The sequence below is a fragment of the Trichosurus vulpecula genome, chromosome 4, assembly GCF_011100635.1.
Source record: "Trichosurus vulpecula isolate mTriVul1 chromosome 4, mTriVul1.pri, whole genome shotgun sequence".
Classification (NCBI taxonomy): domain Eukaryota; kingdom Metazoa; phylum Chordata; class Mammalia; order Diprotodontia; family Phalangeridae; genus Trichosurus; species Trichosurus vulpecula.
The window spans coordinates 159697160-159751141 of record NC_050576.1 but is presented as its reverse complement, the minus strand read 5'-3'; the positions used below and the strand labels follow the sequence as shown (position 1 = coordinate 159751141).

The following is a 53982-nucleotide window of genomic DNA, read 5'->3' as shown; positions in this document are numbered from 1 at the left end:
CAAACCAAAATTTCCAAAAAGAAATTAATTTCCAAAAGAAATTAAAACAACTCAGGTTTCCCAGATACCCATCAGGAAGTATTTTCTAAATCTCCATTTTGTGTGGTTTGTCTTTTGTTCTTGAAGAGGACCATGACACCAGGAAGATGATGCCATGACTTGCAATTGAATTGGATTTAAGAGAGGGAGGACTGTGCAAAGCTACCAGCCTCACTTTCTCCTCCAGACCTATCTGGGTCCAGTGGCCAGATACAGAACTGGGTGCCTGGAGATGGCCCGGGAAGCAGTGGGAGACCATTTTACAGATAAGGAAACAGTGGTTTGGATAGGTTAAGAGACTTGTCTCAGTTATATTGCTATTAAGTCAGAGGTGGAATTTTTGCCAGGGTTGCTGAATTTTTAAATAGAGGATTAGCCTTTTCATCTCCTTTTCCTACCTCATCTTTTTTTGTTTTCATTCTTTTCATTTTAAATTTAAAAAATAAAACAAGTATTTCTATAACATAGTAGAAAAAAAGATGATTGTGTGTGAAACTGCAAATCTATTATGTACAATTTGCTATTCCTTTTAAATATATAATAAAGTTATCTCTCTTTTTCCCCTCCTTCCTGCTTCCTCCCCTCACCCTAGAGATGGTTACCCTCCACACAAATATGTGTATATATAACACACATGCCAGATATGTTATATACAACACATATATAACATATGCACATATATGTAAAACCATTCTACACATACTTCTATTTATCAGTTCTTTCTATAGATACAGACAGCATCTTCCTTCATATGTCTTTTATAGTTAATTTGGGTATTTATAATAGACAAGCAATATTGCTGTTACTGTATACAGTGTTCTCTTGGTTCTGCTCATTTCACTCTTCATTATTTTGTGCAAGTCTTTCCATGTTTTTCTAAGATCATTGTGCTCATCATTTCTTATAGTACAGTAGTGTTCCACCACAATCATATACCACAACTCGTTCAGCCATTCCCCAATTGATGGGCATCCCTGCAATTTCTAGGTCTTTGCCACCACAAAGAGAGCTGCTATAAACATTTTAGAACATAGAGATTCTTTTCTCCAAGCATCTTTGGAAACAGATGTAGTAGTGATATTGTTAGGGCAAAGGGTATAGGCAGTTTAATAACTCTTTGGGCATAATTCCTGACTGCTCTCCAAAATGGCTGGATTAGTTCACAGTTCCACCAACAGTAAATTAGTGTCCCAATTTTTCCACATCCCCTGTAACATTAACATCACTTTCCCCTTCAATCATTTTTGCAATTCTGATAGTTCAAGGTCATTTTAATTTGCTTTTCTCTAATCAATTATGATTTAGAGCATTTTTTCATCTGACTATAAATTATTTTGATTTCTTCATCAGAAAACTGCCTGTTCATATCTTTTGAACATTTATTAATTTGGGAATGACTTGCATTCTTATAGATTTGACAAAATTCTTTCTATATTTGAGATATGAGACCTTTGTCTGAGAAACTGTCTATAAAATTTACCTCCTCACAATTTTCTGCTTATATTCTGATCTTGGCTATATTGGTTTTATTTGTATAAAACCTTTTAATTTAATGTAATCAACATTATCCATTTTATACCTCACACTGCTCTCCATCTTGTGTTTATTTATAAATTGATTGTCTATCCATAAGTCTGATAGGTAATATGTTCCATGTTCTTCAAGTTTTCTTGTAATATCTCTTTTTATATCTAGGTCACATATCCATCTTGACCTTATATTGTTAAATGGTGTAAGATTTTGGTCTATGCCCATTTCTTCCAAACTTCTTTCTGGCTTTCCCAACAATTTTTACCAAATAATGAATTCTTATTCCCAAAACTCAAATCTTTACACTTATCAAACACAAGGTTACTGTAGTCATTTGCTGCTGTAAATTGTTTGTCTACTCTGTTCCACTTATTTACCTTTCTATTTCTTAGCTACTATCAGATAATTTTGATAATTACTACCTTATAATATAGTTTAAGATCTGGTACTGCTAAACCACCTTCCTTCATATTTTTTTCATTAGTTCCTTTGATATTCTTGACTTTTTTGTTCTTCCAAAGGAATTTTGTTATTATTTTTTCTAACTCAGTAAAATACTTTTTTTTGTCAATTTAATTGAGATGGCATTGAATATATAAATCAGTTTAGGTAAAATTGCCATTTTTATTATACTGGTTGTTCCTATCTATGAACAATTAATATCTTCCAATTGTTTAAATCTGTTTTATTTGTATAAAAAGTTTTTTTATTTTATAATTTCGTTCATTTTAGTCTGTTCTGGCAGGTATGCTCCCAGGGATTTTATACTGTCTAGAGTTATTTTAAATGGGGTGTCTCTTCCTGTCTCTTCTTGCAAGGTTTTGTTGGTGATATTTAGGAATGCTGATGATTTATGTGGATTTACTTTATATCCTGCTACTTTGCTAAAATTATTGTTTCAACTAACTTTTTAGTTGAGTCTTTGGGATTTTCCAAGTATATCATCATATCATCTGCAAAAAGAAATAGTTTTATTACCTCATTTCCCATTCTGATTCCTTCTATTTCTTTTTCTTCTCTTTATTGCTAGGATTTCCAATACAATATTGAATAATATTGGTGACAGTGAGTATCCTTGTTTCATACCTGATCTTGCTGGGAAAGCTCCTAGCTTATCACCATTAGAAATAATGTTTGGTGATGGTTTTAGGTAAATGCTTATTTTTTAAATCAATTTAAGGAAAAATCCCCTCATACCTATACTTTTATGTTTTTAATAGAAATGAGGGTTGTACTTTATCAAAAGCCTTTTCTGCATCTGCTGATAGAATCATATGATTTTTGTTACTTTTGTCGTTGATGTAGTCAATTATGGTAATAGTTTTCCTTATATTAAACCATCCCTGCATTTCTAGTATAAATTCCACTCATTCATAATGTATAATCTTTGTAATATATTGTAATCTCCTAGCTAGTGTCTTCTCTAGGACTTTTGAATCCATATGCACTAATGAAATTGGTCTATAGTTTTCCTTCTCTGTTTTTACTCTTCCTGGTTTAGGTATCAGTATGGTATTTGTTTCGCAAAAGGAGTTTGGCAGGACCCCTTCTTTGTGTATTATTTCAAATAATTTATTTAATATTAGAATTAGTTGGTCTTTGAATATTTGATAGAATTCACTTGCGAATCTGTTTAGTGTTGGTGCTTTTTTCTTAGGAAGCTCATTTATGGCCCGTTCAATTTCTTTTTCTGAAATAAGTCTATTTAGACATTCTATTTTCTCTTTTGCTAACCGAGGCAGTTTATATTTTTGTAAATATTCTTCCATATCACTTAAATTGTTAAATTCATTGGCATATAACTGGGCAAAATAACTCCTTATAGTTTTTTTGATTTTACTTTCATTGGTGATATATTCGCCCTTTTCATTTTTAATATTAGTGATTTGGTTTTCTCTTTTTAAAAAACTGTTTTATTAACTAATGGTTTATTTTATTGTTTTTTTCATAAAACCAAGTCCTAGTTTAATTTATTAATTTAATGGTTTTCTTATACTCAATTTTGTTAATATCACCTTTAATTTTTGGGATTTCCAATTAAGTGTTTAATTAATGATTTTTAGTTTGTTTCTTTTCTAGTTTTTTTTAATTGCATATACAATTCATCAGTCTGCTTTTTCTCTATTTTATTGATGTAAGCATTTAGAGATGCAAATTTTCCTCTGATTACTGCTTTTCTATATTCGTATGTTTTTATATGTTATCTCAATATTGTCATTGTCTTTAATGATATTATTGATTTTTTTCTATGATTTGTTCTTTAACTCATTCATTCTTTAAGATTAGGTTGGTTAGTCTCCAATTAGTTTTTATTCTATGTTTCTGTGGTCCCTTATTAAATATAATTCTTTATCATATTGTGGTCTGAAAAGGATGCATTTAATATTTCTGCTTTTAACTATAAAATGTTTATGCTATAATATATAGTCCATCTCGGTAAAGGTACTGTGAACCTTTTTTTTTTCTTTTCAACCATTTTTACGTCTAGTACAGAGTTTAACCCAGAAAGGAGCAGTCTGCTGTGTTGACTATCATAAGTGATTTGTCTGTGCCTAGTTAAAGCATCAAGGCAACTAGGTGGCTCAGTGGATAGAGCCTGGGCCTGGAGTCAGGAGAACCTGAGTTCAGATTCCTTCTCAGATATTTACTAGCTATGTGACTCTGGGCAAGTCATTTAACCTCTGTTTGTCTTAATCCACTGGAGAAGGAAATGACATTCCAGTATCTTTGCCAAGAAAACTCCAAGGACAGTATTGAGGAACTATGGTCCATGAAGAGTTGGACACAGATGAACTATAACAACCCCTCAAATATAGCTTTTTACACAGTCAATACTGCCTAGTATTTATTACAGTCATTCCTTCCCATTGTATTCCAGTAAAAATGGAAGAATCAGACCTTTTGGGATGGCAGCCCTACAAGCTGGCCCTGGGTGCTGGGGCCCATTAGAGATCCCATGTACTCACCTACCCAGCCTGTCCCACCCTGTTTACTGCCAGTCCCACAGTCCCAGCACTGGAGTCAAAAGAGGCAGATTGCCAGGAAACGTAAGATACATTGCAGGCCTAAGAGTTCAGAGCTCTTTTAAATAGCTTTTTTGTCCCACAAATCCCAGAATACATTAAAGAATGAAGAGAATACTCCATGGAAGAGGGGAAGAAAGAGAGGGGAGGAAGGAGGAAGAGAGAAAAGGAAAGGAAGAAGAGGGAAGGGAGAAGGGGGAAGAAAGAAAAAGACAGAAGAGAAAAGGAGGAAGGGAGAAAGAGGAAGGGAGGAGAGGGAAAGGTTTCTATACCTAGGAAAGGTAAGAAATACTCTTCTATCTGGCTAGACAAGCAGATGGGTCACTGAAATTGGTACAGTGTGATGAAAAGAGCACAGTATTTGGAGTCAGAGGACCTGAGTTTGAGTCTCAATGCCTTCAGTTACCACCTGTATGGCCTATAAGTTATTTATTCTCTTGTCAACTTGATTTCCTTATTGAGGAGACTGGAGTACATGAGCCTTTAAAGACCTTCTAATTCCAAATCCTGTGATCTCATATCTTATCTTCTCTGTCATATCTATCTATATGTATATGTTTATATATACGTATACACGCACACACAGACACACACATATTCAGCTTCTCTCTTTTCTTCCTGTTGTTGTTCAATCATTTTTCAGTCCAGTCTGACTCTTTGTGACCCCAAATGGGGTTTTCTTGGTAAAGATACTGGAGTGGTTTTGCCATTTCCTTCTCCAGCTCATTTTACAGATGAGGAAACTGAGGCAAACAGGGTTAAGTGACTTGCTCAGGGTCGCACAGCTAGTAAGTGTCTGAGTTGAGATTTGAACTTAGGAAGATGAGTCTTTCTGATTCCAGGCCTGGCACTCTATTCTCAGTTCCACATAACTCAGGTCTTGTCAATTCTATAAAAAGCCTTCTCTTGATCTTTCTGTCCTCTCCATTTCCTGTCCCATTTCTGTCATCTCCTTTGCCAAACATCAGTAAAATGTTGCCTTTACATAATGTCTGCTTTCTACTAATTTCCTGCCCCTCCCTCTCTTCCACAATGTCTTGTAATCCAGCTTCTTTCTACCACTCAACACACTTTGATTCTTCAAAGTCAGGTGCAGAATGATTGTCAAATTCAATGGTTTCTTTTTTAATTCTCTTTTTCCTCTGCTTATTGTACCAAATTGGAACAAGACACAAGAAGATGAGACACTTGGGGACTAAGGACCTAGGTAGGGAAGAATACCACATTTGGCTGATTCACTCACCTTTCTGGGATTGAAGAAACAGGAGAAAAAGTTGGAGAATTCTCCCCATCCTGAGCCCTGGGCACTTCTTGCACCTCGGTATAATAGGGACAGTATAATCAGCATGGGGCTGATTTGGGGAAAATGGATGATCAAGACAGGAAATGCAAGAGTTTTGTTGGTCAGTTCAGAGTAGAAGGAAATGCCACTTCTCCCCAAACCTACAGAAAATGTGAGATGTGTTTCTATGACCACTTCCTCCAACTTCATAGACTCTCATAATTAGAAAGGACCTAAGCAGTTACTAGTCCTACTTATTCTTGAACAAAAATCTCAGTGATACATCCAACAGGGGACCATCTAGATGTTGCTCAAATACATTTAGAGAATGGGAACTCACTACCTAGAAAATCATTCTATTCTATATTTGGACATTCTGGGAACACTTTTACTTATGACTGGGACCTTTCAGACTTCCATGACTAGAGAGAAATCCTCTTTCAATGGGTTAAGCTACTCACCAGGGAAGGCCCCCATGTGTGAAAGTTCAAAGTATTTGAACTCTCTATAAAATAGAACTCTGTTAAATAGAGACCATAATACTTGTGATATTGGTTCATTTTAAGGAAGTTGCATTATAAACAGATTGGTAGATTGGCATATTGTAAGGGACTAATTTGCCTTTGTTGAGATTTTTCTGTGTAAAATAAAAAGTGGATTGTAGCTCTAAACAATTACATTTTCTCTTTCCTCCTCGATCCTTTCTCATCCCTATCTGCCCACCAAGGGGAGCCACATCACCTGTGAGACCTTTTCCCAGTAAGGAGCAATTGTTTCCCGATGGATGTAGAATCCCCTAAATACTAAAGGGTCAGAATCACACTCTGGCTGCTACAAGCTCAAACCTGAGGTATCTGGGACCTCCCCAGATTCTAAGGGCATGGAGCAGATCACCATTTCCACTACCTGTGATCTAATCATACAGGGCAAATTACAACAGAATACAACCTTTAGCTAAAATGGTGGGAAAAGTAGAAAAAAGACAAAGTTAAACAGAGTTTAGGTTGTAAAATGACAAGTCATTTAGATGCTTCCCTGGATTACTTTGTAACACTTTGTTGATCATGGTTAGTCCCACGTTTCTCTTTTGCTCCAGGTTTTTAAGTCTGTCACGCTATGCCTTCCCTTACCTAACATCTCTTTCTGACCAGGAAAAGACAATTTGACCTTCAGTCACCAATCAGGTAGGTTTTGATCTTGTGAACTACTAGATCAATTTGATGAAATTTGAAAGTGGTAGTTTTGGCACTTTAAAAAGCAGCTCCCTAAGGAAGGTTGTTGTTTGTCCTTCATTCTCGAAGAGGACCATGACATTAGGAAGGTGATGCCATGACATGCAAGTGAATTGTATTTAAGTGAGACAGTGCTATGCAGAGTCACCAGCCTCACTGTTGCTCTGGAACCACCTGGATCCAGTGCCAAGATATAGATCAGGACCACTGGAGATGGCCCGTGGAAGACGTTGGTCTTTTTAAGTTAAGGTCTTTCCCAGGTCTCCATTTGACTGAGGCAATGCCCATTTAGTGATTAAGGCTAGGTAAAAAATGAATAAAAAATAACCTCTTTTACCTAGTCAAAGAACAAAAACAAAAATCAATGTAGGAGGGGAAGACCTTCAAGGTTTCTGGCCAAAGCAAAAACAATTGCTATCTATGCTCAGTATGAGCCATTATAGCCCAAACAATACTCAAGTGAGGCTTGGGCTGGGACCTACTATTGGCCAATCAATGAGAGCCAGAGTGAATTTGGTTTAAGGCATGGTTCTTAGAAAAGGAGTGTAGCTGGTAAACCTCAAGATATCTCAAGAGGTTTAACAATCAAAATTTATATTCCTTTGGGCAGAGCACCTGCAGGTAAGGGTGTCCCTATGTGGACAGAAAGAGGGAAGGGAGGGAGAGGAAGGTGGGAAGGAAGGAGGGTGGGAAAGAGGGAAAGAAGGAAGGAAAGAAGGAAGAAGGAAAGAAAGGAAGGAAGGAAGGAGAGAGGGTGCTGCATTCCCCAAGTGGAACTGGCCAGTTGGGTGCCCAGTGGGCCAGCTCCTACTACTACTCACAGGTAGTTGTTTGTCCTTTGCTCTAGAAGAGGACCACGACATCAGGAAAGTGATGCCATGACTTGCAAGTGAATTGGATTTAAGTGAGGGAGGGCTGTGCAAAGTCACCAGCCTTACTTTCTCCTCTGGAGCCATCTGGGTCCAGTGGTAAGATATAGATCAGGACATTTTAGTAGATTCAGTCCAATGTCAGCCTATGAAGTTATTTCTGGTGGCTGACTCTATCATTCAGTGTATTAACTCTTCCTCACAGTTTTGTGTTATCTGCAAATCTGATGAGCATGCCAACTATGGATAGACTCATAGGAACAGCCACCCTTTTATGCTGTTCTATATGTTAATGGGGCACTCTGATCACATTTTCACAATTTTGCTAATTGCAGAGTTGAGAACAAATATGAGACTTGCATATGTAAGAAGCACTAAGAAAGCAGGCAATTGGGAGCAGTTAGGTAGTGCAGTGGATAGAGCACCAGCTATGGAGTCCAGCCTTAGACACTTGACACTAACTAACTATGTGACTCTGGGCAAGTCACTTAACCTCGATTGCCTGGCCAAAAAAACCCCCCACAAAAATGAAATAATCAATAACATTAATGATGGCTATAATTTTAGTCAGTGTCCCATTTTCCATTATGCAATATCCAGTATTTAATTTTTATATGACTAACAGAAAAACTTGGGAGTGGAAGCTAAAGAATGCTGAATCCCAGAACTATTTTGGGTTGTTGGACAAATGGGTTGGGTTATGACTTAGCTAGAAGAGATGAGGATTTGGTTAATTGCGATGAGCTAGAAGCAAGGTGTCTCACAGAAGTGACTCAGCTTTGGATCAGGGATTGGGTTTAAGAACAGAATCCAGTTATTTGACTTCTCTACCTCTAACCCTGCAGCCTTGACACTTCTACCCCTCCACCCTCTCTTTTGGTTGTTGAGTTCCTCCCCAGAGTCTGCTTTTGAGGAAATGTTTGAGCTAGTTGTGCTTATTTCTCTTTCTGTCCTCTTCTTGACTCTTCAGGCTTTCCTACGTTGCTCCCACATTGCTAAGTTCTCTCCTCATCCTGCTTTTCAGCTCCTTTTTATGTAGTCTTCCCTATTAGAATCTAAGCTCTTTAAGGGCTTGTTTTTCCTTCTGCTTGGATTTGTATTCCCAGCTCTTAGCACAGTGTCTGGCTGGTAAGTGCCCTAACAAATGCTCTATTTATCTAGCTATCTATCTACATGCCTCTTGGTGAGAGGAGTATCATGTACTTGACCCTGAGTGTTGAGGGGTACTGCAGCAAGGGCTCAAAGCCAAAACGTGATGGCATAGAAGACCTGGATTTTAAAGTGTGCTTTTATGAGTTATTCAGACAGTGGATGTCCAATGGGAAGAGGATTACCATATTTCGCTACATAATTGTTGCAGATTTTATGCCAATTTTTTTTGCAAAAAAGTAGGATACAACCATTATGTGAAGCTTTTAAAAAAAATCATGCTGGTATTAATTAAAAATAATTTATTACTAATAACTGAACTGTCTTTGATGCAAGATTAATAGAATACTTGTGAATATACGTTGAATAATGACAATGTTCATATGCTGAGAATTCTAGGCTCGTGGATCACAATGCAGGCTTGCAGCTTGCAATGTGCAAGAGATAAATATGTATCCATATGCCACTGCTTTGTTTACCTTTTAAGCGGCATGCTGAACAGAATTATACCATGAGACAATTACACGATGAAAGGTTATAAATGAATTTTTGGGCTGAAAAACAAAAACAAAAACCTAAATCAGGGTACAATGATTATGCGGTGAAATACGGTAGATTGTCTAGCAACTCCAAGTGAGCTTGCCCACGTACATTTCCTCTCTAGGGGAGTGTAAGTCTTTGCAGTAGTTCCATTAGGGCAGCTAGGTGGTGCAGTGGATGAAATGCTGGGCCTGGGATCAGGAAGGTCTGAATTCAAATCGGGACTTGGACACCTACTAGCCATATGCCCCTGGACAAATCGCTTAAGCTTTGTTCGAATCAATTTCCTCCCTTTAAAATGGGGATGATAATAGCTCCTGCTTCTCAGACTTATTGTGAGAATCGAATGAGATGATAATTCTAAGCTGCTTAGCACAGGGCTTACTACAGATACTGTTATTATTATTATCTCAAGGGGATTGGTAGTGAAACAAAGTGTCATTGGAATGATGGGATTTTTGTCTATGCAATAGTTCCAAGTATAGTTCCTTTCTACACGGAATCTGGACTCTAGGGTGGCATGGAATCTGGAGCACTTTTAGAATATGAGAGAAAGTCACAATCACCGGAGAGGTAGGAGAGTTTTCTTGATTTTTATGGGATATCGTGAGTCCTCTCTTTTTCTAACCACTCCTTCACGATCTCATCGTCTTTCCTTCTCCTCTTAAGATGGCACTCCCCCAAGGTTCCATCCTTGCCTTTTCTCTCCCCTGGGAATCTCATTTGCTTTCATGATGAGGTCATGCTCCTACAAAGAACTCTCAGATCCTTATGGCCAGTCCTGCCTACGCTTGGTGTTCCAGGCCTGTATCTCTACTTGCTTATAGGCCATCTCCCCACCAGCACTTCAGAGTCAACTTGCTCACATGTTCAGAACTGAGCTTACTGACTGAGAGTGGTGTCGTGGAAAGAGAAGTGGACTTGGGGTCTAGAGACCTGAGCTGGATCTTAGCTTTGACACAAAAGCCATGTGACCTAAATAATTTCTCCTCTAGGAATCTCACTGTCTTCATTAGTAAAATGGGGAAAATAGCACTTTTAATGTGAAATGCACTTTGCAAACCTTAAACGCTCAGAACTTTAAAAAGAGATTTAAAATATTATTTCCCCATAAAGTTTCCCTTCTTTTGCTATTTCTCTCTATGGCATTACCACTCACTCTTCCATGTTTGAAACTTTTTTTAAAAAAATCTTTAGCTCTATCACTTCTCATATCTGATCAGTTGTGGCAGGGGTGTCAGATCTTTAACTGCTGAAATGCTTTTCACAATGTCTGATCTCCGTAGCTCTATACTTTTTTTTTCTATATATTCATGGTTTTGCTTCTCAGCATTTTGTACTGACAAGTGCTATCTTTCATCGCCCAGAGGAGTGTGAACAAATCAGTACAGATAGCTATTTATTTCATACTTGCGTATGCAATTTATATATAGCTGTATTAATTAGTAAGGCCTTTATCCTCTCATTAGTTCTTTGCATGTACTCCTTCCCTAGGAAACTAGATGGGACAGTGAATAGAGCACTGGGCTTAGAATTATGAAGATCTGATTTCAAATATGATCTCAGACACCAGCTGTGTGACTCAGGACAAGTTTTTTAACCTCTCTTTGCCTTAGTTCCTTGTTTATGACATGTGGACACTTAGGAGAAGGAAATTGCAAACCACTCCAGTATCTTTGCCAAGAAAACTCAAAGGACAAGTCCATGGGGTCACAAAGAGTTGGACATGACTGAACAACAACAGAAGGTGGGGGGAAGGAAATAAGCATTTATATGGCACTGGGCACGGGGCTAAGTGCTTTGCAAATATTATCTCATTAGATCCTCACAATGACCCTGCAAGATTGGTGCTCCCATTTTATTATTCTCATCTTACAGTTGAGGAAACTGAGGCAGAGGTTAAGTGACTTGCCCAGGGTCACACAGATAGTAAATGTCTGATGCTATATTTGTACTCAGGTCTTCCTGACTTCAGCCCTAGCTCTCCATCCACTTTGCCATCCAGTTGCCTAGCTGGTGCAAAAGACAAAAAAAAAGGCATTAGTAAAATGCCTAAGAAGCTAGGTGGTACAGTAGGTAGAGTGCTGGACTTGGAGTCAGGGAGACCTGAGTTTAAATCCTGCCTTAGATACTAGCAGGCTATGTGACTCTAGGCAAATCAGTAGCCTCAGTTTCTTTATCTGTAAGATGGGGACAGTAATAGCACCTACCTCCCAGAGTTGTTGTGAGAACCAAATGAGATGACATATTCAAAGCACTATGAAAATCTTAAAGAACTATATTAATACTAGTTATTATCGGGGAAGAAAAAGAAAATAGTACCTGGAGATCTGGGCCTGAATCCTAGTTCTGAGCTCTCTGAAATATAGGGGTAACAATGAATGCACAACCTAATTCATGGCTATTATGAGGAGAGTACCTCGTAAAATCTTGAAGTTCTAAAAAAATGTGAATGATTATTTTTGGTAATAACTAATAAAGTGAAATAAACATAAGGAGAAAGAAGACTGTAGGCCTTCCTGTCTTGTTTCATCAAAGGGAGAGAAGGAAGGTCAGTGCTGTCTCTGTGTTGTATAGGTGATAGTAGAGGCCTGGGAGGAAAAACTCCTCTAACTAGACCCCTCATTTCTCAGGAGTCCAAAAGTTTTCTTCCCCTATTGTCTTTCCTTTCATTTCTACATCGGTACAGAGTGATGAGAAGCTCTTGGCTTCCCTAGTGAGCACATGCTGTCAGGCTCAGGAATGAAGCTGGACATTCTCATAGTTGCCTATGTCGTCTTTCTCTGTCCCATCCGTAGCCTCAGTCATCCTGACTCTCTCCTCCAGAGGTTGTATAGTCTTCACTTTGGAGTACACAACAGAGAAATCCTGAGAGAGAGAGAAAGCACATAAATGAAGGTCTAGGGTTGGAAGAGAGAGAAGGGGCGGGGAGAGAGAGAGAGAGAGCCAGAGAGAGAGAGAGAGAGAGAGAGAGAGAGAGAGAGAGAGAGAGAGGAAGAGGAGGAGGAGGAGGAGGAGGAGGAGAAGAAGAAGAGCATGAGGAGAGGGGAGAGGGTAGAGGAGGAGGAGGAGGAGGAGAGAGAGAGAGAGAGAGAGAGAGAGAGAGAGAGAGAGAGAGAGAGAAGAGGAAGAGGAGGAGGAGGAGGAGGAGGAGAAGAAGAGCATGAGGAGAGGGGAGAGGGTAGAGGAGAGAGGAGAGAGAGAGAGAGAGAGAGAGAGAGAGAGAGAGGAGAAGGAAGAGGAGGAGGAGAGGAGAGATGAGAAAAAGAGCAGGGGGAGAAAGAGAGAGAAAGGTAGGTCAAAGGACAAAGAGCATCTGAGGAAATTGATTGATTCACCTGGGTGGGCGGTCGCATCAATGTGTGGTCATCTGTGGGGGGAAAGCAAATGTTTAGCTGTAGGTCTAGGCAATTATCTTATTTAAAGTCCACTCCTCTGAATTGTAAACCCCAGAACCCTGAATCATCAGCTCATTTCTATTTTCATGATGTTCCACATAACCTGAGTTGAAAAGTCAGTTGGTCCAATGAACTTCCTTTGCCTTGGCACGCACTGGCCCATTGATGCTATGTTACAAATGGTTAATTGATTCCTGACCATTTTCAGAGAACATGGGTTACACTCTTGGACTAAGTCTTTACAAAGGGGAGCTATGGAGTTCAGGAGAACCAGAGATGAGAATAGGAATCCTTTCTACAACCTCCTAATAGTTGTTCATCAAGTCTTTGCTTGAAAACTTCTAGTAATGGAGAACTCACTACCTCACATACCCACGGTTCAAATCAATTCAATTCAATTTTTATTAAAAGCTTATTATGTACCAAGCACTATGCTTAGTTCTGTACCTAAAAAAAGAAGAAGAAACGAAAAAGTTCCTGCCCCCAAGGAGCTTATATTTTTAAGGATATTATAGTGTCCCGGTGTCTCTGCGATACCCTAACACACTGCTCTGCGCACATTTGGTTCTCAATAAGTGCTTGTTGTTATTGTTAGAGAGGGTGTGTTCAAGAGCAGCTGGGTCAAGGTTCTAGCTTCTTGTTAACTTAGGCGTTTGCTCTGGTATCTGATACATTCTTAATCATTGTTAGCGTTTATATAGCACCTTAGAGTTAACTAAGTGTTGTACTGAGCTGCTAGGTGGCACCATAGTGCACAGGGCACCCGGCTTGGGGTCAGGAAGACATCTTCCTGAGTTAAAGTCCAGTCTCAGACAGTTACTAGCTGTATGACCCTGGGCAAATCACTTAACCCTGTTTGCCTGTTTCCTCATCTGCAGAATGATCTGGAGAAGGAAATGGCAAACCACTCCAGTATCTCTGTCAAGAAAATCCCAAATGGGGTCACAAAGAGCTGGCTATGACTGAACGACAACAACAAAATATTGCATATGTGTTGCTGCTTCTGATCCTCACAACCACCCTGGGAGGTGGTTGCTGTTATTACTCTCATATTCTGAGGCAGACTGCAGTTAAGTGACTTGCCCAGGGTCACACAGCTAGTAAGTGTCTGAGGTAGGATTTGAACTCAGGTTTTCCTGACTCCAGGTTCACCACTCTATCTAGTGTACCACCTGGTTGCCTCTTGATGGGCAGTGAACTTCCCCTTGCCTTGGTATGCACTGGCCCATTGATGCTGTATTACAAATGGTTAATCGATTCCTGATCATTTTCAGAGAACATGGGTTACACTCTTGGACTAAGGAGAGCTAGGGAGTTTGGGAGAACAGAGATGAGAAACACAGATAGGAGAAGGGCTGTAATCTTGAGGCTTAGACTTGTTCATTGGAGTGAACCTTCTTCAAAGCACCTCCAGGGAGTCACGTGGTCTTGTGAGAAGTGAACCATATGGCTCCAGAAATGGCAGCAGTTGATGGGCTAGGAATTCCTCGTCTGGTCTGAGAGTCGCAGAAATATGTCCAAGCAATAGAGTAGCAAGTGGGGAGACGGGAGAAGGGAGCAATGACGTAGTTCTCAGACAAGTCAAAGAATTCCAGGACAGAGAACGCTGGACATAGTGGGGGAGTTCTTGGACAATTTCCAGTTCCTGGACCAAGCCACCTAGAGCTGGGCTTCTTAACCTGTAGTCTGTCATGGTCCCCTTCAGCAGAATCTAGTGAAACCTATGGACCCCTTTTCAGAATAGTGTTTTTAAATGGATAAAATTAAATATGTAGGATTACAAAGGAAACCCATCACATTGAAATGAACTTATTAAAACATATGTTGAAAATTTCACAGACCACATGTAATCTAGCCATGGACACCTTGGGAGCTCATGGATCCTACGTTAAGGAACCTTGTCCTAGAGAGAAGAGGAAAAGAACAAACATTTATGTGCCTGGCACTGTGCTAGGTTCTTTAAAAATGTCTTGTTTGATTGTCACAACAACAGATGTGGAAATTGAGGCAGACAAAAGCTAAGTGATTTGTTCAGGGTCACACAACTGGTAAGTGTCTCTTAGGGAAGGCCTCCTTGGGTCATTGACATAACTCATTCTTTCTTTAAGTCAGGAAGAAAAGGAAGACAGTGAAACAGTGACTAAACAGTCCAGGGTATGGTAGTACCATTTGCTCCCTAAGCACTGAAAGATCTGGACGTTTAGGTGAGAATTAATTTCTCTGCTAGCTCTGATATGAACTAATTGTATGGCCTTGAATAGGTCACTTGACTTGGCTTGGCCTTAGTTTCCTGTCTCTGAAACAAAGTGGCTGGAGTAGATTCCCTCTAAGGTTCCTCCTGGCTCCAGCATTCTCTAGTTCTGTGATGGGTATGATTGTTTCCTAGACGATAATTAAACTGATCATGGGGAGTAAAAAAGGGACCAAATTTTCCTTGACTTCATGGTGCCCAACTAAGCATTTTTGGGGGGTTCCTTTTCATAGTATGGTAAAGACACATCTGGATTTAGAGGCAAAAGGCCTAGGTTCAAAGCCTACCTCTGCTATTTACGCCCCATGTGACCTTGGGTGAAATACTTAACTTGACCTCATTTTCTTCATCCAAAGAATGAGGGGGGTGGGGTTTGTCTAGATGACTCTGAAGTCCCATTCTGCTGTAAATCCCTTATCCCCTGTGAAGGGTACCATACCTCAGAGGCTCTAAAAGTCCTATCTCAATTTGAGTCTTGGTGAGAGGTCAACTACTATTTGATCCTAGATTGGCAAGAAACTTGGAATGGAAACAGAATTTGGGAAAAAAAACTGGATTTTCTTCTCACCCCTCCCAGCCTTCAATTCTCCCCCGGTGGAGATTTTTTTTCAACCCAGCCTGTTTTATTTGAATAAAGAGGATTTGCCAACACATGGCCCAGAAAGCTAGCAGAATGGACGCATCTTGTTGGTAGCAGCCATAGATTAAGTAAAGAGAGAACCCTTTTGGGGCAAAAGTTCTGCCATTCACCTGCAAGACATTTTCCTCATTGTCTTTGATATTTTGTCACAGGTCAACAGCAATGAGAATTTATCATGCAAGCAATCCACCAGTCCATAAATAGGGACGTCAATTAGTCAACAAGCATTTATTAAGTATCTTCTGTGTGTCAAGAGCTTTGCCAAGAGCTGAGGATGCAAAGACCAAAAAAAAAAATGAATGTTCTCTCAAGGAGAACACTCGAGCAATTCTGCTGAGCAGGTTTTCTGTGGGGAAAGGACAATATCAGGATGGCCAAGAAAATCTGGGCTGTACTGGAGGGGCTAAGGTGATTTGGAGTGGGCCAGATGCAACAGGGCAGGACACAACTCAACGTAACAACCAGATCCCCATTCTCTTACCTGCATCTTCTTGTTTTTGCTGCAACCTCCAGCCCTCAGAATACACCACATCGCTGATGACAGGATTCACTGTAAGTAATGGGTCTGCAAATACTGGGCTGTGTGTTCTAGACTGCTGGCCTAGCTCTATAGAAGAACCAGAGGTGAGAGTAGGACTTTATAGGCAGGGTCAGATGGATGTGCCAGAAGGTAAATGTTTATATTTATTAAATTACAGCAGAAGATGATGTCTCCCCCCCACACACACATCTTGACTCCCTTTTCTAGGAATATCTTTTACCCCCAGCATGATGTTGGGCATTCCAGGAAAATTCTCTATTTATTGAGAGGCAGCTCAAAGAGTACTGAACTTGCTATCAGAAGACCTGGGTTCAAATGCTGGCATTGACACTTATTAGCTGTGTGGCTATGGATGCAAAGACCTTTAAAATTTAACTTTTAATATCCTTATTATTATGCAATAATATAATAATAATAATTATGTATCCTTATTAATATGCAATAAGTTTGTGCTATATGAACCATAAGGACCCTTCCTGCTCCACATTCTCTAAAAAATCATGCTGTTCACTTTACATTAGGATTGTGATCTCATAAAGAACGTTTCACATTTGTATGGTGTTATAAAGAGATGCCAAAAGGACCTATGATGCACAAAGTGGTAGACAAATGTAGTATCTGCCATCTAGTGGCCAAGATGCTGATTAAACCACTTTGCTACAACAACTCTGGGAAGTACGTGGTGTAGGTGTGATCAACCAATTTTTTAGATAAGGAACTTAAAGTGCTAGATAAATATGATTTATCATTGAAATCATGATAAGGTAATAATGATAGTTGACATTAATATGGTGCTTTAAAGTTAAAATTACTTTATATACATTATTTCTTTCGATCCTCATAGCTTCATGAGGTAGGTGTTGCAGGTATTAATAAACTCATTTTACTTAGGAGGAAACTGAGGCTCAGAGAGGTTAACTAATCTGTCCACGGTCACATAGCTAGCAAGTGTCAGAGGTGGAATTCAGATTCTAGTCTCTCCTGATTTCCAATGTATCACTCTTTCCATTAAACCTGGCTGCCTCACAAATCTGTGCTCAAGAGGTCCTGTTCTCTGAGGCTTAGCAAAACCTGGGGTGGCTAGTAGGCTAAACAAAGAAGATAGTTTGTGTTCCCTTCTCCTATCCCCCTCCTAATTGCCTGGGCTTGGGCCTGGAGCCCTTATCCAATGGAGAGGTCCTTACCATTGACATATGTTGGGTCTAACTCCACTTGGGTGTGTTCTTGGAATCTTGGGATGGCAGGGTTCCTGCGAGATACACACAGATGTCATATTTCCTGCCCTAATGACAACACTAATTATACATTAATGAGATTATCAAGGAGAGAGTCCTGCAGGAAATGGTAAGTGTGGTGACACTGAGCTTCAGAGATATCAGCAACCAGAAAGGCATGGAGAGCTTGGTGTGATTCGTGCGGTTTTATCGCCCATGAATCTGTGTACAGGTGGTTTGTAAGGGGCTTTTTAGGAGAAGCAATTGAGTAGTAAGGTGGACCAGTGAGGGCCAAAGTTAGGGAAGCAGGGCAGGCAGTCTGAGGACAGAACCAGAGGGCGAGGTCATTTAGTCACAGAGTACTGCTTTGTCCTGCTGACATGGTGGCCACTCGAGTTGACCACTTCACCAGGCAATGTTGTTGTCCTCTTCCTTCTTCCCCCCTTCTCCTCTCCCTCACCTGTCTTCTCCTTCCCCATCCTCCTCCTCCCCTTCCCTTTCTCCCTCCTCCTCTCCATCCTTCTCTACTTCCCTCTTTCTCTTCCTCCTTCTCCCTCCTCCTCTTCCTCCTCCCCCTCCTCCTCCTCCTCTATGAAAGGCATAAATTAATGCTTAGAGATGCAATATAAAGACCCAGATAAATGAGTGTAGTACCTACCCTAGTGAATGAGATGCTGCTATGCAAATATTTAATCAAGTGGACAAACACTGAACATTTTAGTTAAGTAAGGAAATCAATAACTTATCAATGTTAGGGATAAGCAGAATGGTTACTGCATAGCCTAGTTGGTGAGTGATGTTTCTTTACATATCTTGAAACATACAGGACAGATAGGTGATGCAGTGAATAGAGCACTGAGTCTAGAGCCAGGAAGACTCCTCTTGTGGCTTTCAAATCTGGTCTTGGACACTTCCTGGCTGTATGACCCTGGGCAAGTCACTTAACCCTGTTTAACTTAGTTTCCTCATCTGTCAAATGAACTGGAGAAGGAAATGGCAAACCACTCCAATATCTTAGCCAAGAAAACCCCAAATAGGGTCACGAAGAGTTGGACACGACAGAAACGATTGAACAACAACAACAAATCCAAAGCCTGTGAAATCAGGAAATGGATAGGTATAACCCTAGGGATAGATAGCATTTTCCATGTTCCTAGATTGTGGACTTCTAGCAAAGGACGAGAGATCAGCCACTGAAAGGACTAAGGACTTGCCTGGAGGGTCCAAGAGCAAAACTTTGTCCTGCAAAGAAAAAGAAGCTTAATGTTAATCAGTCAGAAAGCACTGTGTCTACTATAACTCAGACATTGTTCTCAAGACTGGGGATGTGAAGACAGAAACAAGAGTCTAGACACCTTGCCCTCAAGGGGTTTGCACTGTATTGGGGGATGTCAGTAGAAGGAGTGCAACACTGTAGGAGTCTCACATGAAGCATGGAAACTGAGCCCTGTGTCCTTTCTTGTGCTAGGTAAAACCAAGATGACACAGAGTAGAGGAAAGGCATGATTCTCACCTGCTAGAAACTTGGAATTTAAATGAAGCTCTTAGATGTGACTGGGAACTTCACTATCATCCCCTTGAGATGTTGACAGTTCTAACAGACAAAATTCTGACTCATCCAAAGTTTTAAGTACCCACCATCCACAAAGCCCTGTGCTAAGCCTTGCCAGGAAATACAAAGGTAGTCTTAGCATTCAAGGAGCTTGTGAAGTTCATAGCATCATGGGTCTATAGATTAGATCTGGAAGGGACCCGGGAAGCCAACTGGCCTTGGAACCAAGAAGACCTGAGCTAGAATTCTGCTACAGATACCCAAGGGGCTATGTGGCCCCAGGCAAATTACTTAACCTCTCTCTGTAAAGTGAAGATAATAATGGCACCTATTATCAAATGAGATAATATACATAAAGCTCTTTGAAATCTTATTACTATTTATATTTAATACTATATAATATATTTTAAAAATTAGTAATATATTTAATACTATTATAATACTATTTATTTATTTTGCTATTTATCTATACTATTGATGATGATGATGATGGCAAAGTAGATAGAGTCCTGGGTCTGGAGTCATAAAGACCTGAGTTCAAATCCAGCTACAGACACTTCCTAGCTGTTTGACCCTGGGCAAGTCACTTAACTTGTGTTTGCCTCAGTTTTCTCATCTGTAAAATGGGAATAATGATAGCACCGACCTCCCAGAGTGGTTGTGAGGATCATACGAGATAATTGTAAAGAACTTACCATGGTGCCCTGCACATAGTAAACACTTTATAAATATTAGCTATCATCATCATCATCATATGACTTGTGCAAGGTCATACAAATAGTTACAGAAGCAACATCCGAGCACTGGTCATTTAACTTCAGCACTGAGGTCCTTATTGTTATACCTTCCTAGTTCTCTCTGTTGTAAAGAATGTATCCAAGAAATGCCTGGTATATCTCTCTTGAATCTATGCTGTTTCTCCTTAATGAGATGTTAAATTCCCTTGACAGAATTAACTCTTTGATAAGGTAAGAACTTGTCTGGCTCTGGATATCATCCCTGCCCCTTTAATGGCACAATTAAAATGATTGATTCATAACCAGTTCATATGCCTGGGCTGTAGACCAGATGAACTGCATCATACTCTAGTGAAAGAATCGGCAGATGTAAACTCTGAACCACTGTCAGTGATCCTTGAAAGAGTTGGAGAATGAGAGGGGGACTCCAGCAGTGGTTTTGGGGGGGGAGGCATCTATTTTCAAAAAAGAGAAGGGAATGGTGTTTCAAAATCAAAGACCAGGGATCCTAACCCCTATTCTTGGCAAAATTCTAGAGTATATAAAAGTATGTAGTTAGCGGAAATCTAAGGAAAAGAAGCAGGGATCACATGCTGCAGGAGGCAGTATGGTTTCATCCAGTAGATATCATTCTTGAGTAAGCCTATTTCCTTTTTTGATGTGGTCATCTGATTTGTAGAAGGGAACAATGCTATGGATGTTATTTTCAGTGAATTCAACAAAGCACATGATATCCATGAAGTAACTAGTTGGCGCAGTGGACAGTGTACTGGACTTAAGTTAGGAATAGACCTGAATTCAAATCTGGCCTCTGATACTTGCCAGCTGTGGGATCCTGGATAAATTTCTTAACTTCTTTTAGCCTCAGTTTCCTTACCTGTAAAAATGGGGATAACAATAGCACTTCCCCTATAAGGGTATTTTGAGGATCAAATATATATATGTGTGTGTGTGTATGTATGTGTAAATATAATTTTATATATGTGTATACATACATACATACATATATATACACACATATATAAAGTCTCAAGGCTGGATAAAGTACTGGGCTTAGAATCAGGAAGACTTTTATCTTCTCGAGTTCAAATCTGCCTTCAGACCCTTACTAGCTGTGTGACCCTGGGCAAGTCACTTAACCCTGCTTGTCTCAGTTTCCTCATCTGTAAAGTGAGCTGGAGAAGGAAATGGCAAACCACTCTAGTATCTTTTCCAAGAAAACTCCAAAATGGGGTCATGGAGAATTGGATACAACTAAAATGACTGAACAACAAGTATCTATCTATCTAATCTATCTATACAAAATTTTGTAACTCTTAAAGCATTATATTAAAATGTTAACCATTATTTTTATTATTAGCTATGATTATGCTATTATTGCTGACTTCATACAGAAATATGGATCAGCCAATACTACAATTAAGAACTTTTGTTGTGAAACCCTAAATACAAGCCAGATATTTTCAGGTGAAACTCTGACTGGGAGAAAGAGCCAAAGGGAATGTTTACAGAGGTGTTCAAAGATTGAACCCAGTTCATGCATAATCAGAGTGTCAATTCTGAGCCAGGGATCACAAGGTGGTTTTCAAAATATGTGATGGTATAAAGCTGGTATTTGGCTTGGAAAGTTTGCATTGCTCACATCTAGGGCTCCCTAAACTCGTCCCCTCTTCCTTGTCTATTCCCTCTTTTAGTGGACCCAGAGAACATAAGTATATTCTCCACAGATTGTTATGCACAGGAAAAGAAGGGAGTAGATGTTTATTATTCTCTTTTTTGAGGACAGGGATAATCTTGGGCATTTGAGACTGGGTCCAGGAACTATGGCTTGATCCTTGGTGCTTTTTATTTAGTCATTTTCAGATTCTTCATGATTCCATTTGGGGTTTTCTTGGCAAAGATACTGGAGTGGTTGCCATTTCCTTTTCCAGATCATTTTACAGATGAGGAAACTGAGGCAAACAAAGTTAAGTCCCTTCCCCTGGGGGTTACATTGTTAATAAGTGCCTGAGGCCATATTTGAACTCAGGAAGCTAACTCTTCCTGGCTTCAGACCTAGAGCTCTGTGCACTATGGCACCACCTAGCAGCCCCTAGGTGCTACCTCCACCAAGGGCCCATTTCTTCCCTGATTAGTTCTATGCAAGGTCAAGAGCAAGGGAGTCCCTATCTCAGAGTGGAGATCTGTGGGGAATCAACATAAGTGATCTTGAGGGATTGTGCTCAGAGATTCGGGGCCAACCCAAGGCCAGCTCTGTATGTTGAATTCTAGTTAGTAGTTAGCAGAAAGTTGAAGGATTTTGGGAGAAAATGGATCAAAATAAGATTCTGTACCTGAGCTTCAAATGTCTCGTCTCCTAGGGATGGTTTTTGGGGGAGGGGGATGTCAGCATATGGGTTAGAACGGTCTCATGACATATTTTAAGCTGAGAAATAAGCTAGATATCCACTAACAGAGAAGTTGGTTCAGTCCACAAGCATTTTATTAAGTACCTACTATGGGCCACAGCCCAGTAGGTGTTTAATAAACGTTTACTGATTGATTGATTGACTGATTGTGAGGCACATTGGGTTAAGCCCTGAGGATAAGAAGAAATTAAAAAAAGGATCCTGTCCTTAAGAGTCTAATATGGGAGATAGCTAGGTATATATGAGATATTTACAGATTAGATGGAAGGTGGTGGAAGGCACTAGTAGCTGATGGCCACCAGGGAAGGTGGGACTTAAGCTGAGTTTTGAAGGAAGCCAGGGATTCTAAGACAAGAAAGTTAGGAGGGAGAAAATTCTAGACCTGGGGATCAACAGCCAATAGAGAAGCTTGAAGACAGGAGATAGATGGAGTGCTATGTGTGAGGAACAGCAAATTAGGTGAGTACAACTGGATCACAGAATGTGTGAAGGGGAGTAAGGTATAAGATTATTGTGTTTGTCCTTGTTCTTGAAGAGGACCATAACATCAGGGAGATGATGATATGACTTGCAGTTGACTTTGATTTGAGTGAGGGAGGGCTGTGCAAGGTCACCATCCTCACTTTCTCCTCCAGAGCCATCTGGGTCCAGTGGCCAGATATTCATCAGGAGGACTGGAGATAGCTATTCACTGAATGGATGTCACCTCACTCAAAGTGAGAACTTGAAAAGACCTTAGCCTAAAAGGGCCAGGCTCTCCCATTGCATCCTGGAAGGTAGGAAGGAGCTGAGTTGGAAAGATGGTTAAATACCAGACATAGGACTTTATATCTGATGCTCAAGGTGATAGGGAGACACTGAAGTTCATTAAGAAGATGGTCGCTGAGAGCACAACTATGGGAGAGGGGCTAGGAGGCAGCCAATGGAGATAGGCAATGTCAGACTGGAGACACAGGGCCACAGTAGGTAAGTTGTTAAGTGTTCATAGAACCTTGCCTGATAAATACTCTAAATATTTCAGAATTTGAAGAGACCCCAGAGACTATAATAATAGCTAACATTTGTATAGCTCTTTAAAGTTTGTAAAACACTTCATAAATACCTAATTTTATCCTCATAACAATCTTAGGAGTTTGGTATTATTATTATCCCCATTTATAGATGAGGAAACTGAGGCAGGCAGAAGTTAAATGACTTGCCCAGGGTCACACAGCTAGTAAGTGTCCAAGGTTGGATTGAAACTCAGATCTTACCTTCTCTGGGAACAGAGCTCTCTCCATTACTCCATCCAGCCCAATTCGTGCCTGAGTAAGAACTCTCCAAATACTCATCTAACCTCTCCTCCAAGACTTCAAGTGATTTGAAGTTGTGGGGACTGTCTTTATTTTTCTTATTTATATCTCTAGTACTTAGCACAGTACCTGGCATATAGTAAATTCTTAATAAATGTTTATTAACTTTGACCATTGATGGGGAAATCACAGCTTTCCATTCCACTTCTGGCCAATTCTAATTGTTTAGGAATTTTTTAAATAAAAAGTGGGAATCTGCCTCTGCATTTTCGGTGCACTGTTCTTCATTCTGTTCTCTGAGACCAATCAGTTTTTTTTTATTGACTGAAAGGGTGGAGGGGAAAAAAGGAGGATTATATTGTAGGGGGCCATAAGGACAATTAGAGGCTTGTTCAAGGCCCTATCATCCTCATAAACCTGTAGAATGGCCTGTGTATTTAAAAAAATCCCCAAACAAAAAAGCCTGGATTTCCACCGAGTTAAAGGCTTGGATGATAAAGTTTGACTGTCTTCATATATTAAGAAAGCAGGGAGCAGCAAGGTAGCACAGTGGATAGAATATGGGCCCTGAAGTCAGAAGGGCCTGAGTACAAATTCCAAACTCAGACACTTATTAGCTATATAACCCTGGACAAGTCACTTAACCTGATCGCTTACAAAAAAGTTAGATACATGTCGTTTCTGCTGATGTGCTGGAACCAGCTCTTAATGGGAGCTATAGTTAAATTTTTGTGTGATTACTATACTTCAGAAATCTGCAAACATTATAAATCAGGGCTTGATTTATTATATTGTTAATTATCTAGACAAGAAAAAATAGAGAAAATGTTAAAAATGCAGATTAAATTTAAAGGTGTATCCATAAAACATTTTAAAAAATGTTAATTTTTAAGAGATGTGGTTGTAAACGTTTACCAGCATACCTCTGATGTGTTCTGTTCTTCACTTGGTGCTGCACCAGTCATTCTGTGAGGGTCTGAAGCCTCAGGGTGACAGCCACTCTGGGCATGAGGCAAGATGGGGACAGGGATTCTGTAAAAGTTAATGAGCAAGGCCAACAAACCTGATTTCCTCTGGGTCCTGAAGTATGACAGAAGGACAACACCAATGAGACCTAGGAATCCGAGCAGACCCAAGCTGACTCCTCCAGCAAGCAGGCCCTTTTGCTTCCTTGTAGGGACTGAGAAAGGAGAGTCTGGCTGTTGTACCAGGCCAGGAGACCACTGGGCCCACAGAACCACCCTGGAGCACCATATTGGAATGGAGCAGGCTCAGCCCACCCTGGCTGCAGTGGCAATCCCGAAGCCTCTTGTCACAGGACAGGAGTCTGTTGGAGCTAGCTGAGACAGAAGTGCAAAGCCTGCAGTGGCAGCAGCAGCTACTCCTGGAGCTATCAGTCCACAGTCTAAAGGTTTGAAAGTCACCTTCTTGAACTTTGGGCAGCCATGATGCCTCTGCAAACTCTTAAGAGCTCTCATCCCTCCCTTGAATAAACCCAGAGAATACTGCCCTAGGAGAAATCCTGAAATAGAGGAGCCAGAAGTGGGGCTTCAGTAGCCTTTTAGCTCGAGAAGTTGGGGAGATGACCCTTCTTGGGGTTGCAGAGAGTAGTGGAGGAAAAGAGGTGTCCCAGCAAGCCCCATCTCATCAGAACAGTGGGAGTTCTTGAGCCCTGGGGGGTGGAGCCAGCAAGTGTCAACACCAGGACCCCAGAGGTGCCTTTGCATAGCCAGGGGAAGTGGCAGACACCAGCACAGACATCTGCTGAGACCACCCAGGTTGTAGCTCAGCCCTAGGGGAAGAGGAGACTTTCAGCAGCCAGACCACCCCTACCCTACACCTCACAAAACCAGAAGCCACAATGCACAAAGTCAGTAACCAGGCTTACAGTTCCCAAAACAAGAACCTTGGGACAGAGCCCCCTGAGCACCAGAAGCAGAGATCCACTCTAAAAGGCAGGAAAAAGACAAACACCATGAAGAAACAATCCAGAAAACCAAGGACTATTGATTCTTATTGTGGAGACAGGGAAGGTCAAAATACAAATTCAGAAGAGAACAGCATTGACACTACACCCACATCTGAAACCTCAAAAGGGAATGTGAACTTGTCTCAAGCTCAAAAAGCATTCCTGGAAGAGCTCAAGGAGGATTTTAAGAACCAAATTAGAGAGGTAAAAGAAAAAATTGAAAAAAAAATTCACTAATGAGAACAAATCTTTAAAAAGTAAAATTGGCAAAATGGTTAAGGAGGTTCAGAATCTAATTGGAGAGAATGACTCCTTGAAAAGTAAAATGAACCAAATGAAAAGGAGGTACAGAAGTTAAATGAAGAAAATAATTCGTTAAAAATCAGAATTGGTCAAGTAGAAGCTAATGACTCTGTGAGGCATCAAGAATCAGTCAAACAAAATCAAAAGAATGAAAAAATGGAAGAAAACATGAAATATCTGATTGGAAAAACAACTGACCTGGAAAATAGAGCCAGGAGAGATAATCTAAGAATTATTGGTCTACTGGAAAGCCATAATGAGAAAAAGAACCTGGACAGTATCTTCCAAGAAATCATCAAGGAAAGTTTCTCCGAGGTCTTAGAACCAGAGGGTAAAATAGTCATCGAAATAATCCACCGATCACCCTCTGAAAGAGATCCCAAATTGAAAACTCCAAGGAATATTGTAGCCAAATTCCAGAATCATCAGGTCGAGGAGAAAATACTGCAAGCAGCCAGAAAGAAACAATTCAAATATCGCAGACCTACAGTCTGGATCATGCAGAATCTTTCAGCTTCTATACTAAAAGACAGGAAGAATTGGAATATGATATTTTATAAGGCAAAGGAGCTTGGACTACAACCAAGGATCCACTACGCAGCAAAACTAAGCGTAATTTTTCAGTCAAGGAGATGGACATTCAATGAAATAAGGGAATTCCAGATCTTCCTGATGAAAAGGCCAGAGCTCAATGGAAAATTTGATCTTCAAATACAAAACTCAAGAGAGACATAAAAAGCTAAACGGGGGGAAACCTTGTTATTCAATAAGGGCAAATTGTTTGCATCCTTATATAGGATTAAATTGTTTTATAGATGTTACATATAGTCAATCTTGAGAGTGGTACAGTTATTACAACAATTAAAAGAGATATACATAGACTGAGGGTATAAGTATAAAGTAACTGATATGATGAAAAACATAATTAAGTGGTGCAAAGGGACTGTTCAGGGAGAAGAGGTAAGGAGGAGGTAGAAAAGGGTAAATTACATCACATGAAGAGGTGCAAAAACATATTTTAGTAGATGCAAAGAAGGGAGGGAGAAGAGCAGTGTTTGAGTTTTATTCTCATTGGATTTGGTTCAAGGAAGGAACAACATACTGTGATAAGTATAGAAATTAACTCGTCCTGCAGGCAGTAGGAGGGGAAAGGGGAAAGTAAAGGGAGGTATGGTTAGAAGGGAGGGAAGAAGTAGCAAGGGGAAAAGGGTAAGATAAGGGAGGGGTGTCAATAGGGAGGGAAAATTGAGGAAGGTGGTAGTCAAAAGCAAAACTCTTTTGAGGAATGGAAGGGAGAAGGGAGAAATAAAAGCATAAATGGGGGGGAAATGGGATAGAGAAAAAGACGCAGATAGTAATCATAACTGTGAATGTGAATGGGGTGAACTCTCACATAAAACAGAAGTGAATAGCAGAATGGATTAAAAACCATAATCCTACAATATGTTATTTATGAGAAACACATTTGAAACAGGTGGATGTACACAGGGTAAAGGTAAAAAGACTGGAGTAGAATATATTATGCTTCAGCTGAAGTGAAAAAAGCAGGGGTAGCAATCCTAATCTCAGACAGAGCTAAAGCAAAGCTAGAGCTAGTTAAAAGAGATGAGGAAAGAAAGTATATCCTAATAAAAGGCACTATAGACAATGAAGCAATATCATTACTTAACATATATGCACCAAGTGATATAGCATACAAATTCTTAGAGGAGAAGTTAAGGGAGTTATAGGAAGAAATAGACAGCAAAACTATACTAGTGTGGGGCCTCAATCTCCCCCTCTCTGAACTAGATAAATCTAACCTCAAAATAAACATGCAAAAAGTTAAGGAGGTGAATAGAATTTTACAAAAGGTAGATATGATAGACCTCTGGAGAAAACTGAATAGGGATAGAAAGGAATATACCTTTTTTCAGTGGTACATGGCACATACACAAAAATTGACCATGTGCTTAGGCATAAAAACCTCACAACCCAGTGCAGAAAGGCAGAAGTAGTCAATGCATCCTTCTCAGATCATGCTGTAAAAATTATTTGTAATAAAGGACCACGGAAAGGTAAACTAAAAATTAACTGGAAACTAATCTAATCCTAAAGAATAAGTCAAAGGACAAATTATAGAAACAATTAATAACTTCAATCAAGAGAAAGATAATAATGAGACAACATACCAAAACTTACAGGATGCAGCAAAAGCAGTTCTTAGGGGAAGTTTTATATCTCTAAATGCTTACATGAATAAAATATATAAAAAGGAGATCAATGAATTGGGCATGCAACTGAAAAAGGCAGAAAAAAAATAAATTGAAAATCCCCAATTAAATACCAAATTAAAAATACTGAAAACCAAAGGAGAGACTAATAAGACTGAAATCAAGAAAACTGTTGAACTAACAAATAAAACTAAGTGCTGATTTTATGAAAAAACCAATAAAATTGTTAAACCTTTGGTCAATTTCATTAAAAAAAAGAAAGAAGAAAACCAAATTACCAGTATCAAAACTGAAAAGGGTGAATTCACCTCCAGTGAAGAGGCAATTAAAACAATAATTAGGAATTATTTTGCCCAATTGTATGCCCATAAATTTGACAACCTTAGGGAAATATTTACAAAAATATAAATGGCCCAGGTTAACAGAAGAGGAAATAAAATACCTAAATAACCCCATCTCAGAAAAAGAATTGAGCAAGCCATCAATGAACTCCCTAGGAAAAAATCTCCAGGGCCAGATGGATGTACATGTGAGTTCTAGCAAACATTTTTTTTAAGATTAGATTTTTCATTTTTAGTTTACCACACTTAGTTCTACATGTTTTTGAGTTTCAAATTTTCTTCCCTTCCCTCCCCTTCCCCCTCCCCCCAAGACAGCATGCAGTCTGATATAGATTCTATATGAACCTTCACATTAAACTTATTTACACAATAGTCAAGTTACAAAGAATTATGGCCAATGGAACGAATCATGAGAGAGAAGAAACAAAACCAAGAAGGAAGAGGAAAAAAAAAGAGAGCAAATAGTTTGCCTCAATCTGCATTCGTACTCCACAGTTCTTTCTCTGGATGTAGCTAACTTTTTCCATCATGAGTCCTTTGGAGCTATCTTTGAGCCTTGTATTGCTGGGACAGCCAAGTCTATCAAAGTTGTCATCACAGAATCAATATGTCTGTGGTTGTGTACAACGTTCTCCTGGTTCTGCTCCTCTCGCTCAGCATCATATCATGTAGTTCTTTCCAGGTTATTATGAAGTCTGTATCTTCCCCATTTCTTATAGCACAATAATATTCCATTACATTCATATAACACAACTTGTTCAGCCATTTCCCTATTAATGGGCATCCCCTTGATTTCCAATTCTTTGCTACCACAAAAAGATCTGCTATAAATATTTTGGTACATACAGGTCCCTTTTCCACTTGTGTGATCTCTTTGGGATATAGCCATAGGAGTGTTATTGCTGGGTCAAAGAGTCTATCAAACATTTAAAGAATAATTAATTCCCATACTTTATAGACTATTTAGAAAAATAGGCAAAGAAGGAGTCCTACCAAATTCTTTTTATGACACTAATATGGTACTAATATCTAAACCAGGAAAAGTCAAGACAGAGAAAGAAAATTATAGACCAATTTCCCTAATGAATAGTGATGCAAAAATTTTAAATAAAATATTAGCAAAAACATTGCAGCAATTTATTATAAGTATAATACACTATAATCAGGTAGGATTTATTCCAGGAATGCAAAGCTGGTTCAATATTAGGAAAACTATCAGCATAATTGATCATATCAACCAAAAAAAACTAGCAGAAACCATATGATTATCTCAATAGATGCAGAAAAAGCTTTTGACAAAATATAACATCCATTCCTATTACAAAGACTGGAGAGCATAGGAATAAATGGAGTCTTCCTTAAAATTATAAGTAGCATCTACCTAAAACCATCTGCAAGTATTATATGTAATGGGGATATCCATTATCACCCCCCATTATTTAGTTTGGTACTAGAAATGTTAGCTTTAGCAATAAGAGAAGAAAAAGGAAATTGAAGGAATTAGAATTGACAAAGAAGGAGCCAAGATGGCAGCTGGAAAGCAGGGACTAGCATGAGCTCCCCCTGAGTCCCTCCAAAAACCTATAAAAAATGTCTCTGAACCAATTCTAGAACTGCAGAACCCACAAAACAGCAGAGGAAGGCAGGGCTCCAGCCCAGGACAGCCTGGATGGTCTCTGGGTGAGGTCTATCCCACACAGAGCTGGGAGCTGGGAGCTGGGAGCGGAGCAGAGCCCAGCGTGAGCGGTGCGGACCAACCAGACCAGGAGCTGGGCGGAGTGGGCCCTAGCACCCTGAATCAGTGAGTTGCAGCAGTTACCAGACTTCTCAATCCACAAACACCAAAGACAGCAGAGAAGGTTAGTGGGAAAAGCTGCGGGAGTGGAAGGAGTTCGAGGTTTGGCCACTGCCCCTGGGGCAGTGGAGGTGGGGCAGCTACAACGGCAGTTGCTTCCGGCCCCAGGCCAACCTGGTGGGAGGAATTAAGTGGCAGATCAGAGCAGGAGTGCATAGCCTGCTGAAGATCTAAGTCCAGTCTGGGTTGGGGGTTCTTGGGGAAGGAGCAGTGCTGGTGTGGCAGAGCTGGTGGAACATAGAACTCTTTAGTCTACAAGCAGTCATACCCTGCTGAAACACTCAAGGGTCAAGTTAGTTGGTTGGGAATATGGCCAGGCAGCGAAAACACACCCAGATTCAGTCCCAGACTTTGGATTCTTTCTTTGGTGACAAAGAAGACCAAAACATACAGCCTAAAGAAGTCAACAAAGTGCAAGAGCCTACACTAAAAGCCTCCAAGAAAAACATGAACTGGTCCCAGGCCATGGAAGAGCTCAAAAAGGAGTTGGAAAAGCAAGTTAGAGACATAGAGGAAAAATTAGGAAGAGAAATGAGAAGGATGTGAGAAAACCATGAAAAACAAGTCAATGACTTGCTAAAGGAGACCCAAAAAATACCGAAAAATACACTGAAGAAAACAACACCTTAAAAAATAGACTAACTGAAATGGCAAAAGAGCTCCAAAAAGCCAATGAGGAAAACAATGCCTTGAAAGGCAGAATTAGCCAAATGGAAAAGGAGGTCCAAAAGACCACTGAAGAAAATACTACTTTAAAAATTAGATTGGAGCAAGTGGAAGCTAGTGACTTTATGAGAAATCAAGATATTATACAACAGAACCAAAGGAATGAAAAAATGGAAGACAATGTGAAATATCTCATTGGAAAAACCACTGACCTGGAAAATAGATCCAGGAGAGATAATTTAAAAATTATTGGACTACCTGAAAGCCATGATCAAAAAAAGAGCCTAGATATCATCTTTCAAGAAATTATCAAGGAGAACTGCCCTGATATTCTAGAGCCACAGGGCAAAATAGAAATTGAAAGAATCCATCGATCACCTCCTCAAATAGATCCCAAAAAGAAATCTCCTAGGAATATTGTCACCAAATTCCAGAGCTCCCAGATCAAGGAGAAAATACTTCATGCAGCCAGAAAGAAACAATTTGAGTATTGTGGAAACCCAATCAGAATAATCCAAGATCTGGCAGCTTCTACATTAAGAGGTCGAAGGGCTTGGAATACAATATTCCGGAGGCCAATGGAGCTAGGATTAAAACCTAGAATCACCTACCCAGCAAAACTGAGTATCATGCTCCAAGGCAAAATATGGATTTTCAATAAAACAGAGGACTTTCAAGCTTTCTCAATGAAAAGACCAGAGCTGAATAGAAAATTTGACTTTCAAACACAAGAATCAAGAGAAGCATGAAAAGGTAATCAAGAAAAAGAACAAGAAAAAGAAATTGCAAGGGACTTACTAAAGTTGAACTGTTTTGTTTACATTCCTACATGGAAAGATGACGTGTATGATTCATGAGACCTCAGTGTTAGGGTAGCTGAAGGGAATATACATATATATATATATACACATATATATATGTTTATGTATATATATGTATATATAAATGAATGTGTATGTATGTATATATGTATGTGTATATATATATGTATATAAAGAGAGAGAGAGAGAGAGAGAGAGAGAGAGAGAGAGAGAGAGAGAGAGAGAGAGAGAGAACACAGGGTGAGTTGAAGATGAAGGGAAGGTATCTAAAAGAAATAAAATCAAATTAAGGGATGCGAGAGGAATATATTGAGAGAGGGAGATAGGGAGAGATAGAATGGGGTGGATTATCTCGCATAAAGGTGGCAAGAGGAAGCAGTTCTGTGGGAGGAGGGGAGAGGGCAGGTGAGGGGGGAATGAGTGAATCTTGCTCTCATCAGATTTGGCCTGAGGAGGGAATACCATACGTACTCAATTGGGTATCTTACCCCACAGGAAAGAAGAGGGAAGAAGATAAAAAAGGGGGGGATGATGGAGGGGAGGGCAGATGGGGGTGGAGGTAATCAAAAACAAACACTTTGAAAAGGGGACAGGGTCAAGGGAGAAAATTCAATAAAGGGGGATGGGTTGAGAAGGAGCAAAATATAGTTAGTCTTTCACAACATGAGTATTGTGGAAGGGTTATACATAATGATACACATGTGGCCTATGTTGAATTACTTGACTTCTTAGGGAGGGTGGGTGGAAAGGGAAGAGGGGAGAGAATTTGGAACTCAAAGTTTTAAAAACAGATGTTCAAAAACAACAAAAAAAAGTTTTTGCATGCAACTGGAAAATAAGATACACAGGCAATGGGGCATAGAAATTTATCTTGCCCTACAAGAAAGGAAGGGAAAAGGGGATGGGAGGGGAGGGGGGTGACAGAAGGGAGGGCTGACTGGTGAACAGGGCAACCAGAATATACGGCATCTTGGAGTGGTGGGGGGGAGGATAGAAATGGGGAGAAAATTTGTAATTCAAACTCTTGTGAAAATCAATGCTGAAAACTAAATATGTTAAATAAATAAATTTAAAATAAAAAAAAAACAGAATCAGGAAAAAAAGAAAAAAAGAATTGACAAAGAAGAGACTAAGTTGTCACTTTTTGCCGATGATATGGTGATTTATTTAGAAAATCCTAGAGAATCAAGTAAAAAATACTTGAAATAATACATAACTTTAGCAAAGTTGCAGAATATAAAATAAACCCACATAAATCCCCATGTATTACTATGTATTCCTATGTATTACTAACAAAGCCCAACAGCAAGAGATAGAAAGAGAAATTCCATTTAAAGTTACTGTAGACACTATAAAATATGTGGGAATAAAATATTCAAAATCTACCTGCCAAGACAAACCCTGCACCTAAATGAACACAATTACAAAACACTTTTCACACAAATAAAGTCAGATCTAAATAAATGGAAAAACATCAGTTGCTTGAGGTTAGGCTGAGCTAATATAATAAAAATGACAATTTTACCTAAATTAATTTGCTTATTCAGTGCCATTCCAATCGAACTACCACAAATATTTTATAGAGCTGGATAAAATAATAACAAAATTCATCTGGAAGAACAAAAGGTCCAGAATATCAAGGGAATTAATGAAAGTAAATGCTAGGGAAGGTGGTCTAGCCATACCAGATATTAAACTGTATTATAAAACTACTTGGTATGGGCTAAGAAGCAGAGTGGTGGATCAGTGGAATAGGTTAGGTACACAAGATGCAGTGGTCAACCACTAAAGCAATCTACTCTTTGATAAACCCAAAGAATCTAGCTTCTGGGTTAAGAATTTACCATTTCACAAAAACTGCTGGGAAAACTGGAAAATAGTATGGCAGAAACTGGGCATAGACCAATATCTTACACCATATACCAAAATAAAGTCAAAATGGTTTCATGATTTAGGAATAAAGACTGATACTATATGCAATTTGGGAGAGCAAGGAATAGTTTACCTGTCAGATTTATGGGAAAGGGAAGAATTCATGACCAAACAAGAGATAGATGGAGTTACAAAATGTAAAATGGAAAATTTTGATTATGTTAAATGGAAAAGTTTTTGCACAAAGCCAATGCAACAAAGATTAGGAGGGAAGCAGAAAATTGGGAAAGAATGTTTACAACCAGTGTCTCTGATAAAGGGCTCATATCTAAGATATAGAGGGAACTGAGTCAAATTTATAGGAATACAAGTCATTCCCCAATTGAGAAATGGTCAAAGGATATGAACAGGCAGTTTTCAGAGGAAGAAATTAAAGCTATCTATACTCATATGAAAAAATGCTCTAAATCACTAGTGGTTAGAGAAATGCAAATCAAAACAACTCTTAGGTACCACATCTCTCATATCAGATTGGCTAAAATGACAGAAAAATGATAAATGCTGGAGAGGATGTGAGAAAATTGGAACATTGTTACATTGTTGGTGGAGTTGTGAACTGATCCAGCCATTCTAGAGAGCAATTTGGAACTATACCCAAGGGGCTATAAAAATGTGCATACCCTTTGGTCCAGCAATATCATTTCTAGGGCTGTATCCCAAAGAGATCACACAAGTGGGAAATGGACCAGTATGTACAAAAATATTTATAGCAGATCTTTCTGTGGTGGCAAAGAACTGGAAATCAAGGGGATGCCTATCAGTTGGGGAATGGCTAAACAAACTGTGGTATATGAATGTAATAGAATACTATTGTGCTATAGGAAATGAGGAGCAGACAGACTTCATTATAACCTGGAAAGACTCATATGAACTGATGCTGAGTAAGGGAAGCAGAATCAGGAGAACACTACACACGATTACAGACACATGGTATCTGTAAGGACTAACTTTGAAAGACTTGACTCTTCTCATCAATGCAAGGTTCAGAGACAGCTCTAAAAGACTCATGATGGAAAAAGCTATGCACATCCAAAGAAAGAATTATGGAGTCTGAATGCAGATTGAGGCAAACTATTTTCTCTCTTTTTTTTCTTTCTTTTTTGGTTTCATTTCTTCTTTCTCATGATTCATTCCATTGGTTATAATTCTTCTTTACAACTGGACTATTATGTAAATAAGTCCATTGTGAACGTATATGTAGAATCTATTTTGGATTACATGCTGTCTCGTGGGGAGGGGGGAGGAGAGGGAGGGAGAGAAAATTTGGAACTCAAAAACTCGTGGAACCGAGTGGTGTAAACTAAAAATAAAAAAAAAAATCTTCAAAAGAAAACAAAAGAAAAAAGAAAAGAGAGTCTGGCATGAGGCTAGGGTAGGGAGAGCAGGCCTGAGAATTCCTAAACTAGTAGTCTTGATGGCTCAGAACTTGAGAAGATAGACCTGAGGGTTAGGAACATGGAAGGACTTTTTGAATTAGGCTTAGAGCTAGGGTGGTGGAAACCTGACTCAGCTCATATGCAAGAATACAGGAAATATCCCTTCTGTCTTTGAGCAGCTGAGTGTTGAGATTGGGTTTGAGAAGTGATGACTTATTGTGAAGCCGCGGATGGAATGTGACCAAGATTATTATTAATTTATTATTATTATTATTATTTTTATTAATGTGACCCAGCAGTATTTGCACATTTGTTCAGTGTTTATTGAAGTGAGTGCCATACTGTAAAGGACCTTGGAGACTCAGGGAAAAGAGATGCAGTCAGTTTCTGAGCCATCTCTTCCCCATCATCTACCTAGTGACATCACCCAGGACAACACTGATCCCCAAGGACTCAAGCTTGCACCTCCCCGGATGACCTACCCTCAGAAATAATGAACCATGATCTGGCATTGTAAGAAATGCCCACCCTCTTGGGAGGTGGTCAAATGCTCATCCTTGAGATATCAGGTCCAGTCCTCCTTATCTACCTGGGACAGAGAGTTTCACCCCTTCACTGAACTGGGGACTGATGCCATTGTTAGCCTCACAAGAGTAGATCCCAGAATCCTCAGCTGTCAGAGAGAGGTTGAGAAATGCAGCTTCTCCTAAGTGGATCCAACTGCTCCCCAGGATTATACCCTGGTGAAAAAATCTGATAGAGCTGTGCCTGTCTTGGCTTCATATCAAAGCTCTGCCACATCCCCTGCAGTGGCCTTCCTGGCGGTAAGGAGAGGATGAGACAATGGAACTGAGGGAGACAATGGAAATCAGCATCTCAGCTTCAGAAACATGAGCCCTTTATTTCAAGAACTTCTATTAGGATATTCCCTCAAATTAAAAAGTTTTTTTTCCCTAAATTACCCAAATTTCTCCCATATACCTCCTCCCCCTAGAGAACCATTTTATATAGCAAAGAATATTTTTTAAAAGAAAAAAAGAAGAGGAAGAGCAAACACAATCAATAAAACTAAGGTTATTGTTCAGTCATTTCTGACTCTTCGTGACCCCATTTGGGGTTTTCTTGGCAGAGATACTGGAGTGGTTGCCATTTCCTTCTCCAGCTCATTTGACAGATGTGGAAACTGAGGCAAACAGGGTTAAGTGATTTGCCCAGGATCACATAGCTAATAAGTGTCTGAATCCAGATTTAAACTCAGGAAGATGAGTCTTCTTGACTCCAGGGCTGGTGCTCTGTGCACTATTGAGCCACCTAGCTGCCCTAAATTAATATTATAGGAGGGGTTTCATGATCCTCTTCTCCCAATAGCATGGTATAGTGTAGAGGTGTCAAACCCAAATAGAAACAGATTCCTGCAGGTAGTTCATTGACACATAAATCCACAAGCTAATGCTATCTATGTTGTATTATAATTTTATTTATTTTATTAAACATTTCCCAATTACATTTTAATCTGGCTTGGCTGCCCTAGGGAGTTTTGTGGGCTACATAAAACCACGCTAGTGAGTTTTTCACCTCTGAAGTAGTAATAGTAGCAGTAGTAGTAGTAGCAGCAGTACTAGTAGTAGTAATGGTGGTGGTGGTGGTAATAGTGGTAGTGGTAGTGATCATGGCAATAGTAGTCATGATGATGTAGTAGTAGTAGTAGTAGTGGTAGTAGTAGTAGTAGTAGTAGTCGTAGTGGTAGTGGTAGTGGTAGTAATAGTAATGGTAGTAGTGATGGTATAGTAGTAGTGGTATAATGGTAACAGTAGAGGTGGTGGTGGTGGTAGTAGTAGGGGTAGTAGGAGTAGTACTACTACTCTCACTAGTGGTGGTGGTGTTATAGTAGTAGCAGCTGCTATGGCAGTAATATCTGCCTCACTGTTGTGTTGTTAGGTTTAACTGAGATAAAAAAGCACCATAGAAATGTTATCCATTATTAGAGGCCACCCTTTCACCCCTTTTAAAATTGAGGTGACAGATACGGAGAAAGGCACCTTGATGAAGGAGTGACAGAGCCAGGACCTGAGCTCATGTGCCCTCTTTCAGTCCAGCATTCTCTCGGTGAGGCTGTACTAGTCTTCACTGTGTGACTAGATGCTCTAGGAGAGGTGGATGAGTAGAATGATGGGGATAAAGTGCACCGATGGGAAGGAAGACCAGTTATTCAAGGCATCATTGAGTGGTTAGAGGAAGGAATTAAATCACTGAGTCAGTTTGTTTGATAGAAACAGGGGAAACTGAAGCGATTTCTTCTATAGATAGTTAGGGATTGCAACTTGATAGGAGAAGGAATAGAGGCCTGGAGGAGAGACTACTATTTGGGTGGGGAGATCAGCCTGGACTATAGGTAGAAAGAGTGTCAAGCAAGGAGAAAGAAGAAACTTCTTGGGAAGCCAGGGAGAGAAGAACTTGGGGCTGAGTATGGGATGGGTGTGTATGGCTAGTCAGAAGTATCTAGAATGAAGGGATCCCTCCATAAGACTCATTATCTAAGCTAGAGTCTATTTTACCCTTGTACCTGTTGTGTAGGTACTAGGAGTTGCAAGTACTGTGTTCCAGTCCACATTCTGTCACTAACCAGTTGTGAGACCTTAGACAAGTCACTTGATTCCCCTGAGACTCAATTTTTTCCTCTGTGAAAAGAAGGTGGTAGGTTAAATTATCTCTAAAATCCCTTTTAGGTCTAATAATCCATAGATCTTCATAAGCAAAGGGAGTGCTGAAACCATCATTATTAAAATCAATCTATTAAAATAACCTCCTGAGTGTCACAGGGTTTTTGTTGTTTTGTTTTTACAGATTAGGCCCTATACACTGGTATATTCAAATAAAGATGCTATTTGGGAAGTTTGTCTATCTGCACCCATTTGTATTCTGAGGAACGTTTACACTTGTTCTACAAAGCAGTTTTTGTTGCATTCCAGAACATGTTTACCTTAGTTTTCTCACCTGTAAAATTAACTGGAGAAGGAAATGGCAAATCACACTAGTATTTCTGCCAAGATTGCACCACAAAGAGTCAGACACAACTGAAAACAACTGAATAACAACCACGACCATAACAACAAAACACTGGTTTTGTTGAGTTGTTCTTTCACTGACTTACTAGTTGACCCTTGTGCTTACAGCAGCAATAAAGTGGCTTCCAAAGATTAATATGCCTTCCTGGGACTGTCCAGAATGACCTACAGCACGCTTTGAGTAGAGGCTAGTTCATGAAGTCATAATGCCATCAAAGGATTAATTTTCCTCATTTCAAACGCCCCTCTTACTATGAGGGTCTTGTAGGAAGTAGGAGCAGGTTCTGAGTTCCTGAGGCCTCAGCCCCTCAGGGAGGGACAGGGAAGCCAGGCAGCCTGTTGTGATACCATACCACCCCACCAGAGGACAGTCTGGATCCCCATAGTTGGGATGTTCAATACTGGGGATGTGCCATTTATCCTGGATGTAGCTTCACACCAAGAAGGGCCAACATACCTTTCACTGAGAGTGTCAGCACCTTACTGAATTGTACAGTTATTCCATTGTCAGCCTTGCAGAAGTAATTCCCAGCATGTTGTTCAGTCAGGGATAGGTTGAAGGATGCTGCCCCTCCAAAAGGGGCTGAGCTGTTTTTCATGATTTTGGCCTTGTGATAAAACTGATATAGTATTGGGGCTGATCCTCTCTGGGCATCACATCGAAGCTCCACCACCTTCCCCACAAACATCTGTGTCTCAGGGACGCTGAAGGTGAGGAGGGGAGGAGACACTGGAACTGGGAGAGATAAAGACAAGAGTCAGGGTGAGCTTCTGCTGCTGTGACTCACAACCCTGTGACGCTAGGCATCTGGGGCAGGGCAGGAGCCCTCCCATCAGTCCTGATTTCCATCTCCTTTGTTTTGCATTGAGCTCCCTCAGAGGCCTCTCCAAAATCTAATAAGAGAATTTCCAAATATTAATCACCTGGACATCAGCCCAGAACCCTTCTTAACCTTCATCCTACTATTTTTCTCACCATCCCTTTCACCCCAAGGGCTCCCGTGGTCCCTCTTTGTACCATATCCCTCATCCTTCCACAACAAACTACAATTTGTTAGGAGCCACCAACACCATTAAATACAGTTTTTTCCCCTTCAAAGCTCTAATTTTTTGTGAAACCTTTGTTTACCAGTCCATATACCACTGATTCATCTCCGAAGGGAACCCAAGAAATCAATTAAAAAAAACATTAGCTGAGAATGAATAATATGGTATGTAATTAACAGAAAGAGCCCTAACCTTGGCATCGGGGGACCTGGGTTTAAATCTCAGTACCAGCATTCATTCTCTTGTATGACCGTTAACCATTTACCCTGCTCCTCTAAATCTCGATATCCTCCTCAGTAAAATGAGGTCTATAAACAATCTGTAAAATAAAATAACACTTCTGCTTGTGTCTCAGGGATCTAGTGAGGAAAGCACTTTGCAAACCTCAGAGCATGAGCTAAGTATGTATTATTTCTAAGGAGTAGAAGAAAGGGATGTAACACTTACTTTTCACAGAGATGCTCACTGGTCTACTATGTAGTGGACTGTTGGTATTGTCAGCTGCACAGTAGTATTTCCCAGCTTCGCTCTCTCTCACGGCCAATATTTCAAGTTTTGCCATTAGTAACCTCTGAGTTTTCTTCTTCAGGACTGTTTCAGTGCCCTCCTTGTGCCAAGAGAATGTGATGTTACCTGTGCCCCCAGCTACTGAACAGAGGAGGACCAGCCTTTGCCCTTCTGTCACTTGCCCTCCAGGGGGCTGGATCTCCATATGGATTCCAGAAACAGGGATTCCTGGGTGAAAATGAAGTAACATATAAAGAGCCTGATCCTTGGAGACTTCAGGTCTGGGGAGGCTGTGGAAGGTGTGGCTAATGGTAGGTACTTGTTGTGTAATTGTAAAAATAAATGTTGTTTGAATTCAAGTTAGTGAAAACAGATCATTGCAGGCCTTGATCTTAGGATGTAGGTCAATAGTTTAAAAAAATTGAAGGGAAAAACTCTGATCTGGATGTAATAGCATTGAATTTGAACTCAGAGCATCTGGGTAGGAAGCCTAGCTTTGCAATTTACTACTTATATATGATTGGGGCAAGTCCCTTCAAGCTGAGCCTCAGTTTCTTTACCTGTAAAATGAAAGGATTAGACTGAATAATCTCTAGGGCCCCTTAAAAGTTCTAAATCATGAGACATTGACTTTTTGTTAAACTAGGTGAATGTATATTTCTGACCCATGAACTTTAAAATTTTATCTAGCTGAACAGTGTTCCATTTCAGGGTCTCAGCTCTTTCTGACCTCTCTCCCAACCCCCAGGAATAGAGGAGCAGACTATTTCTTGGGTAGCTTTGGGGCATTTCCCTGGAAGTCCTGATGGGCAGCTCATTCTGTTTTAAAGGGATATGGCAGAACAATAGCAAAGGCAAAGTTCATCTTTTCTCAAAGTTCCATCTTCTTATGACTGATTATATGATAGATTTCCCTGTTTGCAGATGCCAGACTCTAGATGTCCCGCTGTTAGGGGTCAGTGACCTTGTACCTTGGGGATTTGACTATACTTCTGAGGAGAAGTCATCAACTAAATCTCTAGCCAAGCTGCCACCTTCCTCTTCCCTCGGCTGCACCCCCCAACACTCTGTCCTAGCCAAGTCAATAGCGTGCCAGTGAAGGGTAAGCCTATAGGATAACATAAGACTTGGAGATCTGGAGGTAGGAAGGGAAATTCTGGCTGCAGCTCTTTTTTTTAAAGAATCTATTCATTTTTACTTCACTCCTTGTGCCTAACCAGCAGGTAGCCCATCTCTCTAGCAGAGCTGTCATTACCCATTGCCACAAGGATAATGTGAAATGGTGTAGGGGCAGCTAAATGATCTGAGTGGTAGAGTGCAAGGTCTGGAGTCAGGAAGACCTGGATTTGAATCTGGCCTTAGACACTTATGAGCTGTGTGACCCTGGGCAAGTCATTTGATTTGTTTGCCTCAGTTTCCTTATCTGTAAAACAGGGATAAAAATAGCACCTACCTTCCATGGCTGTTGGGTGGATCAACTGAGATAATATTTGAGTGCTTAGCACAGTGCCTGGCACATAGTAGGTACAATAAAAATGTTAAGCTATTATTATTATCATTGTTATTATTAATAATGGAAGTAGCACAGAAGAGATCTCAAAATACATGATGTCATTTACGCAGCCTCCCTCTTCCTAACCCTAGACCTTTTAGATTTCTCTCTGACACGTACTCCTCACTTCGATCCTAACTGGATGACTGCTTTTTGAGACTCTGGAAGTCACTGCTTTTGCCTCACAGAGATAAGACCCAGAGTCTTCCTTCCATACTTCAGCGAGCTGGAGTTTTGGGGTTCTTTCCTGGCCGGACGAGATGATTCTGCCATCTCTGAAGAAGTAGAAATGCAGCTGGGTATGTGCTTTCTCTGGAGGGAGATGGGTCTCACAGCTCAGAGTCATGGGGTTCCCTTCTGAGGGCTGGAAAGGTATTCTCCTCAGTACAGGAAGTGAAAACAACTCTAGAGAGAAAAGATAAGACAGTTTCCAAGGACATGAGATTCAGAGATCCTGGGGAGGGAAGCTTTGGATTTTCAGCATAACAAATGACAAACCCAATGTTAAGTCAAAGGACACAATCCTTTTGTCACATTTTCCTTCTTAGTTTCTTCCATCCAAGTAATACTTAACCTGATCCCCACTGAGTCAACCTTATGATGCTCCAGAATTCCGATCCTTGGTCAACCCATGAGATCCAAAAACTACCCCTCTGAGCCCCCTGCCAAGCCCTCCCTCTCACCCCCTCATAAACTCTGCTCCAACCCAATCCTATGGGGCTGAAAGTCTTTACCTTGGACTTGGATTGTTACTCTTTGTGCTTCTATTTCTGTTGTAAGGAAAAAATATGATGACTTCTTTGCCCTGCAGTGATACTGGCCACTATCACTTAAAGTTACTCTCAGGATAGAGAAATCTGAGTCTTTTTCAAGCCGAGGAAGAACTATTCCATTCTTATAAAATGTCACTTCAGTAAGTTTTGCTCCCTCCTTTTCCAGGCATCTTAGAACCAGCAAGTCTCCTTCAAACACAGGACTTGGAGTCTGTAGAATGAGTTCATCTGTATGAGATAGGAGACAACAGTCATTTAGCCTACTCCTGACACCTCTCCTTTGGGTCTTTTGATTTTTTATCTACTGGAAAGAATGGCTTGGGCATACCTCTGAGAATGGTCTGAGCATTAATCTGCAATTGTCCCAGTTTTTAAAATGTCTTTTATGTTTCCCATAAGACTCAGACTTCTTCCCTCTCTGGGTTGGAGCAACTTCCTTCTTACAAACACCTCTACAACCATCTGTGGAGTGATTTAAAATCTGAGGACCACCTTGTTCTGTAAATGTAGGACCTAAGTGCATAGATCTAGAGATAGATGGAACCCCTGGTTGTTAAATGTTTCAAGAAGGTTTAGGTCAATAGAGTCATAATTTTATTTCCAAGAAAAATTAGGTTGCTTGCAGGATACATCTGTGATCATTTGAGCTTGTGGTTATGGAGGAAAAACCATCCCATTCCAAAAGCATCACTTAATGATGCTTCCAGAGAACTGAGGGTCCAGTACAATATATAATTGTAATTTCATACCACCATTACGTATATATATATTATGTATATATATATATATATGTCTTGATATATATCTTTTAGTGCACAGAGGTTCTGATTTTTCTCTGTGCATGTTTGTTCATAGTGGGGAACTAAAATGTTACCCCACAACCAAATGGAAGTAAATATTAACACCCCGAAGGCCAAAGCAAGCAGTGGAGAAGAAGACAGATGCTTGACTGACCAAGTATGGGGAGAGAAGGTCCTGAAAATGGGAATACTCTATTATTGTCCTATAAGACTTCTAACTGATCAGTAGTCCCCGGTTGAGGAAACATTAACATGCGAAACCTAAACCTGGAGATCATGCAGATTTAGCCCCCAACCTGGAGCAAGACTGAGATGAGGGAACTGAATCCTTAGATGAACTGAAATCAATTTTAAAAGACTGAATTAATAAATTTCTATTGGTATTTGCTATTTCCACATCACCTATATTTAAAGAATTTAAAAAGAAGAAGAAAAACCCAATTCAGCAAAAGTAATCAACGCGTTTAAAAATTTTGATGTCACATGCAATATTTCAACACCTATGAACTCCGATTTCTGCAAAGAAGTAGAGGAAAGCACCTTCTAACATCTCTTTTTTGGGGCCCAAGCTTTCTCCCTTACCTCTTAAAAATACAAGGATACAGGGTTACTGAAGGGTGAATTCTTGGTCCTGCATTGGTTTTGTCCAGACTTTTTAACCCTAATGTAGCTAAAGGTTTCTTCAAGTAGTTTCTTGTTGAAATGCACTGTGTTTTCCCTGTTACATGGGAGTGAAATCCATCTCATTTCAGAAGCACTGTTTCCCTTTCGAAGTAAGTGGTCCATTGAGGCATGAGGAAAGTCATTGGCTTTAGTGTAGGTGATGTGAAGAAGAAAAAGGGGGCAAAGTTGAAAGAACTCACAACCACAGCTGTGGGAGTTAGCATATGATATACAGAAGGATGTTTGTCTTTTTTTTCAATGTATTTTGGGCTCATAGAGGGAATCCCTATGTTATTCTCCCCGCCCCCGCCCCTAGACATCCCTTCTTTTCAAAGGCTGCCTCCCAGCCTGCAGGAATCAGCTCACCAACTAGGAGAAGTCTGTCAAGTATTTCAAGCAATAAAAGAGCAATATAAAAGGACATCTATAGGATCAGCTAAGGAACTCAGGAAGGGAAAGGGCTGAATTAGCTCTCTTTTTGGAACTGGCTTGTCAGGAACTACATTTTTTCTCACCTCTCTTCCATCTACTTCACAATGATAGATTCTTCTCACCCAGTATCATATCATAGCATCATAGGTTTTGAGTAGTAAGTGACCTTAGAAGTCATCTAACCCTTCACAATACAGAGGAGGGAACTGAGGCACAGAAAGTTTAAGTGGCTTGTCAAAGGTCACATAGGTCTTAAGTATCATATTTGAATGAAGGTTCTCTGACTCCACAATAGAAGTGTATGGCCACCTTGCTAGGAAGGGGGCTCAAACGCCAGCCACCATTTCCAGAAAAAGAGATATCATAGAATGTTAGTACTGGAAATGAGGTCATCCAGTCCAAACAACCTATTTTATAGACGAGGAAACTAAAGATCCGCAAAGTTGTGATTTGCTCAAGGTCACATAGTTGCAGGTGACAGAGCTGGGATTTGAATCCAGGTTTTCTGACTCCAAATACTATACATCTGTACATACATATATATGTACATAATCAATCAGTAAGGTCTGCTATGTGCCAGGTATTGTGCCAAGTATGTATGTATATATGTATGTATGCATGTATGTATCCATCCATCCATCCATCCATCTATCCATCTATCCATCCATCTATCTATCTATCTATCTATCTATCTATCTATCTATCTATCTATCTATCCTTGGTATGTTGTTAGTGGCAGAGTTGAGTTTAGAATCCAGGTCTAATATCTCTCATGCCCAGTGTGTTTTTCAATATGTCTCTCTTTCAGGAAAGCAGAGGGGAAACCTGATAGTTTCAACATCCTGAGAAATGTTTGATCTGAGAAAAAGGATTCATGTCTTGGTTCTGGCTCCGTGATCCTGAATTTGCCAGTGAACAGTTGTTTGGCGACCGTGAAAAATGAAAGGTAACTCACCAGATCGTCCACAGACTGGAGCTGCAAGAGAAGAAAGAGACAAAGATTATCCAGGGTAGGAATTCTCAAAACCTTTTATTTAATAAGCCTTATATTCTAGCAAAGAGAAATAAGAGGAAAAAGAAGAGGAAGAAAAAGAGGAAGAGGAAGAAGAAAAGGAGAAGGAAGAAAAGGATGACAAGAAGCACAAGGAGGGGAAAGAGGATGTTCTTCTTGTACATCTCAGTTATGAGACCGTTGTTCATACTGTTTCCTCTTCGTCATCATCTTCATTATCATCGTCATTGTCATAGCTAACATTTTATGATACTTTATGGTTTGCAAAGCACTTTACACCCGTTAGCTTCTTTGATTCTCGCAACCACCCTTAGAAGGAGGAGCTATTATTATCCCCATTTTACAGAGACTGAAAGATGTTAAGTGACTTACCCAGCGTCACAGACCTACGAGGTGCCTGAGGGCAGGACTCCTGACTCCCAGTCCAGGAGTCTATACACTGTGCCACCTGGCTGCCTCCAGGTGACATTGCTAGAATGCTTGTCACCCTCTTGCCCATCTAAGCAATGAGCTGTTCAAGTCCTGCCTTGCCCAGAAAGTCTTCTCTGACTATTATAAACTATTGTATTATATAATATTATATAATCATTATAACACAAAATATATATCACCTAATATATTATTATGTAGTCCTTATACAATATCATATATAAAATATATAATTATAATGTAATACACAACAAAATAATACATAAATAATATAATATAAATTATTTATGTTTAAATTAGTATATTTATATTATTTATTATAAGCTATTATACTATTTCATATAGTATATATACCAATTATACCATATTATAAACTACATTCTATATTATAAACTATTATAAACCCAATGGCAGAGAGCCTTTCTCCAGTCTTACTGCATTTATTACACGTACCAGAAATTTGACACTTAATCTATGCAGCCCTGGGCTGACTCTTGTGTCACTGTTGTGTTTGGGATTGCTTTATTCAGTTTCTTACTCCCTATGGCATGGAGGAAGCACAGCCCCTTAATCTGGGTAGGTGGCCAAGAAAATTTGACTTCCATTCATTTCTGGTTTGAAATTCTGAAAGAAGGCAGGTGTAATTACACTGTGTTATTTTTGGCTTAACCGTTTTTACTACAAGGTATGGATCTTTATGCTTCAGGTGGCAATGAAATCCCATCATTCATTCAAGCTTTTGTCTTCTGGACCAATCAAATCCTTAGAACATCACCCTCTCCTTCCTCCCCCCAAAGGAAGCCAACACAGTCAATATAAATAAAATACTATTTCTATAATACATAATAATATTTTATTACACTATATACTATAATTTTTTGAAGTCATAGACATTTCCCAAACTGTCTCCAGGGTTTTTTTTTTGTTAGTACAAAAATATTTTATTGTAAATATTTTTGTCCATATGGTACTTATGTTTTCAATCACCTTGGATTATGTGCACAGTAGTGCACATATTACTGGCTTTTGAAGTGTGCAAACAGTTTAGTCATTTTTCTAGCGCAATTCCAAATAGTTTGATAGAACTGTTGGACCAATTGAGTACTTCACCAATAGTGTATTAATATATGGGTCCTGAATTTAAAAGAGAGTTCCAATCAGGGTCATTTTGATAAATGTTTAACAATCAGCTCTCTGGGGAAAAAAATGCTACCCATAAACTTTTAAGTTTAATTTGCATCATTAACATTTTCTCCACCATATCCTTAAGTCTAGACAATCAATAAAGCAAAAAAAAAATATCAATCCCTGATTTGTGATATTTGTCAAATTCTGAGGTATAAATGCTCTCACTCATATACACATACACAAAATTAACATTTAGTTCTAGAAAACTGGCTCTAATACACTCCTAGATTAAAGAATTCTCCCTTCCTGAGTGTCCATATAGTAGAATGAAAGATGTTCTGACTTAAGGAGTCAGGACATCTGGGTATACATCCTGCCTCTTATATGTGCTAGCTGTGTGACTTGGGGCAAATCACTTTACCTGTATGGGCCTCAGTTTCCTGATCTACACCCTGAGGATGATAATAATACTTGTAGGACCTGCCCACATATTAACTGCATGGAAATGATTGTTATTTAATTAAATTTTAAATTTAATATTTAACCAAATTAATTCTGAAATTATATTTAATTTAAATATTAACTATATAGAAATGTTAACTGTTGAAGAATCTTATATAGATAATGGAGTAAGAGATAACCTTGGACTCAGCTCCTACCTCAAATACACAAGAAAAATACCTAATGATAAAACCAAAAAATAAGCAACAAAGGGAAGAGGGAAAACAAAGAAACTTCCACTGTGTTAGTCACCCACAAGAAATAACTGAAGACCATCTCATTGACCATTAGTTACTTGCTCTTTAATTCAGTAACCTCCAAAATGGCTCAGAAGAGCAAAGAATTCAGTAAAAAAAAGAAACAAGAAATAAGATTAGAGTTGTCAAGGGAGAAATCAACCAGTTTAACAAGAAAATAGAAAATTTAGAATAAAAGACAGAGGCAATTTTCTGAATCATTAGATTTTCTCAAAAAGGAAGATAACAGAATGGGGATGCAAAAATTCAGAGGTATAAAGAAAATGAGCGGAAAAACCCCTCTAAAAGGCACTAGATTGGAAGAATATGTGAGTGTTATACAAAATAAGAATACTGAATTCGAAGACAGGATATAAACAACTAATCAAAGAATTAACTTGGTGGGTTGCCACTGTGCACTCTGTCCTGTTTGTCACATGACCTGTAGCAACCAACCATTGACAGTCTGTCTGTAGTCTGACAGGAGCAAGAGCCATTTCTTACTAAATGTGAACAGTAAGAAAACCTGAAAAATGTATTAAAACTTGTACTGTTTAGCAAAGTAATTTTTTAAACACTAATGTGATTTTATGATAAATAAAAATCTTAAGTAATAAGTGTAATTAATTGACATTAATTGAAATTTTCCTTGTTTTAATGTTTTGTTTTGTTTTGTTTTTTGCAAAATAGTTTAATCATTAAAACTGTAAATCTAGGGGCAGCTAGGTGGCACAGTGAGTAGAGAACCAGCCCTGGAGTCAGGAGGACCTGAGTTCAAATTCGGCCTCAGACACTTGACACACTTACTAGCTGTGTGACCTTGGCCAAGTCGCTTAACCCCAATTGCTCTGCCTTCCTCCCTCTAAAAAAAACACTAACCTATAAATCCTTAGGGAAAATGATGAAAAAGAAAATCTTAATACCTTAATCAAAAACTCATATAGGAAGATTTCCCAGAAATTCAGAAAGCAAATGGCAAAGTACCAATTGAGAGAATTTCCAGAATACCAACAGAAAGAAATCTCAATTTTAATTCACCAAGAAACTTTGTAGTCAACTTTTAGAAATACAATGCTAAGCAATAAATTTTACAGGCTTCCGGAAAAAGAAAAAAAACTTTTACATTTCAAGGTTAATCAATTAGAATAGTACACAGTTGATCCTGAGGGGAAAAAAGAACATTTTGGAATATGATATTACGAAAAGCAAATAAAATTGTTTTATACTCCCCCCTCCCCGAATAATAGTATCTTTAGAAGCTGAGCTTTATCATTTTATATATGTTTGGACTTTTAGCAAAAAAGGAAACATCTGAGTCACGATTTAAAAAAAAACCAAAACCAGAGATGAGCAAGGGATTTTACTTGCAAACTGACCAAATAGAAACTAAAAGCTGAACCAATTTAGGTAGTGATTAAAGACTCCTAAAAAAATGTCTATTTTCATGTGACTAGGCCCAATAAAGGCAATAGGTATAGAATGGAGGAATTCTTTTGGTTGTCTTTCGATTTCCTTAAAAAAAAAACAACTTTCATAATATCTGAGGGATAATGAGAAAGCAGAGTTTGAATAGACCAAAGAATCTTAGGAGGAGGAGAATAGGGAATAATCAGGAAGAGAATAGGAGAAAGGTAAATAAATATTTCAGGGACAAAAACATTTCACTCTTCATTAGTGGCGGTTGAATAGGGGAAAGATTTTTCGTGAGCAGGAGAGGAGAAGAGTGGCACAGAAGCATTCAGGAAAAGACTTATCATACACCTGCACGACTTGGCAGTAGGTAGGGGCCAAAATTAAAGTAGGCTAAACTTCTTCCGGCCGCAGCTAGGTTTTTAGTGGCTCAGTTTCCAAGTAAAAGTATAATTAATGATTAAACTATTTCGCAAATAAACTACATAAATTTTGGGGCAGCTAGGCGGCACAGTGAGAAGACCTCCGGCCCTGGAGGCAGGAGGACCTGAGTTCAAATCCAACACTTGACACACTTACTAACTGCGTGACTAACTGCGGCAAGTCACTTAACCCCAATTGCCCTGCCTTTACCCCTCCAAAAAGGGGGAAATTTCAATTAATTACACTTATTACTTAAGATTTTTATTTATTATGAAATCACATTAATGTTAAAAAAATTTACTTTGCTAAGTGGCACAAGTTTTAATACATTTTCAGGTTTTCTTACTGTTCACATTTAGTAACTTCTGAAAGCACAGTGAAAAGATATGACTCTTGCTCCTCTCAGACTAGAGACAGACTGTCGATGATTGGTTGCTGCGGGTTACATGACAAACAGGAGAGAGTGCGCAGTGGCAACCCACCAAGTTACTTGATGGGCACAATAGTGACTAGTGGAAGGTGGGGTTAAATGGGGCACAGACAAAGCACTCGTTACATCTTTACTTTCTTTTACATCCTCTACATTTTTCACAGGGTGCCTGAAATTCTTTGGCCGGCTGCAGGCGGTCCGCAGGCCCTATGTTGTACAGGCCTGACTTATCAGAATTTTAGTGGATAGGTAAGTGGGAAGTTTTAGACTTCTCTCCCTGCTTTTGAGGAGGTAGGAAAGTAGGGCTAGAATATTGGGGAAGGGAGAGGAATGACACAGAGGGAGGAGTGGGTGTTTGGTCCCATTGACAGAAAGGAATGGAGTAAAGAAGTATTGCCATAGAATTGGGGAGGGGCTGAGACAGAGGGTCTTGTAGTGAACTCTGTTGAGGATGTAGGTATTATATACTCAGGAGAACAGTTTTTTTCCCAAATTAGGGTCAATATAATGGAAATTATAATATATCTAAATGAATTTACAGCTTTAATATTTATACTTTTAAAACTACCAAGAATATATTTTGTTGAATTAAACAAAATAATATCAAAGTTCTTTGGAGGAATGAAAAATCTAGAGTCTGGAAATGATGGTGAAAAGTATGAAGGAAGAGGACATCGATCAGACTTCAAGCTATATAATAAGGTAATAGTCATTAAAACTATTTATCCTAGGTTATAAAAATAGAAAATTAGATCAGTGGGATAGGTTTGTTAAAAACCAGAAAAAATTGATCACAGTAACCTATTTTTTATATACACAAGTATAAAAATTATTGGTGGAAGGATTCTTTATTTGAACTGTTTGGAAAACTGAAACACTGGCAGAAATTAGATTTAGACTAGGGCAGCTAAGTGGCACAGTAGAAAAAATGCCAGGCCTATAGTCAGGAAGACTCTTCATGATTTCAAATCCAGCCTTGGACTGTGTGACCCTGGGCAAGGCATGTAACACTGTTTGCCTTAGTTTCTTCACCTGTAAAATGAGTTGGAGAAGGAAATGGCAAACCACTCTAGGATCATTGCCAAAGAAACCCCAAAAAACAAACCCCTCAAAAGCAAAATCAAAAACCCAAATAGGGTCACTTAAAAAAGAGAAATTTAGATTATCATCTCATATTACAAACCATAATAAGCTCCAAGTGAATATGTGGCCTGAATACAAAATGTAATATCATAAGTTACAGTGGCTAACAGGATGAGGTACCTTTCATATCAATGATCAAAGGCATATTTCTCAATCAAATAAGGGATGGAGGTGATCACAAAAGATGAAGAAGATAGTTTTGATTACATAAAATTTAAAAGTTTTTATACAAATAAAATAAAAATATAATAAGAAGGGGAACTGTCAAGCGGGAAAATATGTGTATCAACTATCACTCATTATAGTCTGATCTCCAAGGTATATGGGGAATTGGCAGAAGTATATTAGACCAAGTCACTCCCCAATATATAAGAGGCCAAAAGGTCTCTAAAGGAGAATTGCAAATGATAAATGATAAAAATTACAAAGCAAAATAGGCTTTAAATCTCTAATAGTAAGGAGATAAAGAAATTATCTGAGGTTTCATTTCACCCATCAGAGTAGCAAAAGTAACAAAAATGAATAGTTAATTTTGGAAGAACCGTGGGAAGAAAGGATCACATGCCTGTGGACGGAACTCTGACTTTGTACAACCATTTAGAACATTGGTTTGGGAATTATAACAAAAAAGCTACTACAGTGTTTCTACTCTCTTACCCAGCAACCTCACTAGGGGCATATTTTCTAAAGATGGAAAAAAACCAGAACAAATACCCTAAATAGATTCCAAAATAATCATGGCCAAGAACAGGAAACAAAGTGAATGTGCACTGATTAAGGAAGGATGGCATAAACTGTGGCGCAAGGGAGAATGGTATAGGGGAAAGAGAGCAGCCTCTGGAGTCAGAAGTCTTGGGTTCAAATCCCATCTCTGATACTTATCTGGGAGACTTTGGGCAAGTCACTTCAATGGGCCTCTGTTTCTGCGTGTATAAAATGAGGAGGTGGGACTAGGTGGCCTCTGAGAGTCCCTTCAGCTTATGGTCCAAGATATGAATATAATAGAGTATTATAATTCATTAAGAAATAATTAATTTCTACAAAAGACCTATTATGAATGAAGATGCTATCCACCTCCAGAGAAAGAGCTGATAAATAGAAGTATGCATAGTATGGTTTTACATATGTGTGTGTGTGTGTGTGTGTGTGTGTTAAATGGTAGTGAGGGAGACAGTTTGGAACTTAAAATGTAACAAAAAAAATAAAAAAAGAAATGATGGGTATGAATTTAGAGCAAGGTGGTACAATGGGTAGTGAACTAGGCCTGGAGTCAACAAGACTTGGGTTCAAATCTGGCTTCAGATACTTACTAGTTGTGTGACCCTAGGCAAATCACTTAATCACTGTTTGCCTCAGTTTTCTCTTCTGCAAAATAGGGATAATAATAGTACTTACCTCCTAGGGTTGTAGTGAAAGTCAAATGAGATAAGAATTGTAAAGTGCTTAGCAGAGTACCTGAAACAGAGTGCTGTTGTTCAGTCATGTCCTACTCTTTGTGACCCTATTTGGGGTTTTCTTGCCAAAGATACCAGATTGATTTTCCGTTTCCTTCTGTAGCTCATCTTAGAGATGAGGAAGCTAAAACAAACAGGGTTAGGTGATTTGCCCAGGGTCACACATCTAGGACATGTCTGAGTCCAGATTTGAATTCAGAAAGAGGAATCTTTCTAATTCCAGGCCTGGCACTCTATCCACTGTACTGCCTACCTGCCCTATAATACCTGGTATAATATTCTATATGCCTACTATATGTCCTGTATCTGGCATATAGTGGGTACTGTATAAATGTTAGCTATTATTATTGTTAGAGAAACATAGGAAAATTTGCATGAATTTATGCAGAGTGAAATACGCTGAAAACCAAAGATTCAATATACATACTGTATATTGAAAATATTACTAGCAGCAAGCTGAGACCTGTGTGACCAAAACACCCAACAACTGTCCTAGAGGATGCATCATAAAACATACCATTCTCCTCATGGCGAGGTACAGGGACAAGGGCAAAATATTGAATATATTGTCAGATTTGGTTTTTCATCATATGTTGCTGCTTAATTTTTTAAAGAATAAAATAGAGTTCTATCTGGAGGTGGGGGAGAGTGGGGAATTGAAAGTTTTCCTAAAAATTCCCGTAATGTAAATCCAATACTTGTTAAACCTGTTTGAATAAAAAAAAATAAAAAGAAAGAAATATGAACTATTATTTTACTATCCCAGGCTGCCCAGGACAAGAATTTCTTCTCTGAGACTGACTCAGAGGTCTCGGGTTGCAGAGGCATTTTTCCTGTCATAGCCCAGATCCCACTCTGAAAATCCTACTTACCGATTACCAGCAGTGATGCCCACAGGAGCATGAGCAGGTCCGAGGGAGATTGGGAGGGAAATGTTCTTTTAGTAGCAAACGGATTCACCTCTGATCCTTGAAACAGAAATGAGTACATCAGGACAAGGTCTGAAAGCAGCTTCTCAGAAGAGAGGTGGCTATGAAAGGGAAGTAAAAGAATCCTCCAGGGCTAATTAGCATTTCCTCCCTCTTGTTTGACTGACGTTTTCTTTAACTCTTTCTTTGTCTAAAAAAAAACCAGTTTGATTTCCATAATCTCTTCATGTCATCATTTGTCACATTCTCCTAGCTTTGGGCTGTCTATCAAAAACATTGTTCCAACTCTCCCTGGTACCAGAATCAAGACCAGACTGGGGTCCAGTTAAACTTCATATAATTTGCTTTGTATTACTAAAGGGATCTACTCTTTCACATATGCAAATGCTCGATGCCTTTATTGTTCAATTCCCCCTGCCCCCCTTAAAAACAACTCACATGTATCCTGATATAGGAAAATCATTTATATGCCTCTAGGTCATGATAAATTATATCTAATCTGTAAAATTTGGACTGAGTCAAAAGGCTGCACTTAAGGACTTAGCAGGCCACACGTGGTCTTAAGGCCATAGGTTCCCTGTTCCTGCTCTAGGCAAATCAAGCCTTCTAATCCTAAACAGGAAGCACACAAAGGGGTAAGGACAGCTTAGCCCTTACCTGGTCAATGAAGACCAAGGATAGAGAGTTGGGGACTACAAAAGGCAGAAAATTTTCTTTAGTTGAGTCAAGAGTCCTAGTTTGAAACGTTTGCTTAAGGTCTCAAAAGGCAATATTCTTTATCTTCATAAGGTCAAAAACTACTAGACCCTAAAGGAACCACAGAGATAGTACATTGAGCCCCAGGTGGCGTGGTGGAAAGATCATTGATTCCCAGG

General features: G+C 39.4%; 1 protein-coding gene across 4 annotated transcripts; it reads right to left on the bottom strand.

Annotated features, from left to right (window-relative positions):
- Positions 1–11930: 11930 nt before the first annotated feature.
- Positions 11931–53196, bottom strand: LOC118848581 (Fc receptor-like protein 2). Of its 4 annotated transcripts, none has more exons than XM_036757520.1 (12): positions 53051–53196; positions 44968–44988; positions 42079–42345; positions 41465–41749; positions 39733–40020; positions 38696–38974; positions 24761–24877; positions 18923–18950; positions 17679–17743; positions 16435–16560; positions 13003–13034; positions 11931–12532 (listed from the first exon to the last, which is right to left on the bottom strand). In XM_036757520.1, exons 1-12 carry the CDS (start codon positions 53166–53168, stop codon positions 12401–12403), a joined length of 1758 nt encoding a protein of 585 aa, XP_036613415.1. In that variant the 5' UTR covers positions 53169–53196; the 3' UTR covers positions 11931–12400. The 4 variants fall into 4 exon arrangements, with proteins under 4 accessions (XP_036613415.1, XP_036613418.1, XP_036613416.1 ...); XM_036757523.1 differs by having other exon boundaries at positions 12446–12532; positions 16435–16487; XM_036757521.1 differs by lacking the exons at positions 11931–12532; positions 13003–13034 and adding an exon at positions 15864–16221.
- Positions 53197–53982: the final 786 nt, after the last annotated feature.

Excerpts from the sequence above, each read along its gene's own strand:
- LOC118848581 (XM_036757520.1), bottom strand. The coding sequence starts at position 53,168 with ATGTACTCATTTCTGTTTCAAGGATCAGAGGTGAATCCGTTTGCTACT. Across the intron at positions 44,989-53,050 it reads GGCATCACTGCTGGTAATCG|CTCCAGTCTGTGGACGATCT; the intron begins GTAAGTAGGATT and ends CTTCTCTTGCAG. Across the intron at positions 13,035-16,434 it reads GCAAAAACAAGAAGATGCAG|ATGACCACACATTGATGCGA; the intron begins GTAAGAGAATGG and ends TTCCCCCCACAG.